This window comes from Mya arenaria, chromosome 1, assembly GCF_026914265.1.
Source record: "Mya arenaria isolate MELC-2E11 chromosome 1, ASM2691426v1".
Taxonomy (NCBI): domain Eukaryota; kingdom Metazoa; phylum Mollusca; class Bivalvia; order Myida; family Myidae; genus Mya; species Mya arenaria.
This window is the reverse complement of record NC_069122.1, coordinates 39235295-39287144: the sequence shown is the minus strand read 5'-3', so window position 1 is coordinate 39287144 and position 51850 is coordinate 39235295. Positions and strand designations below refer to the sequence as shown.

At 35.5% G+C, this 51850-nt stretch overlaps 2 protein-coding genes and 1 long non-coding RNA gene across 4 annotated transcripts; all 3 read right to left on the bottom strand.

Annotated features, from left to right (window-relative positions):
- Positions 1-4705: 4705 nt before the first annotated feature.
- Positions 4706-18688, bottom strand: LOC128236626 (RAB6A-GEF complex partner protein 2-like). The gene is made up of 9 exons (XM_052951606.1): positions 18606-18688; positions 18102-18276; positions 17346-17467; positions 16735-16845; positions 16058-16207; positions 11473-11610; positions 10459-10586; positions 8243-8420; positions 4706-5904 (listed from the first exon to the last, which is right to left on the bottom strand). Exons 2-9 carry the CDS (start codon positions 18200-18202, stop codon positions 5684-5686), a joined length of 1149 nt encoding a protein of 382 aa, XP_052807566.1. The 5' UTR covers positions 18203-18276; positions 18606-18688; the 3' UTR covers positions 4706-5683.
- A 2142-nt stretch (positions 18689-20830) lies between these two features.
- LOC128236607 (uncharacterized) lies at positions 20831-36940 on the bottom strand. The gene is made up of 10 exons (XM_052951586.1): positions 36514-36940; positions 32036-32243; positions 31655-31761; positions 31048-31244; positions 29771-29939; positions 28037-28208; positions 25063-25160; positions 24036-24180; positions 23326-23574; positions 20831-22020 (listed from the first exon to the last, which is right to left on the bottom strand). Exons 1-10 carry the CDS (start codon positions 36619-36621, stop codon positions 21875-21877), a joined length of 1599 nt encoding a protein of 532 aa, XP_052807546.1. The 5' UTR covers positions 36622-36940; the 3' UTR covers positions 20831-21874.
- A 4706-nt stretch (positions 36941-41646) lies between these two features.
- On the bottom strand, positions 41647-46914 carry LOC128236683 (uncharacterized). Of its 2 annotated transcripts, none has more exons than XR_008261403.1 (3): positions 46846-46914; positions 44928-45097; positions 41647-43929 (listed from the first exon to the last, which is right to left on the bottom strand). It is a non-coding gene; the product is annotated as an uncharacterized LOC128236683 (long non-coding RNA). The 2 variants fall into 2 exon arrangements; XR_008261405.1 differs by having other exon boundaries at positions 46741-46865.
- Positions 46915-51850: the final 4936 nt, after the last annotated feature.

Below are 51850 nucleotides of genomic sequence, written 5' to 3'. Positions count from 1 at the left end.
AACAATGCCTAGACCTATGGTCATCAAACTTGATATGGAAGTTGGGCCTGACCATTAGATGACCCCTATTGTTTTTGGGGGTCATCGGGCCAAAGATCAAGGTCACAGTGACCTTGAATGGTAAAAAGATGTCCGAGTAACAACTCGACAATGCCTGCACCCTTGGCCCTCATTCTTGACTTGGAAGTTGGGCCTGACCAGTAGATGAACCCTATTGTTTTTGGGGGTCATCGGGCCTAAGGTCAGGGTCACAGTGACCTTGAATGGTAAAAGGTTTTCCGTGTCATTACTCGACAATGCCTGCACCTATGGCCCTCAAACTTGACTTGGAGGTTGGGCCTGACCAGTAGATGACCCCTATTGTTTTTGGGGGTCATCGGGCCAAAGGTCAAGGTCACAGTGACCTTGAATGGTAAAAGGTTGTCTGAGTGATAACTCCACAATGCCTGCACCCACGGCCATCAAACTTGAATTGGAGGTTGGGCCTGACCAGTAGATGGCCCCTATTGATTTTAGGGGTCATTGGGCCAAAGGTCAAGGTAACAGTGACTTTGAACGATAAAAGGTTGCCCGAGTGATAACTCAACAATGTCTGCGCCCATGGCCCTCAAACTTGACTTGGAGGTTGGGCCTGACCAGTAGATGACCCCTATTGATTTAAGGGGTCAGAGGTCAAGGTCACAGTGACCTTGAAAGCAAACTCGACAATTCCTGGACCTATGGTCATCAAACTTGACATGAAGGTTGGGCCTGACCAGTAGATGACCCCTCTTGACTTTGGGGGTCATCAGGCCAAGGTCAAGGTCACAGTAACCTTTAACGCAAAAATGTTAACAAATCTTCTCCCAGTGTTATCTCAACAATGCCTGAATCTATGATCATCAAACTTGACATGTAAGTTGGGCCTGAACAGGAGATGACCCTTATTGATTTTAGGAGTCATTGGGTCAAAGGTCAGGTTCACAGTGACCTTAAATGCGAAAATGTTTCAAGTGATAATTGGACAATGCCTGCACCCATGGCCCTCAAACTTGACTTGGAGTTGTGTCTGACCTGTAGATGACCCCTATTGATTTAAGGGGTCAGAGGTCAAGGTCACAGTGACCTTGAAAGCAAACTCGACAATTCCTGGACCTATGGTCATCAAACTTGACATGAAGGTTGGGCCTGACCAGTAGATGAACCCTCTTGACTTTGGGGGTCATCAGGCCAAGGTCAAGGTCACAGTAACCTTTAATGCAAAAAAGTTACAAATCTTCTCCCAGTGATATCTCAACAATGCCTGAATCTATGATCATCAAACTTGACATTTAAGTTGGGCCTGACCAGGAGATGACCCTTATTGATTTTAGGAGTCATTGGGTCAAAGGTCAGGTTCACAGTGACCTTGAATGCGAAAATGTTTCAAGTGATAATTGGACAATGCCTGCACCCATGGCCCTCAAACTTGACTTGGAGTTGTGTCTGACCTGTAGATGACCCCTTATGATTTAAGGGGTCATTGGATCAAAGGTCAAGGTTACAGTGACCTTGAACGAAAAATGCTTGTCTGTGTGATAACTTGTCAATGCCTGCACCCATGGCCCTCAAACTTAACATTTAGATTTTTGGTGACCAGCTGATGACTATGATGGATTTTGAGGTCATAGAGTCAAAGGTCATGGTCATAACACACTCTATCCTCAAACTTTGAATGGTCATAATCTTAAAACTGCCTCAACGGCATACAATGTTAGCGACAAATCAGCTGTCATTTCGGTCCATGCATATTTCATTCAATTGTCCATATAATCCTGACAACATGGCGCTCAGGGGGGGGGGGCATAATGTTTGACAAACATCTCTTGTTACATTAATGAAACGAGTTCAAATAATTGAATAAAATACTTAACGAAACATATATTTATTAATCGACAAAAGTTCATAAATGTTCGCTAACAATTGAATACTCGAAATTCGTTTGGTTAACTGAAGGTTTTTGATTACATAGTTTGTGTATATATCGGTGCATTATATTATAATGAAGAATATTTAACGAAGATTTGAAATAGCTCTTTTTCATTTAGGGCATATTGTAAGTCTTTGGCACAATGATTCATAAAAAAATTGTAAATATTATGACCGCATATTTATACTAGTTAACTATGTTGCGGAAGACGCGCATATTGAAATTTTGGCATATTTGTGGATTATCGTGGATGTTTTAAAAAATATATTTCCATTTGTTTAATTCAGTCATCATAGATTATTCTTTGATGCTATTAAGTTTAGTGTTGTAGTTTCGGCATGGTTTTGGATTATAAAGGTTGTTGTAAAGTAGATATATTTAGTGAATGACGCGCATGTTGTATTTTCGGCTTGTCAAAAATTATCGCGGATGTTACGAATTAATATATTTTGTGAATGACGCGCATGTTGCTTTTTCAGCTTGGCGTGAATTATCGCGGTTGTTTCCAATTCAATCTATTTTGTGAATGACACGCATATTGTATTTGGACTGTTTCAAATAAAGGACACCATTAAGTTTTTCTATTGTATAATTATTTTTTGATAAGCAATATGCACAATTCACTGTTTTACATTTATGTACCAAGTTTTTGCACTACTTTGCAAAGTTTGATTAGAATATGTCAGACCAAAACAAAATAATTTAAAAACAAAACTCAGCAAAGGTGTCAGGAGTGCAACAGATATTTGTGACATTTACAATAACATGGATAATTTGAATGACTCTTATAACGTAAATCTTTCATTTATCAGTTTAAATCCAACTGTTTCTATTAGTTAAAAATCTAAACTTAAGCTGATTTTCCTCAGAATGCTAGTATTTGTAGTTATATTGTAAAACCATGGCAATGAACAAATATACTATAAAAAAATGTACAAACAATTAAGGAAACTTTTCAAAAGAAAGGCTTAAACTTCTAGTGCAAGTATTTTTACGTGTTGCGAATAATTTGTTTAAAGTTGTACGTATTTCCTCCGATTGTGTTTGTATTTGCCTTAAATAAAAAATTGTAAGACTTGTTGTACTAAGTTGCTTAAATTGTAGTTGCATGCTCATGTATTTGTTATAAAGGTCGTTTTTGCCTCGACAATTTGTGAATCAAATTTGTTTATTTACCTTATATTCTTCAACACGTATGTTGTGCTTTGACACTCTTTTATTTGCCGAGAAGTTGTTTTATCTGGATGTATGTGTATCCCCTCATAATGTTAATATTTGCTTAAACACCTCAAATGAGCATAACTTACAAATAAATGTATTTGTCTACATACTGTTTTTGCTTTGAATCTGAATTATTTTGCCTTGAAACTAAACGTTGCCTTCAAACCTTGAAACTGTACAGTTACTTATATTTGCTTCGATACATTGTATTTGCCCTTAAACTTTATGTTTGTAAATTTCTCGATAGAGCATATTTTGCCTCGATTTCTTTTCTTCCTCGAGCTCATTTCCTTTTACCTGATGATATAAAGGTATGTAAGTGCTTTGATAGTGTATGTTTTACATTGAAAATACATATGTGTGGCTGCATGTATTTTGTTCGTTGATGATGAATATATATATCTTGATAAATATGCATGTATTTATCTTGGTGATGCATACATTTATCTTTTTAATGAATGTATCTACCTTGATAATGCATGCATACACATGGGCAATGCACGTCATTTTATTGCATGTATTTACCTTGATAATATTGTTGTGCCCAAATCTTTGGACACAAGAGACAATAATTTTAATTTAAAATTGTAATTGTTATTTTCATTAATACATACCTAAAATATAAATGTTTTATTATTATTATATGAGGATTGACCTTATTTATTTTTACCCGATTCTATTCAGAACATGATGACATTCGGAGGGGTAAAATATCATGAACTGAGTCTGGATTTACATTTGTAAAAAGTGCACTTCAGATACACGTTACCCCACCCGTTAATTGTAAGCATTTAGTGAACTTTTACAACAAAGGCATGCTTTTAAATTCAAAACGTTCAACAATAGCTTTCTTCGATATGTAGTTTGGAAGAATATGTAATTTTTCAGTGTGACACACTTTTTCATTGATATTTGATCAAGTGACATTCTTTTGATGCGACTGGACCCAAAGTCTAATCCGACCTTGATAAAAAGGGTACACTTTTGATACGACTTGAACAAAAGTTATTCAGTATGTCCTAGTCACCTGAATTCTTGAGTGCAAACGAATATTTGCGAATATTATTACATATGGCCTAGTCTTTTGCCATACGTGAACCACAACTGAAGTTGACTTCTGAATGTTTACTTCAGACAAAAATTCACACTGATGTTTATAAATACTGTTAAGACAGTGGAGCCTGTAATTTTCATAAATTATGCCCAGCACTCGTTCAATCTTCTCAGTTAATCAAGGGGCATGACTCAAAATGTTTTTCACCCAGATTAGTAGGACTTGCTCACTACCAAACCACGTTTATTATAATTGAAAACATGTGTACCAAGTTTCATACTAATCTTGAATCATCAATGAAATAATTCGCCTTTTTTCTTTGAAAAACGAACTTAACAGGACGTAAATTTCACATCCTTTCATGTTGTGCTCCCATAAATTCAAGTTAAATTGTCGGAGTAATCTTACAACAAATGTCTTCAACGCTACCATTTAGATTTTCTCTAAAAATCGAAATGTTCTGACAAGAAAATATGCAGCACTTAAAACAGTTATTACAATTTAATTGTCACCAGTGACACAAGAGTAAAACACATTTCAGTCCTATTTGGCACCAAAATCTAGTCACAAACACGGTTAAACTGAACACATGAAACTCGCATTAAAATCATGTAATGCAACACATTTGTCATACGTTCATAAAAAGTCCTAACAACTGTTTTTCTTTCACGTTTTTACATCCCTAATGTGACAATTTATACAAACTGATGTGTACATGTATTATAAAAGTGCCATGTGATACATTGTCAGACCTGGTACAATACTGTTCAGCACCATTTTCTCTTCACTTTTCCACAACAGTTATGTGAGTAAGTTTCACACAATTATTGAGAGTAGCATTTTTTATTACTTTTCCCCATTTTTTCTTTTCCATAATGTGACTAGATGTATGTGTCAGTTTCAAAAGCATCCAACTATAAACATGCACAGGAGTTTTACAAATGATTTCTTTCACGTATTTACATCCACAATGCGGCAAATTTTACACATTCATGAAATGTGATCTAAAATGTGCCATTAAACATGATACACATCGGCCCATTGTGTCTGAGACTTAAATGAAAGTTTTTACAACATTTTTGCCTTCAATTCTACCCTTACATATTCAAATGTCACATAGTTATGGATTGTTGCAATTTTTCCCCATTTATGCTCTTTCATAGGGTGACATAGTTGAACACATTAACTCATAACTCTATCAGTTTCAAAAGCAGGCCACTGGAAGCATGCGTAGGGTTTAAGCAACATATTTGTCACTTCTTCACATCCATAATGCGACAAGTTTAAAACGGTTCTGTAGTGTATTTTAGATGAGTCATGCCACACATTTATCAGACATTCAACGAAAGTTTTAACAACGTTTGTCTACGTTTTTCACCAACCCTTATGCATATGAATTTTACACATTTATTGAGTGAAGCACTACTTTTTTCCCATTTTTACATCCATTATGTAAAGTATCACACATTTACGGTGTGTAGCAATTTCAGCAGCGTCACGCTGGACGCATGTACAGGGTTGGAGGGGAATATCTTCACAGGGAGGTCCCAGACCATAGTTTCCACATTCATACTGGCTGGTCCCCTCCATGATGTACTACCGTCCTCGTTGGTACGGGTTTCCCCCTGCATCGCATCGTTCGAGGTAACAAACTCAAAGTGTAGGCGCCATCTCTGACATACTGAAAATCAGAACAAAACAAGGTTTTTTCTTATTTACAACAAACTAGACATAAAGTAAGACAATGAGCAGATTGTTCAGAACTTTGTTACAGTTAACATTAACAACATTTTGGAAGCGGTTCAGAAATATGTTATAGTCAAAATTAACAACATTTAGCTAGCAGTTCAGAACTATGTTACAGTTAACATTAACAACATTTAGCTAACTTCAAAACTATGTTACAGTTAACATAAACAACATTTGGCCAGCTGTTCAGAACTATGTAGCAGTTAACATTAACAACAATGGGCCAGCAGTTCAGAACTTTGTTACAGTAAACATTAACAAGAGTGGGCCAACGGTTCAGAACTTTGTTACAGTTAACATTAACAACATTGTGCCAGCGGTTCAGAACTTTGTTACAGTTAACATTAACAACATTGGGCCAGCGGTTCAGATATTTGTTACAGTTAACATTTTCAAAACTGGGGCAGCAGTTCAGAACTTCGTTATAGTTGACAGTATTGGGTCGAGTTACACCATTGGGTCAACAGTTCAGAATGTTTTGATGGTTAACATAATTGGGTCAAGCTACACCATCGGGTCAACAGTTCAGAATGTTTTGACAGTTAACATTATTGGGTCGAGTTACACCATTGGGTCAACAGTTCAGAATGTTTTGACAGTTAACATAATGGGGTCGAGTTACACCATTGGGTCAACAGTTCAGAATGTTTTGATGGTTATCATAATTGGGTCAAGCTACACCAATGGGTCAACAGTTCAGAATGTTTTGACAGTTATCATAATTGGGTCAAGCTACACCATCGGGTCAACAGTTCAGAATGTTTTGACAGTTATCATAATTGGGTCAAGCTACACCATCGGGTCAACAGTTCAGAATGTTTTGACAGTTAACATAATTGGGTCAAGCTACACCATCGGGTCAACAGTTCAGAATGTTTTGACAGTTAACATTATTGGGTCGAGTTACACCAATGGGTCAACAGTTCAGAATGTTTTGACAGTTAACATAATTGGGTTGAGTTACACCATTGGGTCAACAATTCAGAATGTTTTGACAGTTAACATAATTGGGTTGAGTTACACCATTGGGTCAACAGTTCAGAATGTTTTGACAGTTAACATAATTACCATTGGGTCAACAGTTCAGAATGTTTTGACAGTTAACATAATTGGGTCAAGCTACACCATCAGGTCAACAGTTCAGAATGTTTTGACAGTTAACATAATTGGGTTGAGTTACACCATTGGGTCAACAGTTCAGAATGTTTTGACAGTTAACATAATTGGGTTGAGTTACACCATTGGGTCAACAGTTCAGAATGTTTTGACAGTTAACATAATTGGGTCAAGCTACACCATCAGGTCAACAGTTCAGAATGTTTTGACAGCTAATATTATTGGGTCGAGTTACACCATTGGGTCAACAGTTCAGAATGTTTTGACAGTTAACATAATTGGGTCAAGCTACACCATCGGGTCAACAGTTCAGAATGTTTTGACAGTTAACATAATTGGGCTGAGTTCCAACGTTTGGTCAACAGTTCAGAATGTTTTGACAGTTAACATAATTGGGTCGAGTTACACCATTGGGTCAAATACGTTACACCATTGGGTCAACAGTTCAGAATGTTTTGACAGTTAACATAATTGGGTTGAGTTACACCATTGGGTCAACAGTTCAGAATGTTTTGACAGTTAACATAATTGGGTTGAGTTACACCATTGGGTCAACAGTTCAGAATGTTTTGACAGTTAACATAATTGGGTTGAGTTACACCATTGGGTCAAATACGTTACACCATTGGGTCAACAGTCTAGAATGTTTTGACAGTTAACAGAATTGGGCTAAATTACAGTTAACGTTATTAGTTAACTGTTCAGAAATGTTTGACAGTTAACAACATTGTAAGAGATTCAAGAGTCTCCTGAAACACAAACTTGACTCCTCCTCCTATAGAAATACATATGTATGAATATTGTGTGCAAGGGATTGGAAGGATAGTACGGTAAGTAATTATCCATAAAAGTCACAGTTGGTCAAGCACCAGACTTGCAGCAAAAGCCTGTGAGATATAATTTTCAAATAAATTGTGAATACTCAATTACAAAGGTATTCCAGTTACTGTTGCCTGGCTTGGGCATATTTAAGTTTGGTTGCTGGTAAACAACCCTTACAAGTTGGTTTTATCCTGGTACTCCAGTTCTGCTCACAAAACAAGATCACACTCTGCCCAACATTGTGTGAATGTGAGTGACTTAGCAAACGTGTAAGTCAATATAACTTCTTTCACAACTGTTGCAAAAATACATTAGTTTAAACTAATACTAACCTATATCAGTTATAAAGCATGGTGTCGCAGTCAGGGGGACTGGTATACTGAAGTGAGACTTGAGCGTGTGTAAACACATGTCCTGGTGTCGCACATACGACGTCAACGAACTACCCTGTGTGTTCTTCTTTCGACACTCCTCTGAGATTGTCTCTTCACTTTGTAATGTTACGCAATACTAAACAAAATACAAGTAATAAAGGTCAAAAATGTATTTTTTTGAGTCAAAATAAAATTCTCTATGTGGTTTAGTAATTGTTAAAGTTTACCTGATACAACAACTTAAGTCTTTAATTAGGGATATCCTTTGTAAATAGCCTTATTACAGATAAAGATCAATAGTATTCAAACACTTAAAGGGGTTGTATGATGAAATAGCGAAAAAAAAAAAATTGTCGAAAACTGACATAAACTTGGTATTGATGTGTACAATTCATTGAAACTTACTAACTGAAGTACCACATTGTTTACAATTAATATGTTTTTCAGAGTTTTTCGTATTTTTCCATTAAAAAAGATTACTAGGTATGTCTAGTAGAATTCATTCCTTATGCATGATTGGCTAGTCGATGTTATCACGTGATATTACCAAGTTAGGTATATAGCTAAAATATGCCGACCGATTAGGGTAAACCTTTGTAGCACAGTGGATACAACACTGGACTGCAATTTTGGCGACACCAGTTCGAACCCGGTCTCCGACTCGATATTATTATTACATTTTGGTATTGTTTTTACAATTATGAAATCAAAGAGTAAAACATCTTTTAGTTAATTGTCCTGAGATTCCTTACAGTAAAAAACCTTTTTTTTTTTGCCAATCTGGTGTACAGTCCCTTTAAGAAATTTTAACTGTTTAAAAAGATATGCAATTGGCATTATAGTCCTAACTCATTTTGAAGAGTAGCTTGTATTTTGTATTCTTACTTATGACTTATCACAATATCAATCTCAACTCATTTAACCACATAATATTAAAAGTTATCAAAAATCATCTATGCTTTTACACCTTTTAAAAGCACATTAACTCACGTCAAGATTCAAAAAAAAAATACATTCTGAATACAAAAAAAAATTGTTTTTGATCAATAACTACAAGTACATGTTTTGCTCTAAAATTATTGTGTTCTTTTAAATATTAACAAAAGGATTTAATCAAGACGTATTACTTCAAAATATGCTTGTAAAAAGAGCACAAAAATATGTTTCAGATAACTTTGATGTTTATGTTAAAGCTGCACTCTCACAGATATACCATTTTTACAACTCTTTTATTTTTTGTCTTGGAAAGGGAAATATTTTGTGGAAATATCTGCAAACCATTGATATAAGATTGCTGACAAAAATCAAATCGTAGATTTTCATATATATCTGTTTGAAAATTAATGTTTTATGGCTTAAAGCGTTACTAACGGTTTAAGAAAAATACATAAAACATCAATTTTTTAACTTAAGTATTAAAATCTGCGATCTAATTTTTTGTCAGCAGTCTTATACAACTGGTTTCCATGGATTTTTGCAATAATTGGCTCTTTCCAAGACAAAAAATAAAAAAAAATGTCAAAACGTTCAATCTGTGAGAGTGCAGCTTTAAAGGAGCTAGACACCAGATGATACACTTGCAAGAAAAAAAGCAAATTGTCAAAAATTACATACAATTGACATTTTTGTGTACAACGGATTGAATATTACTTACTGATGTATGATACCCCAAGTCGCCCCCTCGCGAGAGCCCTGGTATCACATGGCTTATGACACATGCATCTTTCAGTTTTGCCAATTTAAAATTTACTGGGGTTGTCTACCTTGTAAAGCTCAGTAAGGTTTAAAATAGTGTCGGTATATTCATCTGTACTCATAAACTGATATAATTTAAACTGGGAAACCATTATGCACTATTTAAAATAGGAATACAGATTTGACAGCAGCATGATTGTTGCATTTTTATTTTAACCATGTAAAGTTATGTATTATTGGTCTCCTACTAGCTCCCATAGACAATCCTGGACTTGTTTTAATGAAATACTGCATTTGCCGATTTTTGGACCATATGGTGTCTAGCCCCTTTAAATGGGTTGTGATTAGACTTGTGTATTTGTGTGCTATTTGGCCTGAGAACAACAATTACTATATGTGTATGCTACACTATATCATTATAATATAGATTAAGACTAAGCCTGACATATTAGTTTAGTACTGAGACAAAACACACAAACCTGAACACATGGCACTGTGGTATCTGAGAAATCCATGATTCCTATGATATCCTCTCCAAGCTTGAAGGCCGTCTTAAACAGAATACATCGTGCAACACGACCACGGGTGTTTGTGATGTTGTAGGAATCTGAAACACAAATAAAGTACATAATCCCTAGGTGTTTAATCTTCTAACAATGACCTTTTAGCCATGTTCAAGACTGTATATGATATTAGCCTCCTAAATTCCTACTATCCTGTTATTTCAGATATGTACCATTTAAATTTTGATTTTGATATTTATCATTAGTATTTTTGAAACATTTTTCTTCTCTGCTCTGTTTTTATTTGTCTCTATAACTACATGTTTTCCTTGTAATATGCTATGCATTAATTATTTTCTGTCTGTCTGTATCTATAGACATTGGTGGTGTGACGATTCCGGCTGGAAACAATTACCAACAACGATACAATATTTTTAACAATATGGAATCATCAACAATAGTGTCACATAAATGTACATACTAAAGTAAAATGAGGATCTTAAAGTGACAGTCGTATTTGTAATCAAAACATACAGAACACATGTATTTATAACAAACATATATTTTGAGTGATAAACCTTTGTCCACTTAATAAATAATGCATTTATGGAAAATATTAATTACTGATAACAAGATTTTAACCCTGTATTTAATAGCTGAAACGCATAGATATTTAATGACTGGTGGGTCCTAAAAGATTTACATTGATCAACTATCCTCCCGTGTTTTCTGCACCTTTCTTTCAAATTAAACACAGTATCCCACTTTTTTCAATATTTATTGATCCTTTTCGGTAAATTAACACAATTGTGGTACATCTTATTTGGGAGTAAGAGTGCATCTTTAACAATATACATACGAAAGTAAAATGATCTTAAGATGAGTAATGCCACATCATAAACATGTAAACACTTTCTACAGTAATCATCAAATATTCCAGAAGCACAAATTTCCACAAACAGGAGATAAAATACAAAATTCAATACATACGGGGTCCCTTCCTGGCTGTGACAGTCTCCAGAATATGTAAAGCCACATCCATGACTGTATCCTCTTTCTTTGAAAGCAAGAACGGATTTGAAGGCTGAACCTCTTCCGGGTCAAGGTACACCGATAGGTCATTGAGGCCTGCGTGGGAGGTAAGGAAATTATATTTTAACAGAATAAGAGCAAGATCATCTAGCCTGTCAATTATCTCTGGCCTTAACTTCTCTTCCCTTCGAAATTTGTTATTAAATATATTCATATCTAGGTACATGTTTCCTAGCTTTTTTAATGCGAAAGTTTAAGCTAAAAAATAACCTTTACAACTGTACAATAGTCTGAAGTTAACAGATCTCAATCCAGATTTCTGAGGCTTAATCCTGAACATAAGAACTCTGTCTCATATAACATATATCCTTTGTATGGCAGTACATTTTATTGGTATTATTAATATCCTGAAATTAATATATGGTGTCAAAATGATGATACTTTAATAAACGATTAAACTCTAATAAAAGCTCTAATGCACATGAATAATATTCTTAAATAAATTTCTGACACATTTTGAAATGTACATTTTGTAGTTATTTAGAGCTGCACTCTCACTGGTTTATCATTTTTACAACTTTTTTTTATTTTTTGTCTTGGAATTTAAGAGCAAATTTTTGCTGAAATATTTGCAAACCAATGATATAAGATTGCGGACAAAAAATCAGAACGTAGATTTTCATATTTCCATTTCAATAAATAATTTAATAATGTTTTATGGCTTAAACTGTTACTACTTCTTAAAATATCAATTTTTGAACTTATATATAAAAATCTGTGATCTGATTTTTTTGTCAGCAGTCTTATATAACTGGTTTCCATGAATTTTCGCAAAAAAATTGGCTCGCTCCAAGACAAAAAATAAAAAAAGTCAAAACGTTCAATCTGTGAGAGTGCAGCTTTAAATCAAATAGGGGCATATAGGGGACAGTGGGTAAATCCGGAGAGGCAGTACGGTACCATAAGACCGCCACCGAAATACAGTTGGCAGAGTTTATATCATAAAGGATTATCGATGCATGGAGCATCCCTTTTGTATGGATTTTGACAATTTTCACTACCTCAGAGTCAGGGGATTGGATTTAGAAAACACCATCCATCCCTCGCCACCTAAAAATTGCCCAATTAGACATTTAATGTCCATTTGGGAGACCAATAAACCCCGAATACAGCAGAATGCACTAATTTAGACTAAACTAGTCAGAACTTTTATTTAAGGAACATATCCCACTCTTCCTCCCCCCACCCATACACCAAATTTCAACCCTATACTTTGCAGGTCCAGAAGAGGGTGCAGACTTCCAAAGTCATGACCCCTGGGTGTGCCCCCCTCAGCCTCAAAACCTGGAGCTGCCCCTGGATACATCCAGACAAAAGTGTTCGGAAAATCAAACTCTGTCATGAAAATAAGCTTCTTTACAGCAATTTGCCAAAAAATGCTGAAACTTAAACATGCAAAGTCATCTTCCTGTCATTACTATCACAGTTAATTGACAAGATGCACGTAATTCTTGCTCAACCATTTAAATGAATGCTAATGTAATGATTATATGGAACCATGGCATCTGCACATCAGCCTCAAAATCATATCATGCTGTTAGTTCAGAGTTATTATTGCGTCTGTTGTTGTTGTTATCATTACAATCATTTTCAAAAGCTATTTCGTCCCTTGCCACATGCTCTCATTACAAGCACAGACATGTTTAATTCTCAGACCTGGAATATTCAACACTGGATTACAACTACCAAACTTGTTGTTTTATGAGGGAAAAGTACACAAAAAAAATGTTGTATAGTTAATCCCTTCAGATGCTTAGCAAGTACTAATGCACCAGTCAATTGTAACCATGGGCCCCAAGGTCCGGGGGTATACCGGGGATAGCTGGGGATATGGGCCGTGATTTTACTTTTCAGGTGGCCCTGCAGTGCTGGGGAAGGTATGCCACATCGTTGGCAACCACTGTACTTTCTTCTGTTACACTTCATACATAATGTGGGACAATTGACTGACAAAATCTCGTTTTAATGAATATGCATGAGGCAGGAGAGACAACCCTTCTTCCAATGAATTTGCATGTTACACTCAAATATTGTTGAATAACTGTACAGTGTCAGTAGCCTCTGTGGCCATGTGGTCTTGACAACTGCCTAATATTATTGTACTGAGAAGGCGGACCCGGTTCAACTCCAGCAATCGCCAGAATATTTTTCAACTGTAAAGCATCTGGTACTTTGCAGAAACAATGAAACTGCCTCATTAATTATTCATGACTACGAGATTTTCCTAGCCAAATTGCCCACGGTACACAAAGAAGCATAACGTTGTGTGTAACGGGGGTATCCGACTGTGGGTATGCAAATGCTCATCATTTTTTTCTCTCAGATAATCAAAGGGCATAAATCATCAACTATAAAAGGAAGAGTTATGAGCCTTGCTATATATTTGCGTATTGTCTTTGAAAACATGTTTACCAAGTAAAATAAGATCTTGAATAGATTTTTAGTCATGGATAAGATAAAAGTGTTTGCACCATACCAACAATGACACCAAGCTTATCATAATACCTCGACAATTTTTATTTTAAAAATAAAATCCCATGATTCTAAACAGTTTTTTTTCTTTACTTTCACTAATAAACATGCATATTTCAAATGCTGAATACAAGTGAATATATTTATTGTAAAGACTTTTGTGTATGACTGGTAAATTCTTGTATTTCAAAGTTTAAAGTTGGTTCGCTATCTAAATAGCTATTTTCTTCCAATGTTTTATTACACATGTAGCATAGCACTAGCATTCTCGCCTGATTTTACCACATTGTGTTATACTGTAATAAATTTGGCCCAGCCTGTATTCAATCCCACATGATCAATCTTAGTTCTTGTATACTCCAATACCGTTATAAATTGAATACCTCATAGTTTTAAACAAAACAGACAAAGGATGGAATTCACAAAATTCTGGCAAAAGCATTCCATTTCCATAAAAAATCTTACCTTTTTTCAAACCTGCAAATAGTGTTTTCTTTATGTTTTAAAACTAATTCTTTCTAAACACTTTTATAATATGTCATCTAATGATAATGTTAATAAATACACAAGAATGATTGAAACCTGTATAACCCAGCAAAATAACTGGCCGTTTACTGTATGTAATATCTGGGAGTAGGATTGTTATTGGTCCCAGGTAAAATGTACATACTTATTTTTATTAAAAGTTGCTTTCAAAACATACTGTGATAAGAAACAGCCAAATTTGAGAAAACAAACTATCATTGCTTGATATTAAAAGAATATAGTTCAAACTTACAAAAATTTAATGTTAAAAAATAAATCATAATTATTACACAAACAGAAATGGGTTTAGGTTCTTATTTAACCATATTTAACAATAGATAGTATGCAGTTAAAATCTAGAATATAATTGAAATTATAACTTGTGTACATTGATTAGTGACGGAATGGAGCTTTAACTAGATTTATCTCACTATTTTTAGCCTGCATGTAATATAATACAATAATATCCTGGCATTTCATCTACGGTAAAATTCAGTTAACCAATGACGCCTGTTTAAAGTGGAAAAAAAACTGTTACAATTAAAATACCAACAACATTTAAAGAGAAAAGAAAAATATCGGAGAATGTATCATTTAAAACACATTTTGATAATCATGCCAAGGGTTGGACGTAAAATTAGAGAATGTACAGCAAGAAGATTAAGCATTTCCCTTCAAATAAGACAATATCTAAGAATAAACAAGTGACCCATGAGGCCCTATGCTCTACTGGCATGACTTTTTTGGTATTTTTTTTATCAAAACATTTGTTGATAGTAAGGATCACAATGGAAATAAGAATTCTCTATGGCAGTTCCTGTGTTAATCTTCGTGCTGGTGTGTCATGGGTAATCAATATATTCATGTATGGGATATAAATCATATTTTTATATTTACTATACATGTTTTGATTGTTCATACATGTATTATGCACCCCTTTGCAAAATGAATCTATCTATCTATCTTTCTAAAGCACGTACATACTAGTAATAGGCGATATATACTGAACCCACATTCTAAGGGAAGCAATTAATGAACCATATGTTTTCCTGCTTATTTGTAGCAATTGACAAAAGGAGAGTATCAGTACAATAAAACACAACTCTATGTACAAGTTGTCTCCCTTACAGTATATTTTTGATAAAGCTTAATCATTTAAATGGCCATAATAATCCAGTCATGCATTGACGGATCTTACTGGTTTTCGAAAGGAATCAAACTCTCATGGATATCTATCTACTGTATAAGTTTGATTGATATACAATTAAAATTGAAAACTTTATGAAGGTTCGCAGGTAATTTTTTAACAGAAGCAGACGAACATACACCACGCAATCACATAAGCTCTTCTGGCCTTTTGGCCAGTCGAGCAAAAAAAGAGTAGATGAATGGTAATGAATACGCACACATGAAAACGAGAAATACAGTGTTGCGAAATTTTACAAGATTTTACAAACTTTAAAGATCAGATCCCTTAAAACCTTACCATGTAGCACCAGGACCCTGAACGGTATTCTGAGCAGTTTGGTAGGGTGGTTGAGTCTCTGTGTCCCCAGGGTCAGCTTATAGGAATACTTCACCGCCTGGCCCCTAAAGGAGGGTGGGGCATCGACAGGTATTATCTCACTGTATGTAACTGAAGAGGCAGTAAAAAGATTAAAATATCATTATGATACAGGTATACATAAAAACTCATTTTACAGTTTTAGCCAAAATAGAAATTTACTACAAGAGCACTGAAATTAGATGCTAATGAGAATGTTTGTTCATTGGTTTCAGTTGACCAATGAGGCTAGCTTAGTTGTTGATTATTTTTTCAGTTGACCAAGGGATGTAACTTAAGAATCACTAAAGCCAAAATTATGGGCCTTACAATAAATGTGTGGATTATCATATTCATTGTTTGTAAACTAAGTGAAATCACTGATATATAACTAGTATGAATAGGTTTATAATTATAAACAAGTGTAAGATTTTGAAAAACAAAAACAATGACACAAACAACCACATCTCTTATTTTTCTAGAAAAACAAGCAACATAATAACCTCAGGGGATTTTTACAAGAACTGTTGTACTGTTGTCTATTTTTAGAGGCCATAAGAAAGTTCCCCTCGTGGTGAATGAATCCACAACCTCTTGATTAAAAGGCCCTTTAAACTTACAGGTTTTTGACTGGCCTGGATCTATTCGCAAGTCACAAAAGAGTATTCTAGGCTTCGTTGACAGCACTGTCAGTCCTCGCTCGCCTTTGCTGGGAACAAATGATGTGTCACCTGTGTATATATATATAGAACATGTTTTGTGTGAATTGATTATGTTAAATATATTACTGGTAACAAGAGTTTAAGTACTAGATTTCAAATATCCTTATTTTTATGAGAAAAAACAAAAGGCCCACATAGGGCTATGCTCTCTACTACCTTTTTTTGTCCTTCCAAATCTAGTGAATGTATTTTTGGGTAAGCTCCCTTTGAACAGCCTTCATTAGCCTTTATGAATTTCCTTTCATAAAAGCTACGTTGCAACAAAACAATTAAAAAGGGTCAAATATTGTTACTATTTTTTATCTGTACAGAAACAAACTAGCTTTTTAGTTTTTGTTATGATAATTAATGTCAAATGAGTTAAACATGAAAATACATTAAATTAAAAGAGCATTTTTGCATCCACCTATGTTGTGTGCTTTTTAATATCATAGGAGTACATCTAAAGTTGTTAAAAAAAAATACTTGAAATATTTCAAGCACAGCAGACTATAAACAACAAAACTAACTTGAGGTTGAGATGTCTTCTGAAGACAGCTGGTGCATCCTGGGAAGGAAAACTCGACTCTCACTGACAGAACACTGGCAGTTGATTTGAGCACTTGCCCACGACAGACTGTCTGGGCCTTCTCTGTAGGGATATAACGAATATACAATGTATTTTAAACTAGAAATGTAGATGCAGTGATACAGTGTTTGGACCACCTCTTAGGCCACACCAATTTGTTTTTGTTAAATGGATTTCTGCCTAGTGTTCCTTTGGTTGTCAGAGACATATAATAACATTTTTTTGTTGATGCAAACAATACAATATGGCTTTACAAGAAAGTTTTTTGTCAGGTTTCAAATTTTTGGGGTGCAGTTGAATCCCCCACATTGGCACGTGTGAGTTTGGTTGGTAGTTCTGCGGTTTCCACCACAACACCAGACAACACTCTTGCGCATCATCATGCCAACAAGAAAAATAACTTTTAATTTTAAAAATAAATATTATTGTAAATCAAATAAGTTTAAACCAACAAAAATGATTTTGATGGATAATGAATTAAATTTGATAACTGTTACTTGATTTTTATCTCTAAAGTACATGTACAAAGTTCTTTTAAAGAAGAACAATCAATTCTAGCAAGAGTATTTCTTTTCTTTCAATAAGTGATGGAAACCTTTTAACCTCATATAGAAGGGTGAAAGCTAAAGTTTCTTTATTTAATGTCAATCAGAACCATCTCACTATTACCCCTCAACATACATGTATACAAACTTACTGTACTGGCCCAACATTTTTAAATGTGATATCACAGTGCAGAGTTTCTCCAGCCAGGAACACTGTACCTCGCTTCAAGAGGGCAGTAACTTCAATCGTCATGATAGAACGACTTTACCGACCACAAAATGACGTTGATGGCTACTCTGCAGAATTTCCACACTATAACCACTTGTCTTAAAAATAAAAACAATAAAGAAATAAACCTGCTCTGAAGCTATAGCATAAATGTTAATTATCAGAGTTTATTAAAAAAAATAGTATCACTTTTAAAAACAAAATCAATGTGCGTTAGTATGGGTGTCTAATGTTTACACATATATTTACGGAAAACATAGTCTGCAACTACAATGTATACATTTGAAGTAAAATAAAACATGGTTCGAAACGTATGGGTACGAACTTGAGTTTATCTTTAAAACAAAAGACTTTGACAGAGCTTAACGCTTAGATATGTAACCATTGAATTGAAAACAATATCAAATAAATAGAATAAACCTCTTACCTCTATTATTGATAAAAACTAGTAAAGCATTCAGCAATATTTCTTTGACATTTCACCGGAAATAAATTTTGGGCTACATCAAACTATTATAACTGAGATTAACTTACACTATTACACATACATGAAGCTTGTGTTGGATACAAAATTGAAGGCCTTTAAATAAATGAATTATAAAAAAAGATGTTTAGTTTCTTAGCCACTTTTGTAAAAAAGGGATTTGACTTTGTTAAAGCCTCATTGTTTTTACTAAATAGCCCAAACTAGCCAATTAAACCTTTTACTAAATAGTCCAAACTAGCCAATAAAACCTTTTACTAAATAGCCCAAACTAGCCAATTAAACCTTTTACTAAATAGCCCAAACTAGCCAATTAAACCTTTTACTAAATAGTCCAAACTAGCCAATTAAACCTTTTACTAAATAGCCCAAACTAGCCAATTAAACCTTTTACTAAATAGCCCAAACTAGCCAATTAAACCTTTTACTAAATAGTCCAAACTAGCCAATTAAACCTTTTACTAAATAGCCCAAACTAGCCAATTAAACCTTTTACTAAATAGCCCAAACTAGCCAATTAAACATTTTACTACATAGCCCAAACTAGCCAATTAAACCAACATCTTCATAAGTTATTTTTAAGCAATTAAAATGGTATGTATATATATTGTATACAACGTTGGAGCAATCACAAATCCTACAGTACTCCAAGGTACAACCAAGTTAAAATCTGATATGCTTGCCGATATAAATATTTTTAATATATCGGAATCAGCTGGAAAATTGCATTAATATTGTGTGTCATTGGTATTATTTGAAAGGTAAATACTTTCTGGTTATTAATGATGTCATATTATAAGGGATAACTTTATTGTAGTTTGTGTTTTATGTCCTCTTACTTTTACTGATCAATACCGGACAGGGGCGTAGCTGGGCCTAAAAACTTGTAGGCCCGATGGTTCCACAAGCTTTCTTTCTAAATAAGAAACCAAATGTTGCAATTTCGGAGCATTCCAGGCGAAAAAAAAGCACAATTACATCCATTTTATATGCACATTACACACACTTAAATTTATATGCAATAATTACAAAATCAAGCAATAAACACCAAACTTGTTTTGGTAATACATGTAATAAAACAAACTTTTAAATTGTTCAAAGTGTTTGAGCAGCTATTAGTTTTTATTGCAGTTTTGGTTTATTCAAATTTTGTCACTTTTTGTCTACAAGGCCTATATATAGCTACGCCACTGCCGGACGTCCATTTGCACATTTTGGTATCATTCAAATCGGAAAAGCGTGTTTGTTAAATTCATTTTGAAATAAGGGAAGCGGCTGTTTATATGGACTAGCTCTTTATTATGAATGCGGCTGTGCTTGAGAAAATTTAACATTTTTATTTGGTCTTACATCAAGGCAAACCATATGGTAGAATATGAACTGACATGATCACCTTATCGGTCTAAGGTGTGAAACCGTTTCGAAGCAAGGGTTGGCGTAGTATTTCACATACCTCGTTTTATGATATGCCGAGTCCCCTCGATCAATCATCCCGGAAGTAGAATGAAAAAAAAAATCGATATAAGTATATTGTCAGTGATTTGAGGGGTCCCGAGGTTTAGTTTGCAAATACAAGTCTTCAAGGATGTATATTCATGCATTTTTGACGTTTTTTTAGGCGGTAGACTAGTAATTCAAATCGAAATCAGGTTTCGTGAGATCTACTTTTTGACATGACAATAATGCTTCGGTGTAAAATAGTGCGAATGGAAAACCCACTGTTTAAGTACATTCATAAGATTGCAACTAAAAAAGAACGCCGAAGAATCCTAAATAAAGCTTTGCGAAGAATCGAGGGGAATAGATCATTATAGATTACTTGTGACGTAGAAAATAAAAATGTTTATATACCCTAGAACATATATATATATATATATAGGTTTATGGGTTACTGTTATGACCCTAGCTAATGTTATTACAAATTCATCTCTTTACATAACCTCCTCTTAGTTTTTGACAGGCACATATCGGTTACAGTTTGAGACCATTCAAAATATATGTTGGGTCAGATTTGAATTGCCTGTGAACAGGCTTTCAGCCCTTTTATTCTATTTTATAAGTATTTTTTCTTGGAAAAAATATATATTATGTTCCCAATATGAAGTCATGGGATCCCATCACCAAGTATAGGAACATACGTATTCTGTAAAATACAACAGACATAATGACACTGTTATCAATCTTTTTTTATTTCTTTTCATGAATACATGAAATATACGGTTACCTTATATAACATACAACTTATAATAAGCATTAAGCGATACAAAGCTAAACTATAAAGATAAAATGAACGTCGTGGCAACAGCGTGATTGTTTCAAAGGCATTATTATGTACATATTCGCACATCCGTATACGTACTCGTATAGTATGTCATGCAGAAATAAAACAAACACAATGAAAACTACATGGTCAAGCCCAGTAGCAGAATATTCGAAAATAAACGGCAAGGAACCATGCGACAATGAACTAGAGGCACTGGCCATATTACGAATACATTCATATCGTTGGATTTAAAAGTGAAATTATGTTTTAACAGTTAATTGTGGAAAAATGATCATGTCCAGATAACTAAAACATAATGCGTGGTGGTTTCAATGACCGCGTTGACAAATTTTGCTCCTTTATAGTTATAAGTTCGAAAATTCATGTTTTATGCCTTTTTCTTAAACCGTTAGGAACGGTTTAAGCCATAAAACATTGATTTTTGAACGGAAATATGCAAATCTGCGATCTGATCTTTTGTCAGCAAACTTTTATCACTGGTTTGCAGATATATACGCAAAATTTTGCTCTTTCCAAGACAAAAAAATAAAAAAAAGTTGTAAAAATGGTAAATCTGTGAGAGTGCAGCTTTAATAGGTATGATTTAAATGTCCTACACATTTATGTCCCAAACTGAGGTTACAAAGAGAAGTCCGTCATTCGACTTTCGTTATGTAAGGTCTTTAGTCCATTATATGGATTGTTTCAATTGAAAGCGGTGATATCAAAAAAGTAAAGCTTTGACTGATTAAAATTTCCAATGAACATGTTGAAAAATATCTACCACAATACTTCCTCAAAGACTTTATCTACATCAAGGTGATACCAGTATTACTTGGTCATCCATATTTTGAACATTATTTTATCTATAATGTCCTCGGAATGAATTGAGCGATTATAAAAGCCACGGTCGTGAATTAATGTCACATCTCTTATAATAAAAGGCATGTCAGTTGCTTCTCGGACTTTTGCTCGCTGCAAACTCCCGCGCGCGTTCCCGGAGCGACTTCCGGAGGATCTTCCCCGAGGCGGTCCGCGGGATTTCCTGTACAAACTCCACCCCTCCCCGCAGCTTCATGTGGGGAGCCACCTGGTCTGAAATGTGAGCGAAAGGCAAACTAAAGATAAATATCCTGTCGGCGTCTTTTTAATAAAATAAGTTTTAGTAATGTGTTAAATATGCTTTCTTCTTATTCTTCTCAAAGTTTGTTTCGAAGAGATATCATATCGAGTTTTCTTTTGGAATTCACTTGATTCTCATTTTCAGCATGCTCGAATTGCTTGGTACTCGAGTACGCTATGCACTTAACCATGTGCGTGTGTAGTTTATCATGTGCGTGTGCACTTTATCATGTGCTTGTGCATTTTATTATGTGCGTGTGGACTTTATCATGTGCGTGTGCAGTTTATCATGATTGTGTGCGTGTACAGTTTATCATGTGCGTGTGCAGTTAATCATGCGCATGTGCACTTTATCATATGCGTGTGCACTTTATCATGTGCGTGTGCAGTTTATCATGATTGTGTGCGTGTGCAGTTTATCATGTGCGTGTGCACTTTATCATGTGCGTGTGCAGTTTATCATGATTGTGTGCGTGTACAGTTTATCATATGCGTGTGCACTTTATCATGTGCGTGTGCAGTTTATCATGATTGTGTGCGTGTACAGTTTATCATATGCGTGTGCACTTTATCATGTGCGTGTGCAGTTTATCATGATTGTGTGCGTGTACAGTTCATCATGTGCGTGTGCAGTTAATCATGTGCATGTGCACTTTATCATATGCGTGTGCACTTTATCATGTGCGTGTGCAGTTAATCATGTGCGTATGCACTTTATCATGTGCTTGTGAACTTTATCATGTGCGTGTGCAGTTTATCATGTGCGTGTGCAGTTTATCATATGCGTATCATGTGCGTGTGCACTTTATCATGTGCAGTTAATCATGTGCGTGTGCAGTTTATCATGTGCGTGTGCACTTTATCATGTGCGTGTGCACTTTATTATGTGCAGTTCATCATGTGCGTGTGCAGTTTATCATGTGCGTGTGTAGTTTATCATGTGCGTGTGCAGTTTATTACGTGCGTGTGCAGTTTATTATGTGCGTGTGAAATTTATCATGTGCGTGTGCAGTTTATCATGTGCGTGTGAACTTTATCATGTGCGTGTGCAGTTTATCATGTGCGTGTGCGTGTGCAGTTTATCATGTGCGTGTGCACTTTTTCATGTATGTGTGTATTTATAACCGATACTGTACCCCTGTGTGTATACCATGGCATTATTTCAAGTCACCAAACATACAATATAACAACATACGTTTTAACTTTATGCACATGCTTTAATTTCAATATAATCTCAAAAATCGTAATACTGTGATTCAGTTAGAAAATGTTTCACACCTGCTACAAACGTAAGCACATCTTGTTCCGTTAATGTCCGTCCTGCCTTGAGTACGACATACGCGCGCGGGAGTTCTCCAGCGTCGACATCCAGCATCCCGACGACCCCTACGTCAGCAATGGCGTCATGGCGTAGCAGGATGTCTTCGAGCGTTGCGGGGGCGACCTGGAATGCCTTGTACTTGATAAGCTCCTTGAGTCTGTCAACAACAAACAGGAATCCGTCCTCGTCCTCGTACCCGATGTCACCTGATACGGAAGTGGTACGTGATTAATGTCAGTATATTTTTTTGTTTAAAACGTTTTTCTTCTTAAAGTGACACTCTTTTTCAAAATCAATATTTGCTGATAAACCTTTAACTTCTTACTAAATAATGCATTAATGGAAAATATTAATTACTGAAAAAAAAATGTAACCGTGTATTTAATAGCAAAAAGCGTAAACATATTAAATGATTGGTGAATGCTCAAAGATTTATTGTGGTCTACTATAGTCCCACAAGGTAGAAATACCATGTTTATGCTTATTTTGTTCAAATTAAACTCGGTATCCTTCATAATAACCTTTGTTTTCGACATTTATTCATCCTTTTTGCAATAACAAAACAATATTATTAATTGTGGTAAATCTTACCTGGGAGTAAGAGTGTATCTTTAAATGTATCCACAAAATAAGAACAAAAACACGCTGTATCACGACACGAACTGACCTGTTCTTGCCCATCCGTCTGGTGTAAATAGTTCCCGTGTCTGCTCGGGTAGCTCGTGGTAGCCAAGAGAGAGTTGCGGGCCTTTTACCCAGATCTCACCTTCCTCGTTCACACCCATGATCCGTCCTGAATCGACGTCTACTATCTGTAATATGAGATTATTTATATAACAATTTGACTGAAGCGCTCGATTTCCCGTGCTTGCAGTACTGCAGAGCGTATATTTGGGACCTAGGTCAGTATTCATAAAACATCTTCTTAAGTCATTTTCTACCTTAAGTCATGTTGCTTAACTTATGCACCAGTCAATTGTAAACACGGCCCCCAGTTCCGTGGAATAGCGGGGACTTTGACTTTCAGTCCAGCCAAGCCCGGGTAAAATCCACGGCCTGCCACTTAAAAGACATTAAATGTATCATCTAAGGAGTTATGCTGAGTATGGTGGAGTGAGCGAATTATATTACTTCATTAATTTTTACACAAAATGTTCTAACTATGATACACTCTAAGATGTAAAGTTTGAACATATAAGGTAAAGTCTTAATGACTTAGCAGGACACGTTTTTTACCCATTAATTTACTAAATATGTTCTAGCTATACAACGTTGCGCCGCTACATTCATTGTGTAGTTAGACACTTAAAGGCCTAGTTTAAGCCTTCTATAAGTCACCCCCCCCCCCCCCAAAAAAAAAAACAAAAAAAAAAACAAAAAAAAAAAAACAACAACAACAACAACAACAAAAAACAAAACAAAAAAAACCCTGTGTACAGTACACAACCTCTGTGTATTGATCTGAATCTACTTGCCTTGATCCCTCTTATCAGATCTCTGATCTGAGTATCCTATTGTGCAATTTGGGATGTTTTATTATAGAAATGGACCCTAAATGGCCCTGAACCAATAAACGAATATACAGGAAATTGGCCCCTACTGTGACACCAGTGCAAATAGCAGTAGATGCACAGCAGGAGATTATCATGACATTTCCTTAAACTAGGCCTTTAATAAAGAATTATGGCGCTAACCTTCATTTCTACAAGCGGGAGCAGTTTGCCCACTGATTTGTATCTGGAGTTGTCCCGTCCATTTAGGTGAGTCACGCCTACTTCTGTCATCCCGTAACCTTGGTAACAACATAAATTTGGATTAGAAGGCATAGAGTAAAACAGCAATCTTAAAATTAAAAAAAAAAAACATAGTAAAAAACAGCATCTTTAGATAAACTTGCATTGGATAGAACGTCATCTTTGGATAAGAAGGCATTGCGTAGAACCGCCGCATCTTTGAATTAAAAGGCTTTGGGTAGAACAACATCTTTGGATAAGAATGCATTGCGTAGAACAGCATCTTTGGATAAGGCGTAGAACAGCATCTTTGGATTAGAAGGCATTGCGTGGAACAGCATCTTTGGATTAGAAGGCATTGCGTGGAACAGCATCTTTGGATTAGAAGGCATTGCGTAGAACAGCATCTTTGGATTAGAAGGTATTGCGTGGAACAGCTTCTTTCGATTAGAAGGCATAGCGTAGAACAGCATCTTTGGATTAGAGGCATTGCATAGAATAGCATCATTGGATTAGAAGACATTGCGTAGAACAGCATCTTTGGATTAGAAAGGCATTGTGTAGAACAGCATCTTTCGATTAGAAAGGCATTGCGTAGAAGAGCATCTTTGGATTAGAATGCATTGTGTAGAACTGCATCTTTGGATAAGAAGGCATTGGGTAGAAAATCATCTTTGGATTAGAAGGCATTACGTAGAACAGCATCTTTGTATGAGAAGTGATTGTGTAGAACAGCATCTTTGTATGAGAAGTGATTGCGTAGAACAGCATCTTTGTATGAGAAGTGATTTGTGTAGAACTGCATCTTTGTATGAGAAGTGATTGTGTAGAACTGCATCTTTGTATGAGAAGTGATTGCGTAGAACAGCATCTTTGTATGAGAAGTGATTGCGTAGAACAGCATCTTTGTATGAGAAGTGATTGCGTAGAACAGCATCTTTGCATGAGAAGTGATTGCGTAGAACTGCATCTTTGTATTAGAAGTGATTGCGTAGAACAGCATCTTTGTATGAGAAGTGATTGCGTAGAACAGCATCTTTGTATGAGAAGTGATTGCGTAGAACAGCATCTTTGTATGAGAAGTGATTGCGTAGAACAGCATCTTTGTATGAGAAGTGATTGCGTAGAACAGCATCTTTGTATGAGAAGTGATTACGTAGAACAGCATCTTTGTATGAGAAGTGATTACGTAGAACAGCATCTTTGTATGAGAAGTGATTACGTAGAACAGCATCTTTGTATGAGAAGTGATTGCGTAGAACAGCATCTTTGTATGAGAAGTGATTGCGTAGAACAGCATCTTTATATGAGACGTGATTGCGTAGAACAGCATCTTTGGATGACAAGGCATTGCGTAGAACAGCATCTTTGTATGAGAAGTGATTGCGTAGAACAGCATCTTTGGATGAGAAGTGATTGTGTAGAACTGCATCTTTGGATGACAAGGCATTGCGTAGAACAGCATCTTTGTATGAGAAGTGATTGCGTAGAACAGCATCTTTGGATGAGAAGTGATTGTGTAGAACTGCATCTTTGTATGAGAAGTGATTGCGTAGAACAGCATCTTTGTATGAGAAGTGATTGCGTAGAACAGCATCTTTGTATGAGACGTGATTGCGTAGAACAGCATCTTTGTATGAGACGTGATTGCGTAGAACAGCATCTTTGGATGAGAAGTGATTGCGTAGAACAGCATCTTTGGATGACAAGGCATTGCGTAGAACAGCATCTTTGGATGAGAAGTGATTGTGTAGAACAGCATCTTTGGATGACAAGGCATTGCGTAGAACAGCATCTTTGGATGAGAAGTGATTGTGTAGAACAGCATCTTTGGATGAAAAAGCATTGCGTGGAACTGCATCTTTGGATGACAAGGCATTGCGTAGAACAGCATCTTTGTATGAGAAGTGATTGCGTAGAACTGCATCTTTGGATAACAAGGCATTGTGTAGAACTGCACCTTTGGATGACAAGGCATTGCGTAGAACAGCATCTTTGTATGAGAAGTGATTGTGTAGAACTGCATCTTTGGATAAGAAGGCATTGTGTAGAACAGCATCTTTGTATGAGAAGTGATTGTGTAGAACGGCATATTTGGATAAGAAGGCATTGTGTAGAACAGCATCTTTGGATGAAAAAGCATAGCGTGGAACTGCATCTTGGGATGCGATTGCATTGCGTAGAACTGCATCTTTGGATGAGAATGCATTGCGTGGAACTGCATCTTAGGATTAGAAGGCATTGCGTAGAACTGCATCTTTGGATTTGAAGGCATTGCTTAGAACTGCATCTTTGGATTAGATGGCATTGTGTAGAACAGTGTCTCTGGATGAGAAGGCATTGCGTAGAACTGCATCTTTTGTCGATTAAATCGACAGGACCTATACTAAAAATCGTGTTTCACATCTAAGAGATACAGCAGAAGGAGAATGTTTCCCACACGCGTTTAGTCACATGCGACATGTGCATTTCAAATGACACTGACGCCGATGACGGAAACACTTTAAGAGTGCATGACAAAACCTCCTAGGACGAAATGCACCATCACGTATTGAACAGACGAATTAATCCCCCACCCCGAAAAATTGTGATTGAATTGTTACTGAGAAGACATGTTGTAAAATGTAATACACTTTACCCCTAAAACAATGTATTAGGTTAATAAATATAAACAACATTTGCTTATGCTAAAATTTGTGAGGTGGAGTTTGTCCGTCTCACACAATTCCTCGGCTTTTCAAGCTATACAGAAGGGCTAAAATCAACCCATTTATGTGAATAAACCTTTTCTTGCAGCTCAAATTTACCTAAGACGTGAAATAATGCAAACAGTAAACTTGAAACCAGGCGACTAAGATAATATCAAACACTGTGTTAAACTTTTTTGTTGAAATGATACTACCCTCAGTATCTAGTTATTTTCAATCGACTGTACCTTGATGAATACACTGAATGTTGAGCTTAGTTTTCACCGTGTCCTCAATCTCCTTGCTGAGAGGGGCCGCTCCGCAGATTATTTGTGTTACAGAGGAGAGATCGTAGTTGGCCACCTTCGGGTACTTGGAAAACAACACCATGACTGGAGGTACTACTTGGAGTAGGTTTGGCTGTAGCGAGAACAGTGTGTTTATACCACGTGATAAATTACGTAGCAAATGCTACGTCGCAATGCAACATTTTGCTTCCGTTTTTCATTTTCTTCACCATTTTCAATGAAACAAAGGGCTGCGTCTATAACGCTTAAAGAGCCCCGCCTTCGTTTCATTACCGGAGTTTGATTTGGTGATTGGTTTCCTCAAACACTTCGACATCTTTCCAAACTAATGTATTGACAGTGCTACATCAGGCGGCGGTTTACGAAAGTGTTTTAAGATGCTATATATTAAACTCTCAATAATGATCCAGTAAAAGACCGAAGGCAGGGCTATGTAAGCGGCGTAGACTGCGCCATGTTTTATTTAATATGATGAATAAATAGTAAAGTTATCTTTGTTTCAAGTTTTTATGTGAAGCAAAAAATGCCTTCCTACGTACGTAGCACTTATGACGTAATTTATCGCGTGGTATACACTTACTAGAGAATAATATGTTTTATAAATATAATTATTTGTAGTCGAAAATAATTGATTCTGTTTTACATGGGAGAATCGTAGTTGGCCAATTTGGGTACTTGAAAATATCGCCATCAGTGGAGGTACCACTTGGAGCAGGCTGGGCTGTGAATTTGATGTAGAAATATTCATGGTAATTAAATAAAAAGAAATGACAACAACTATGATCGATTTTAAGTTGGGAAGGTTATGGGTTCTTATGAGAAATCCATCATCACTATCACAGAAGGTACCACTTTTATTAGGTTGGGCTTAACGATGATTTGGTATATGTGTGATAAAATACGGCTTCACAAATGAGGCCATACCAAATTTATTCTTTGTATAACATTAACTGATTACCATGAAATTTTATCGATAAGGTCATATCCATGTGTTCTACATTTGACTAGCCATTTATCTGTGTACACTTAACACTATTTTCCTAACTAATCGTGCCTGATTGCATCATTATCAGCTCCTTCAATCCTTAAATCTGTTTGTTTTGGCTGATTGTGGAGGTATATGTATTGTTCATAACTTACGATTTGAAAGACGAAATACAACCCGTCCGATGAAGCTAAATTGTGGTATTGCCTTAGTCGAGGCTGACCTCCATTTAAGTATGTTTGACATCAAGTCATTTATTGTGTCCAAGACCGTTCGATTCGTTCTAGCAAACCATATCTGTTTACATGATAATGTCGTGATTGGACACCGGTGCGGCATCTTTATTTTCATTCGGAACTCCTCGGCCATTTTTATCGAAAACAACTTCGGATAAATATGGACAGTTTACAATGTCGGACATCGGTACACGTTAACTACGCTGCAAGTAGATCGCGTAGTAATTTCAATTTAGCAGGTAAACTTAATGACTTAACACTTGGGAATTTTAATTATGTTTGCATTAATACAATTCACTGACAATCAATTCAAACTTAAATCTACAAATTCAAGCTACAACACTACATTTAATAAATTCAAAATTTTACGAACTACTTCTAACGATGTACCGGCATACATCCGAGGTCGTTTTCAATAAAAATGGCCGAGGAGCTCCGAATGCTTTAATTTACCTTATATTTCTCGATGAGGTAGAGGTATTTATCGGGTTCAAACATTGACATGACGACGAGCCTTGCACCAAGATGATGGGCGTAGTAGCTGACTAAGTAGAGGCCATAAGCGTGGAAGAATGGCAGGAATACAACCAAAGTGTCGGCGCTTGTGTTCAGTCCGGCGCATCTGAGAACAATTAAAAGAAAATATGAGTTGAGCTTGGAGGAAGGGACATGCGAATTATAGATGATCAGGTTTAGGCCGAATACCTGGGGAAATAGAAGAAACAGGACCAGGGCGCTTTTGATCAATTTGTCGCAACCAAAAGGCATTATTGATTGTAAGAGACATACAGTCGAACCCCGTTGGCTCGAACACCCAGGGACCGGTGAAAATACCTCGAGCCACAGGAAATTCGAGCCAAGCGGTAATGCTAACATTGAATAAATTTGGTCCTTAACATCCAGTTCGAGCAAGCGAGAAAATTGAGCCAAGCGAGTACGAGCCAACAGGGTTCGACTGTATATTTTGGGCATGTGGATTATTTGTCATAGCTCTCCATTTAAACACTGTAGAATGTTACGACAACGACGTTCTTTTCGCAAAACCAGGGTCGTAGCTAGGCCAAAAAAATGTAGACCTGATGGTTCTCTGTGAGTTTGGGGACTTTATATGTGCATTACACACACTCAATTTTATGTGCAATGATTACAATAAAATCAACCAATACACCCTGTACGTAGTTTAAATAAACACCAAACTATAGTTAAAATAAACTAACTTTTTAGTTGTTCAAAGTGTTTGAGTAGCTATTAGTTTTTATTGCATTTTTGGGTTGTTTAATTTTTGTCATTTTTCAAAAAAAGTTGCAGGCCCAGGTCTACATGGCCTATATATGTAGCTACGCGACTGAACACCTAGTCACATACGTGCGAAAATAAGCATTGGCTCATATTTTCATGAGAAATAATCTGTTACACAGTAAGTGTAAGATTTGGTGAATTTAAGACGTATTTTTTCAACAACAAAAAAACAACAATCCTAGCCGGATATCCACTGTTTGCAATATGACATAACAAAACGAATATTACAATTAACACTCGCTATGACGTGGTCTTTCGCACCTCGGGAAAAGGTTCGAGTTAACGAACATTTGACATAACCGAAAAAAACATGTCTCATTTTCCCCAAAATATTCGAAAGAAGTTCTGCATAATCGGAATTTCGAGATATCCGAGTTCGACATAGCGAGTTTCGACTGTATGTTTAAAATAACAAAAAATAAACAACTGACCTCTGTTGTAGGGTATTAGCCACGATGGAGTAGTGTGTCATACGGACGGCTTTCGGGAATCCTGTTGTACCGGAAGAGGACATGAGGGCCGCTACATCTGATTTGGGGTCTATATCCGGTGACACGTAAGGGCCATGTGAGTGGTCAAACAGGGACCGGAAGCTGGTGTAGCCTGGAGACTCCCCAAACATTATTATCTGCGAAGTCCGAGCAAAATGGTCACAGAAAACACTTTATGGCGACCAGTTTTATTGGATCGACATAAAGGTCATTATAACATAACGTCAAAACAAGTTATTTCATTGAGCTCAATGAAAATACGAATGCGTTTGGTTTAATTTTACACCTTTTGTATTTCGGTTATATCGAATGCTCGTTATATCGAAGTTTTTTTTCCTGAGGTCGCCACGACTTCGACTAAGCGAGTTTTGACTGTACAATTTGCTGCATTTTTCAGTCTTCTTATTACATACATGATGGTTTTTATGACAAACATCCACGGTTCCATTTACATATGTTAACAAATGCTACGAACAATTCACTGCAACTTAATACGATGTTGAAAGATGATGATTCATGATTAAGGTTTAAACCTTTGACTACGTACCTTAATAGTTGGAAATTCTGCTGATGCCTCTTTTACCTTGGGTAAAAGTTCTGAAGTGGTCATGATAAACTTCGACTTACATTGCTTGAATACTTTCACAATGTCATCTGAAATCATGGTACATATATCTTAGTATGAGCTGTTAGGCTGTTTTTATAATTAAAATTGCAAAAAAATCATCATCATCATCATCATCATCATCATCATCATCATCACTATCATCATCATCATCATCATCATCATCATCACCATCATAATAATCATCATAATCATCATTTTAGAAGTAGAAGTAGCTATGCACCAACGACGATCTACCCCCCCCCCCCCCCCATCCACCCTGTCGATGAATCTTTGCAGTTCAAACATCAATAACGCTTCTACCTTTTGTATACATTGGGTTGACTGGTTGAAACGTTCCCGCAATCAACGTGGTAGCGTAGAACGCCACGAGGTAGTCTGGGTGATTCGGTGAGACGACACAGATGACGTCATTCTTTTGTACGCCGAATGCCTGCAGCCCGCTCGCGGCGCTCTCCACCTCCATTGCCAACTTCCGGTATGAAGTCTCTTCCTCGGTAGTTCCATCGACCTGATGACATGAGATGCTTTTATAATATTAATGACTTTACTGACTAACACATTATTTCTGTGTGCTATGCACCAGTCAATTGTAACCACGCCCCCCCCCCTCTCCCTAGGTCCGGGGGTATACCTGGGATAGCCGTGTAAATGGGCCATGTTTTTACATTTCGTGTGGCCCCGCAGTGCCGGGCGAATGCGGTGGTTTTGTCTTCGCACCAAATATAGCGGGTAATGGACCTTACCTAGGGTCCCTGGGGTGCGGGGGCATTTGGTGGGGATTTTACATGGGCTTGGCTGGACCGAATGTCAAATTCCCGCTAATCTTTGGACCTGGGGGGGGGGGGGGGGGGGGCGTGGTTACAATTGACTGGTGCATTACATATTCTTTAAATGCGTTTGTGTACTTAATCTCAAATGCACAATAGCTCCTTTTAAGCTGAAATGAGTAGGACAACTCCAAACTTTGATTTATAGTATAATGCATTATATATAATGTATACATAATTTTTGTACGTGTTTGTATATATATTAAATAAATGGCCAACAACGTCAGAACTGCTTGATATTTTAAATAGGGTGAAAGATTTTCAATGTTTATTAACGCAAATGATTTTTTTTTCTTTCACTCCAGGTATGTTTCTATTAGTCATTAAGTAGACTCTAACTTTAACGTGTCCGGCAATAAGACTTTAAGCCTGTTAAGGCAGCGCCTTAGTTCATAATATAATATTATTGACTTAACTGACTAAAAAATATTAGTAAGAAAGAGATTGGTCGTGTATTTAACATGCTTTATCATCACTTTATTTTGCACAGAAGACAAAAAAAAAACAAAAAAACACGACGAAACCTTTAATCTAATAGGGTCTTTAGATCAAACATAAAGGCAATAATACTTGTAAATACAAATACATAATTTTGGAATTAAAATATTATCAAGCCGTGGTAGAAACCTAACGCCAATTCATTTATCTTTATCTCGTCTACAAATGTAATGCCCACAAAATGCAATGACCGTAACGTGACCTCAGTGTACTGAATGTTTTATTATAGCCCTGTACTATTAAGAGTAAGACAGTTTGATGTCAGATAAAAACAGAATTTGCTCTATATACAAATAGCTGCAGCAAATTAAAGGGACACACGTCTTAAAGCAACTGTGCACCAGATGATCAATTTGCAAGAAAAAAAGAAAATGGTCGAAAACTGACATAAACTTGGTATTAATGTGTACAATGCATTGAAACTTACTAACTGAAGTACCACATAGTTTACAATTTGTTTAAGTTTAGCAGTTATTTCGTATTTTTCCATTAAAAAAGACTACTGGGTATGTCTACCTAGTAGAATTCATTCCTTATGCGTGATTGGTTAGTCGATGTTATCACGTGATATTACCAATTTAGATATATAGCTTAAAAATACCACTCGTTTGGAATAAGCCTTGGTAGCACAGTGGATACTACACTACGCTGCAATATTGGCGACACGGGTTCGAATCCGGTCTCCGAATTTTTTTTTACAGTTTGGTACTTCTTACTATGATGATATCAAAGCGTAACACATTCTATTAAATAATTTGCCTGAGATTTGTTACAGAAAAAAACAACAACTTTTTTTGGTGCCAATCAGGCCCCAATATTACGAAAATACTCAAGTCAAATCTCAATCTCAGTCTCAACACTTTTTATCAAATTACAGCATCATATGATTCAAAATTGTAAATGTTTTACCCTTTTTAAAATCACATTCTCTCATTCATTATGTTGATAAAAGCATTGGTCAATAAGTTTTATAAAAAAAAAAGATGAGAGCAAAAATTGTACTTGAGTCCAATTTATTATTTTTGAGTTTTACTCAAGTACATTTTGTGCTGTAGAAATGTTGTTTTTTTAGAATATTGATCAATTATGTTTATCAACATAATGCATTTGAGAATGTGCTTTTAAAAATAGTAAAACATTAGTATTTTTTAATAATGACATACTAATGTCGAACAATGAGTTTAGATTGAGATTGAGATTTGACTTAAGTACTTTCGTGATATTGGGGCCAGGTGTTCAGTCCCTTTAACTTGTTAGACGTCGATAATTTTACAAACGTGTGTATTGTGAACAAATGTATGGTTGTATCAATGCAAACTCGTCATAAGGCGTTCAAATAAAATGTTTTTGGTTTAAAATATTTTAAAAATGTGACATAAAAAGCGACAAATTGTTTTTTTTTTCGATATAAAAAGTGATATAATATTAAGCTAAAATTTACATACAAGAAGTAACTGTCGGTTAGTGCTTGGAGTTTGTTTGTATAAAAATAATGAAAATCTCAACTGAAACAAATCTAGTGGGAAATATATCGCCAATATTAAATCTTTAAGAGGGTCCCCGTAAGTATGAGGAATGTTAGCCGGCGGTTTCTCACACAAAAGACGTTTGCTCTGGAACTTAAATTTCTACAAATTTATACGGCTATAGGAAACGGGACGAGATTAAACTAGATTCGCGTAGTGATTTAAATATAGCATTTAAACCTAAGGTCTCTACTCTTGGGAATCTTAGTTATTTATGCAATAATAACTTCACTGGCAATCAATTTAAATTAGGTAATACAAAATACACGTTAACACACTACACTTAATTATTAAATATTTTTTATTAACTATTTCTACCGATGTACCAGCATATATCCGAGGCTATTTCCGTGGAAAATGGCCGAAAAGTTCGAATTGAGATTGTAATGTACTATATAAGATATAATTAAAGATATAGTTGTTTAACATGGAAGTTTGTCTCATTTATTTTCTATGATTAATTATTATAAATTAATGTCTCACCATAATGGAGGCAATAAAGAGTGTCTCTCGTATACATTATTCGAAATGTTTCATTTACATGCATTGTTTCATTTCATAGAGTTGCTTATTTGGTATATGCAAATACGAAACTCATTACAACACAGTGATTTTCCCTATTTGCAATACTATATTTTGAATAAGGAGTTCGGAAAGAAATAAGGCCTAAAAAATATGTCTGTTTCGAGTAACCCGATCCTACCTATAAAAATGCGCCGACCCTAACTATTTTTTTCCGTTTCTGAGCAAAAAAATATTCGTTAGCGAATAGAGAGTTACGAAGGGCGGATAAATGGGAATTGGACGATCAGAATTATTGTTTATATGATAAAACAAAGTCAGGCAATGACAGTAATGTAGGAAAGACTGCCATGTGCAAGGAAACACTCTGAACTTACGACCGATTTTGAATTTTTTTTTTTTTTTTTAAATCCCTACCTACCCTACCTAAAAATATTGGGAAGGTTACCCTAAACAAACATTTTTTTTTGGAACTCTACCGGCGGTAGGTGAAATATACCGCTTTTGAGACCCTTCTAACGTCATAACGCTTTCCCGTCAAAATCTACCGACAATTTGAGCTTTTAAAAAAAGCTCAAAATTATATCAAATTGGCCTTAAATTTACTTTTAAAAACAACCATGCTAAAATACCATACTGTCACGTTAAAGTAAACAACTTGTCAAATCACTTCACACTCCGGCCTAGATCGTTGCTAGGTTACCAGTACGGTACAAAAAAGACTAATTAGCATTCTTTGTTAATTAGCATTAATCAGAATTTTTGTAAATATCAAAGACATTATAGAACTGTCAAAACACTAAAGAAAACAACATTTCCAAGGTGTTATTAATTATTTAGTGTATACAATTTTACGACATTTTGGCGGGAACATTGACATACACAATTCTGCAGTCGTCTGCACTTACACTCCGACCTGTTTTTGCAGTCTGATTTGATAGTTTAGCAGCTGTTCTAAATATAAACTTGTTTTTACAAGTCAGAGGTAATATCCGTCTGTTTCTCAATCAAAAACAGTAACATATAACAAGTCTTTTAAGCATGACATATTTTATGCGTATTTTCCGAAAATCTAAAAACAGTAACAAATATCAAGATTTTGCTTACATTGTCTCCATCATTGTTTTTGACTGAAAATTAAAGGAATTAAAACACTCCGAAATCATTCTGGTAAACGGACATTTGCCCCCCCGGACATTTGCCCCCCCGGATGTATTCTACCGCTTTTGAACCAAAACTACCGCTTTTGAGACCTAAATCCACCTCTCTGTCATTGCCAAAGGTTCACAAGTAACTTATAATTTAGTGATCGGCATGGTGATAGCTCACAATTAGTAGTTATAAAGGAAGAAGAAGACATTTATGCACTTTCCATTTTTAGCAACAAAAACAACACAAGTCTTACTATTGCAACAGAGTCACCGAACGTCTTCATCCTGTCCAGTAGAAATTGCCCCATGTTTATGACGGGAATATCGTCAAGGGTCAATTTAGAATGTCCAGACATCGCCATTATTTTCACTTATCCAAGATTTTCTATAATTTCAATGATTTTTGCACGAAAATTTAAACCTTCGAAATGTGCAATTTCTGTTTAGCAACTACCTGTATTTTATGCACAATTGTATAGTGCAAACTCCAATCGCTGCACGTTTTGATAAAAAACCAACAGAACAAACTGTATAGTATATTGCACCACATAAATCTGTATCTAATCGTGTCCTATTGACAGGAATATAGCGTAAAATACGAGTTCATAAAAGGTGTCAAGTACAGTTTGTATTTCATTCTTTCCACGAATCAAGTTAACAAACCACAACCGTGAAACCAGGTCACCGCCCGCTACAAAGTAGAATCCGCTGCTCCGATTACGTAACTTGATAACTTTAAGGCCATGACTTTAAATTGCGTTTCCCGACCGACTCTCAAAACAATATACCGATTGCTTTTGACCTGTTCGATGGTCTTTTTTATAACGGAATTAAGTAAGTTCAAAACCTACCCTTGCCTACATTTAAACACTTGGGTAGCTATATATACTCGTTTCCGCAAAACACCCTACGCTCGGGTCGGAATAAACCTATCTTACACTCTCGGCCATGGAAGATACTTATAATCTTCCTAATAGGAGATATGCATTTGATATGCAAATATGATATGTGATTCGCAATTCTAGTAGAGCATTACAAATATGTACAAAAAGTTTTCATAAAGGGGGATAATACTACCCTATGTACTGTTCTTTGAAAAACAACAACAGAAATAAACAACATGATAAACCATGGCTCTATTAGTCCCGTCATATCGTAATGAAATGTTATTAAATTGGGCACTTTTGGTTAAAATTATGAGACTTTCCCTGAAAACACATAGGCATGTTATGGTTAAAAAAAGCACAGGGCCCACCTAAATTTCGTCCAAGATGGCCGCCAAAATCCAAGATGGCCGCAATCACCCTTCATGCTATAAAGAGAAATTGTCATAAAAAATAAGTTGTTATATTACCTCAGTAAATACATTTTTTGACTTTACAATTTAGTCAAAATATTACAAAGAAACACTATAAAATAGAAATATTAGGTGTTTCTTTTATAGAATAAGCTTTTTGTATCCATGGCAGCCATTTTCCACCGACAAGATTTGTTCGCTAATGTGATTGACCAAAATCCTGTTTTTCTTCTTACAGTACAATTATTTTGTATATTTGTTCTCTAAGTATGTATAGAATACATGTATATGTTGTCAATAGTGTCTGTTTTAGAAAATAAAACAATTCCAATTGCAACAAAAAGCTTCTTTCATCTAATGCTTATAATCATTACTTGAAATGCCTATACAAAATAATGGAATGACACCCAATTGTGGCATTTTCATTCATTGACCCTGATAGGGCCTTGACCATATCCTTGAAGTAGTCAATGCAGCATGTAATTTTAAGGTACGTATATAAATAATATACATTGAAATAAACAGAAATATCTTTTTAAATGGGTGTCATCCTTGGAGATGGAAAATACTCATTTAGATAATCATGGTGGACATCTTGAACGCCATCTTGTATTTCCCGGTCATCATCATACATAGGTTACACAAAATTAAGTTAAAAAACGTCTGCAATACTGCAACACTGTAAATGTAACATTTCGTCGTTTTAAGTATAATATTATACAAGTATAAGGTTCTTTGCTGTAAAAACCGGTATAATAATCATTTTTAAGGATGTCATGATTGCCTTGGTAACACAAACATTTCAATGAGTATATATATGAATTTTCAAACAGTTCAGTTTCAACATCTTTATAACTATTTAATGTCACTAAAGAGGGCATTTATTCAAGTACCAGGTTGCACCACAGCTATATATAACATAATTATGGCGACCATCTTGAATTTTGCCAGCCATTTTTGATAAATCTAGATTTGGCCTTGTGTTTTTTGGATCATATGCATATTTTATGGAAGCGTGTTCTACAAAGTTTCAAATTTTAACCGACTGTGCACATTTTTTAATCACAATAGCAACCGAGTTCATGCTCAAAAAGGTATTTCAGTCTAATAAAAAATGAATAGAGGATTGATAGCAATTGAATAATGTAACGTTTATCATTAAATTGAACCCAGTGATTTTATATTTTGCAAAGTTTCGCTCCTCATTACCATGCAATAGTATCTAACATATATATTCTCGAAAATGTTCTTTAATTTGATTAAACATATTTTGTAAATTATTTTTTTCCTGTTAATTGTTGTTTACGTGAATGGCTAAACAGGATTCACTTTCGCATACGGTCTTATTTTTTTGCGAATGTATAGAAGATTTTAATCATATGCATGAGTTAAACATCTCATCGCATATTTGTTCTCGCATCATCTTACAATATTAGCATGTCTCAGTGTAAGATATAACGCCATAATATTAAATGATCAGGGACGCATGGAATCCGAATCTCTGCTGAAATATACTGGTGGAATGCCTTACCATTGTATGCAAGTAAACGTAGCAAAGCGTGCTCGTCTATCAGGACATACAAGCCCGACAGTAGTGCCCCTTTTCGCAAGGAAGAGACAGACAATTCGTAGCGCACAAAACGCGATTTCGAACAGTAGGTTTTTAGCACATCAAAGCTAAGATTTAATTGGTCGGTCGATGTGATGTAATAAGTTCCACGTAAATATGTGAAAGGATAACTTAAAAGCTTAATGTATGTTCATAGTACGTATGTTTACTTGGTTGGTAATATGCAAATTAGCAAAGCCCGGGCTCCGTGTGGATTGAGAATTGTATATAAAGACCAGTCGACCCCTTCAGGGTCAAGCATGCTTTTCTCTGAAGGGTCTTTGACGTCGCACGCTACAATTGTATATAACTACACAATTCATATCATTAAATAGACTATACAACAAATATAGGGTATTTTATCATGAGAATCCCCTGTGGGTACAAATATGTATTGCCATCAATAAATTTCAGAGTTTCACTCTATTCTTGAGTATATTTTTGGACAGAAGAACAGTTATGAATACATTCATTTTAAGGGAGACAATAAGGGAACAGTTGGTAATAGAGTTATCGTTCTTGATGAGCATGAGTGAAACATACAATGCCCTTCATTTTTTCTAAATTTTAAGCATGTTTTCTAATACGCACGCACGCACACGCACACACATAACTATATTGCTGCTTAGACGTCATTCATTTAAAATAAAAAATGGTTGAAAAGTAAGCTGATTTGATGAATTTGCATCTGACAGCTTACAAGGGGCAATTATATAAATCTGTCACTATTTAAGTTTTAGTTACATCACTTGTCATAAAAGAGCGTATTGCAACTGTGAGCAAACTTCATTAAGTTTGAAGTTGAAAATGGTTCAAAAGTTAACTAAGCAAACACTCCCCAACCCTATTGTCAAACAAGAGGGCCATGATGGCCCTAAATCGCTCACCTGAGTAAAAGAGTTTAACCTTTGTTATCAATATAGCTTGATATTTGTTTTCAAAGAATATTGAAAAACATACTGGTCAAACATGTTGCCTGGATAATCACTGACAGGACTTGTCCCAGTTGCCTGCACACTGACAGGACTTGTCACAGTTTCCTGCACACTGACAGGACTTGGTGAATGACTGCACGCTGACAGGACTTTGTTTAGTTGTCTTCACTCTGACAGGACTTGATAATTGACTGCAAACTGACAGCACTTGGTACAGATACCTGCACACTGACAGGACTTTTTCAGTTGCCTGCACACTGACAGGACTTTGTTCGATTGCCTACACACTGACAAAACTATGTTATATTGCTTGCACACTGAAAGAACCTTTAGTATAGATACCCAAACAACAAACAGTGCACCATCCAATAAAATCAATAAACTGCCTTAAGCTCTAAAAATCAAATATGAGATCACATTCAGCACCTTCAACTAATATTATCACATTTAGCCATCTAGGACAACATCACATTCCTTCTACATGTCTAATGTTAATAAAAAACTGTTTTCTTCATATAAGTTTTAAGTGAATAACACTATCCACACAGAAGATAGAATGTAGCATCTGCATGAACAATAATCTACATGAAGTTCAATGGAAAAGTCTGATTATTAAATTTATTATTAAGTAAAAATGAAATTTCTTCTAAAGAATAAAGTGTATAATAATTATTTGAATCTATGAACCTAAAAATGGACAATAATTACCTCAGAAGTCTATTCCCTTGTTACTAAAAATAAAAAAAGTAGTGAAATCTCCAACAAAAAGGGAGACCACATAGCAAGACTTGCTGCCCTTGTTTTAAGAGTAAACTTTACATAACTATCAGATTTTAACAAAATGTATATATAATGAACTTGTAGCCCATGGGCTTAGGCCATTCTTTTCCAGGGGCATAATTTGAATAAACATGGTAGATAACCAATCGACAATGTTACACACCAAATATTTAAGCACTTAGGCTTCTTAGAATTTGCCAAATTTTTTTTGTAATTTTCTGTTAGGTTGCCATGGCAACCAGAGTTCTGCATGGAATTCATTTCTTTGAACAATTTTGAAAAAGCACCAACCAAGGATCATTCCTATGAAGTTTCTTCAAAATTGTCCTAGTGGTTTAGAAGAAGATGATTATAACCAATTGAAGACATTTTCCTTTAGGTTGCCATAGCAACCAGAGTTCTGCATGGAATTCATTTATTTGAACAAACTTGAAAAAGCACCAACCAAGGATCATTCCTATGAAGTTTCATCAAAATTGTCCAAGTGGTTTAGGAGAAGAAGATGATTATAACTAATTGTTGACGCCAAACGACGGACGACAGACGCCGAACATAGACCGATCACAATAGCTCACCTTGAGCACTTTGTGCTCAGGTGAGCTAAAAAACCCATAAATAACCCTAAATGTTTGTCCGGCGGAGAGACGGTGATTATTATAGGACAAATTCTTCAGGGCCCTAGCTATCTAAAATGGTGCTATCTCTTACATTTTAGACACATGTTTTTTTAATGAAAACAACACACAATATTTGCTAAGACTTTTTGAAGTTCAACGTATTTATTTTGGAAAACTTTATCAAACAAATTACAAAATCAAAACTCAACAGCAAAATGTGTTCTTTCTTAACAGTTTTCACCTTATTATAAGTTATGGGCATGTGCTCTGGGAATAATACATGTATGTAGGACAAAGGAATAACTTTATCATTGTAATTAAAACATCATTTAGTATTTAACATCATTTAGTATTTAACATCATTTAGTATTTTTATATTTTGAAATCTCATTGATTTATCAAACAAAAGAAAGGAACCTGAAGTTCCTTTCCATTTTAATTGATCAGATATATGGCGACTAATGATATTTCTTTTTTATACTCAAACATGTATATATACTAATTATTCTATACTTTCCAGTGGACCATGGTTAAAAGAGATTTATCAGATTTTGTGGTACATTGTAACTCATAAAGAAGAAAAATTCTTCACATTTGTAGCCAAGTATGAAGACTTCATATATTTTGTGGTAAACGTTTGGTGCTTAAAACATGTAACTTACAGAGAGTGAGATGATTTCAATTTCAAGTTAAATTACACGAAAAACAAGCTTAGCAATATGATAAAAGAATGTTAATTATACAGGAATGTTCATATCATTAAAATATTAAAAAACCTCAATACACACATTCATCTCTGCATACCAAAATTACAAAGGTGTATAATTACAAAGGTATATAATGTATGTTAAAGTAAAAAACAAACTTGAAAAGTCATTAAAAACATTTCTCAAAAACAAAAAAATATATATATAATAACATTACAATATATAATTATGGGTTAAAACAAATAGTCGATAACAAGATAACAATGGCGCATGAATGTATTAAACTGACTCACTCATGCGTTCTTAAATGCTGAAGAAATATTTTTGGTCAAAATACATGAGTGAGTCCCTTTTAAGCTGCACCCTCACAGATTTACCATTTTGACAACTTTTTTTATTTTTTGCCTTGGAATGAGCCAATTTTAGCATAAATTATAATTATCTGCAAACTAGTGATATAACACTGCTGACAACAGATCAGGTTGCAGATTTTCATATAAATTTCCTTTTAAAAATGAATATTTTTTGGCTAAAAGGGTTACTACAGTTTATATATGTAAGAAATACCGGTATGCATAAAACATCATTTATTTAACTTAAATATGAAAATCTGCGAACTGATTTTTTGTCAGCAGTCTTATGTCACTGGTTTCCATTTATGTATTTTCGCATATATTGGCTCATTCCAAGACAAAATATATAAAAGTTGTCAAAACGTTCAATCTGTGAGAGTGCAGCTTTAAAAACTATTAAAAAAGCAAATATCTAAAACAAATATCTAAAACATTCTATTCAGTTCTTCCATACTAATAAAAGCTCGTAGGGCAGGAGGCAAGTCAATTTTTCGAAGCTTTTCTAAAAACTGGGGCTTCAAAAACTCTCGAATGCTTACTCGACATTGCTGTTTCAAATACACAGGTCTAATCTCAAAATTCAAATTATCCTCGACAGTCCTGTAAAACTGCCTTAACGTGTATGTCTGGTATATAGCCATTTGTTCAAATCTTGCTCCAGCTAGAATAAGCATTTTAGTAATCTCCAAGTTATTTTGTAAAAGAGCCACTAACAAGGGAGATAATCGAGATCCATTTACAAATCCTGGCAGGTTTACATTACAGTTGTTCAAAATCAATGTTTTAACACATTCCTGAAGATTTCTTTGTACAGCATGGAGCAAAGGAGTCTTGTTAAGATAATCCTGGTGGTCTAGATTTGCGCCAGCATCTATCAGGGCCTGCGCGACAAGGTGGTCCCCCTTAATAACAGCTGCATGGAGCGGCGTTTGTTTTCGCTTGTTGGAACAGTGGTTCACATTTCCACCACATTTTATCAAATAGTGGATCACATTCAAATCACCTGCAAAAATGGTTGCCCATAGCAATGGTGTAAATCCACCCCAGACTTCTGATCCAGGGCTGGCTCCATAATCGATGAGCATTACGACAAGGCAATAGTGACCAAGCCGTGACGCCCAACACAAGCTTGTGTCCAGGTTTGCTTGTGTTTGTTTCTTTTCAAGTAGCTGTCTGAGTACAATTCCATCATTTGCTTGCACAGCATTTATCATTAAAATGCTGTCCGCAAGCTCTTCATTCAAATTCGCCATCTTTTTTTTTAAAAAGCAGCCGCAAGTTTATAGTATTTTTTCTGTTGTCAGTTCAAGATTTGTAGCATATTCCATAATGTTCATACTAGTCTGTCATTCTTCAAAAACGTCTCTGCTTTCTGAAAGTAACAAATAACACTATATAAATATTATTTACATGATACAGTGTATAACAATTTTCTTTTTAAGGATATAAACTTGAACAGCACTAAAAGAGCAACTACATAGATCTAAGATGATATTAAGGGCCGGCCACAATGGAAACGTCATTTAAAGGACCAAGGCTTAAAATGCTTAAAAAAATCAATTTATATAGTTTTGAGGTTCAATATATAGCAAGCATAGTTCATATATATCCGTTGCAACATGTGAAGCTGTAATAAGTAGATGAGCAATTTTTAAGCAAGAAGATTTGATCAGATTTCCAATAAAAAAGCATTACATTTTCCCGGAAATGTCTTCATGAATACAAAATGAATATGTTTATGAGTCAAAAGTATCGGAGCTACCAAATCAACAATGTCTTGAGGCTTAGTGGTGATTGCAGCTATTTTAAAAAAGATATTTGCATTTTTGAAATCAGGAAAGAAATTTCACCCACTATTTTCCAATCTTTTTTAAATAACTTAATTGAAAATATATCATCAAGGACTCTCGAGACATTGTTGATTACACATGTTGGTAGTTTGAAGCATATTGACACAATAACAAAGTAAAAAGATCTCTAAGTGTGATATTGACCTTGAATGGAGCTGTTTGTAACACGTACTGTACACATTGTCTCAATATGTGAACATTGTGGCCTTTTTGTGGGAAGTTATTTGAAATTCCTTCAAGCAGTTCAATAGATATGGAGCGGACACGGAATGGAATCAAATGACCTTTGACCTGTAAGTATGACCTTGACCTTGAACTGACCTGCCCTACACATTTTCTCAATCTGGTGAACATTTGTGGATAATTATTATTATTTCAAAACCCTTCAAGCAGTTAAAGAGAAATGGAGTGGACACAATTTGTGATGAATAGAAAGACGGATGGGCAGACAAATCGAGCAAAAACAATATTTCTCCCCATTGATTGGGGAGGCATTATAATTCACCTTAACTTAACACACCTCTATAGCAGTTTTGATGTCTGCTGCTTTGTGAAGGCGTTTATTGTTCCTGAACTCTGTCTGCACTCTGTTAAAGAAGTACTCCTTGTTTGTCAGTTTGAGACCTTGGCCTTTCCTTAGAAGCTGTCTGTACAAAGACAGGACATGACTGCTGCCTGTCATCACTGGTCCTGAAAAGGCAAACAAATACCGGTATGTACAAGGAGTGATCAATGATAATCATACTTTCTAGCACACTGGATAGGCAATTCTGGTGAAATTGGGTGTGCACTGGGAACACTCTTCCAAGAGTTACTTTACACCCATTTAGGTGGACTATCTCAGTATCTGCAAATTTTAGTCCAAATAATTGTACATTAACAGATTTTTTTACGATTTTCGATTTGGCAATCCTTCACTGTATGCAAATTGTCTTGTAAGAAAATTGGGAAGTTATTTCGATCGGGAATCCGGGTTAAAGCATATTGCGTCTATAAAATATCATAAAAACAAGAAATATTACTAGATTAGGTTATTTCATATGAGTTCCGTACACAAAAAATAAAAAGCCAATGAACAATTATGACTTCGATGTTGTGTTTTTTCATTTCATTCCGTCAAAACATAACGATATATACATGAAGGGCACAATTTTAAAACAATCAGAACATTTCGGCCATGGCCGAGTTGTTAGGACTGTATTTACAAGGTCTATATCGAAGCTTGTCGGAGGCCGAGTTTTTACGATTGGGTTGAGTTGTAGTCCAAATAATTGTACGTTGACAGATTTTTTTTAGATTTTTGATATGGCAAATCCTTCACGTACAAATTGTTTAGTATCAAAAGTGGGTAGTTGTTCCGATCAGGATTCCGGGTTAAAGCATATAGCGTCTATAAAATATCATAAAAACAAGAAATATTACCAGATAATGTTATTTTATATTAGTTCCGTACACAAAAAATAAATATCCAACTTATAATTATGAGTTTGACGGCTTTTCTTCATTTCATTCTGTCAAAACATAACGATATATACATGAAGGGCACCTGCAAGGCTTCAGGGCACAGTTTTAAATCGCTCGGAACATTTCGGCCATGGCCGAGTTGTTACGATTGTATAACGAGGTCTTTCTCGAAGCTTTGTCGGAGGAGGCCGAGTTCTTACGATTGTAACGAGTTGTCCCCCTTCGGATAATTGTTGTCAGTGTCAGTCAACTTTCGTTTTGTTGGAAAGGTAAACAACTTGTTTTAATGCATGAAATGCTTGTTTAGTGCAAAATAACATTTCACTTACATGGTAAAATATGAAAATAACTCTTTATGATCAATTTCAACCATAAAATACTTCACTTAAAAGAATTTCAATATTTTTAAAACACCCCCGTTTTTTGCACATTCCCGTTTAGACGTTAGGGATTGGAAGAATCCCGTATAACACGTCTATTATTTTAGACTAGGTCGAGTTGTTGCACTTGGCATAATTGTTGTCTGTGTCAGTCCACTTTCGTTTTATTTGGAAGGTAAATAATGTGTTTTAATGCATTAAATGCTTGTTTTGTGCAGAATAACTTTTCACTTACATGGTAAAATATGAATATTAACCTTTATGATCAATTTCAACCATAAAATACACTTAATACAATTTCAATATTTTTCAAACACCCCCGGTTTTTGCACAAACCGGTTTAAACGTTAGGGATTGGAAGAATTCCGTATAATACGTCTATTATTAAAGACTACTGCAAATTCACATGCATGGTAAACTGAGCTAATAAAAAAGAATTGTTGCACAAATATAAATTAAAAAAACAACAACAAAAAACATATACATAACTGTTTCTATTCTTCATTAATCACTACTCTGCAATATGCATCAATGCCATGAATGTAAAGCTTGTATTGCGTGCAACTGACCCATAAAACCCCCAAAATCACTTACTGCGTATCGTCCGAAAATTTACTTCCGATTATCTGTCAACAAATATTAGGTAAAATGACGTCATCGGTGCATATAATTTTGCGCCTGTACGATAATCGCGAAGGTTACGCACAACCAATATATGTGTAATATATAAAAACTGTTTGTCAATTTTAGATGCGCTTAAAAAAAGGCCAAGCCGTTCATTTCACGTGTTGCTATAAAGCTGACAACGGAACTTAAAATTTAAGTTTCTCAAAAATACTTAATTATCATGCCCCAGCCCTCATCCCAGTTCTGTTATAGTAAAAAACATTCGGGTCGGGTGCAAATGTTTGTATATAATATGCTATTTCTTCTTTGTTTGAAATGTACATGTCACAATAATAGACAAAATTCTTACTTACTTATAATTAATTTTATTCTGTAATAAATATTCCTGGGTAAGCAAGGTCGAGGCCGCTCCCCATAACCCGCTCGCGTATGACATGATAAGGGGAACTAATTATTATCTTGCATAATCATGTTTTCATACAGAGATCGGGGACAAATTGGGAGAGCCTTAATCCGCTATATAGTGGTCACAAGAAAAGGTTATACATTTGTATAAAATTATATATATATATATATATATATATATATATATATATATATATATATATATATATATATATATATATATATATATATATATATATATATATATATATCTACTTAGGGCATTAAGGTGACCGTATATTTTTTACGGCATTAAGGAGACAATTTGTATATTTTTTGTTTTATACTTTATTTTGCTTTTTTGTTGATAATTTAGTATTGAAATGATCATTTATTACGAGTACAAAATTTAGGCTTCTTAAATTAATTAACAAAAAATATACGTAATTTGGGGTCTCCTTAATAATTTGTAAGTATATTGCAGGTTTTAAGGGGACAGGTATATATATGTAGAAGGGTTTATGGAGACCAGTGTATATATAATATTATTTTTGAGGCATTAAGGGGACCATCCATATTTTATGGCATTAGGGGGACAAATTATATATATTTAACTTTTGACAGTATAGGCTCCCTTAACCTTAAGAGACAACTTGGTAATAGTATTTTTTATAATTGTGTATACAGGGCTTGACGCTTATTCTAATACTTGGTTGCCCTTCGGGCAACCACCTAGCCATTTTCACTTGCCCGAATGGATTTTTTACTTGCCCAATTTTTGGGGGCTCATTTTGTTTTTATACTTCACATCAAAACCCATTTCCAGATTCAACCTGCACATCAGGGCTTGCTGTATTTGAAATAAATCAGTTGTCATGAAATTTGTAACTAATAGCACATACATTCAAATTATTAAGGATGAAATAAAATTGAATTATAAGAACCAACAGTCAACCTCTTATTATCTTAGCCTTGTAATCTTACATTTATTTTGAAGTAAATTACAATTTATCGCAATGTAAAGTGAAATCGTAAAGTTCCAAAAACCGAGCATCCGAAAATTGGAGCAGTCCGAAAAATAGCCAAAATGACCATTCTCGCTGTGTCTGAGTCCAGGAAAATTGTTTCCCCCAAGACTCGACCCAGCGTCGTTTTCGTTTCTTTTCATAGCTGGTCTTTTTCTCGGATGACTTAGCCTTTTTTCGTTTGAAACATTAAAAATACTTGACAGCGTCGACTGCCAAAACATCATTTGACGATTTGTGTACATTGTGAGGGCATTAACTGGAATGCTAGCTATATGGATTTGGTGCAGCTCACGCGATTTGGCCAACGGATCTAGACGGAATTACTCGAGCTCTATCGGAAAATATTCGGCAGTCTTTGCCATCGTAGTTTCGAATGAAAATGTCAGAGGAGCTCCGTTTGACCCGATTTTTCGAGTCAACAACCAATGAGTGCATTAGTTTCGGTTTGATAAATACTCTCCAAGAAGGAGATTACGGACTACTATTTTTTACCAGAAAAGTCGCCACTATGACGAGTTTTTTTGTTTCTGCCCGATCGGGCAGGTAGATTCTAAAAACTACTGCCCGCCTGCAAAAATTACTTGCCCCGGGCAATCGGGCAGTGGTTAATGTCGAGCCCTGGTATAATAAATCCACAAACAATGACCAGTCGAAACGGGAGGACTGCAAATTTCATAGGATATTCATCGGAAATCTTTTACAGACCATCTCATTCATTAAATGCAAGTCAGATTCAGTCACTTGGTCTCTGTACCGTTTGATAAACAAAATATATAATGACCAGGGGCGGATCCAGGAATTCTCGTTAGAAGGGGGCGTTACTTAGGGGCGTTTGCAGGAGGATTGAGGGTTACTCAATCAAGTAATTTTTAACAATTTGTAGTCGGAAATGATGCATTTATATGTGTATATTTTATTATTTTCGTCTCATATATTGACACAAATAGTAAACTTGGACGATTTTAGAGGGAGCGCACGCCAACTGCACCCCTTCTCAATCCGCTAGTGAATGGTGACTTAATATTTGATATATTATGGTTAAATAGAACTTTCAGTTGAATTATATAGAAACTGTAAATGCTAAATACAAGTTCTGTGCTTATAAAAACAATAAAAGTTTCGTCTGCACACGAATGTGTCTGTTAACGCTTGAACAGTTATATAGCTCATGATTAAAGAACATTGTTCATTGGGTTCATTGTGACCCATGGAAGTTTTTTTTATTAAATTCCAACTTCCCCTCAAATTTTACTTGCCTAAAAGTTTAACCTAAGTCAATCAGGGGCCATAACTTGTATTAAGGATATGGAGTTATGTAACCTCATTGGCTTATGGTCCTGAACAATTGTGTGAAGTATTAAGTCAATTTAATGAAGGGTATAGAACGCCTTAACCAATAGGCTACAGAGACGGTTTTAATGCATGTACTCAATTGCAGATTCAGGGGGCGGGTTGGGGTGGGGGGAATTGGTCCCAGCGCGCGCCGTCCCCCACCCCTTTGAATCGTCCGTTTATAATATGTTCTCAGTCAATATCGGGAAAAATACAATATTAAGATAAAAATGCACTATTTCGGACTATAAATTGGGGGAGTCTAACCCCCACCCCGGTCCAACATTTTAAGCCATTCAATTTCTGTTCTGAGGGAGGGACGGATGTGGAAAGATTAAGCCCATGAGTTTCACGTACCCCTTCTTAAGTCAATTCCAGGATCTGCCACTGATATCTGTAATCAGATTTGTTGTTTCATAATGTTATTGTTCCTTTAAACAGTTTAAACCTTTTATGTCATCAACATAAACAGACGCATGTTCAGTAAAAAAATGCTCTGTATACAACGTTCTCGTACTCCAGAGCGATGATGCTATGCATTATATTTATCACCATCTGACTGACTGAGTAACTGCCAAAACTTTTCCGTTAAAGAGACTCTCTCATGTTTTGGCACCAAACATATTTTTTCTCGTAATGCATCTGAAAACACTTACATGTATATTTATTTTACTCCTTGGTACTGAAATTGCAGAAATAATAGTAACCAGGTTGATTTTCTTACTTCAATTGCATTTTTAAAAAACGATTGAAGTATTAAAAATTAATCTTGTTCAAGTTGGGAGCAAGCACATAGGGGTGCAGATAACACATAGAATAAAAAACGGATCTCTTATCCACTCGCCCACAGGGACTCATACTAAGGTGTTGAATATTTTAACCTTAATGGAAGTTATTGGTTTATCACGTGATTATGTCAATCAACTGATTGTGCAACAGCCTTTTGTTGAATCGGGTTAGTAACGCATTTCCAAATATTGGACTTCAAAGACTATATGTTAGCACATATCAACATTTATTGAAGGGTTTCAGCCATCAATAGCTTAGCTTTAACACTTCGTTTGATACACCATACTTTATTTCGTAATAACAATCTATAAAATCCAAGTAAAAGATGCAGTTTTAAAACCCTTAACGCTTCGCTTATATTCACTCAAAAACTCATGTTCGAAAGATTAAAAAAAGTATGTCATAATCATATCCTCTTTAGCGGCTGAGGAAGCCGGTCCAAACCATTCACATACTTTCCGAGTTTCTTAATACGAGGGTATAGCCAGAAGTTCGTGGAATTCCTTAATACAATCAACACATTTTAATATTTTTCAACGAACGTCAGTTCGCTATAAAATCTATTTCAGCTGTAAATGACATAGAAAACTTCAAACTGATACATAAAATATAAAGGAAACTACAGCTTTTTCATTAACATGAGATCAGTATAGCCCGCGTAGTTCAAACGTCAGAATCTGACATCAACGTCATAACTTATCAAAGTAAGAGCCGTTCGCCGCAATACAACGTCGAAGTCTCTCTACCCACTGCCGCTAAATGTCACTGAACCACTCTGACTTGTAAAAATACAGGCGTGTCTGAGCTTCACTCTGTAGTGCCTGAAAGTCATTGAAGCGTTTACCTTTAGTTCACATTTAAGTTTCGGAAATAGGGCAAAATCGCATGGTGGTAGGTCTGGCGAAAAAGGGGGTGGGGGGGGGGGGGGGGGGGGGAAGGATCTCCGCTTCAAGCTGGATTGTCGCGGTAGTCGGTGCCTCCTCCGATCTATGCGCTGATGCATTTTCCTGGTGAAGAATCCACCCATCATGCAACGCCAGTGGTCTCTTAAATGCCATCGCCCTCTACAAGTCACGCCTCAAAACCTTAAATGGAGAACATAACTGAGGCTTATAACATTTGTCGCGTTTTGCGTACTTCATCAAATATAATTAAAACTAACACTTATTCAATCCCATATTTTTAATCATAAACTTTTTAAAACATTGTTTTATGCAGATTTTATCAAGTCCTAAATATTGATAAAAATGAATTTTGTTATATATCACTTTACCTTTTAGTAGGAAGCACCCGTCACAGATTGGCTCTGCGGAACTGCATGGAGTAGGATAACACCGTGCACATCAAAGAAGAAAATGAACATATACTTTCCTATCGAGCAGGATGGTCGTGCCTTCTTCGGAGGCGGGGAACTGGTAGTCTTCCATTGACTGCTTTGC

Bases quoted from the DNA above. Each gene is read 5' to 3' on its own strand.
- LOC128236626 (XM_052951606.1), bottom strand. From the start codon at position 18,202: ATGACGATTGAAGTTACTGCCCTCTTGAAGCGAGGTACAGTGTTCCTG. The intron at 11,611-16,057 runs GTAAGGTTTTAA...CCTCCCACGCAG, and splicing joins CAGGGTCCTGGTGCTACATG to GCCTCAATGACCTATCGGTG. The intron at 10,587-11,472 runs GTATGTATTGAA...TTTGTGTTTCAG, and splicing joins CACAGCCAGGAAGGGACCCC to ATTCCTACAACATCACAAAC.
- LOC128236607 (XM_052951586.1), bottom strand. From the start codon at position 36,621: ATGGCGATGTCTGGACATTCTAAATTGACCCTTGACGATATTCCCGTC. The intron at 28,209-29,770 runs GTAAATTAAAGC...TTCTCGCTACAG, and splicing joins ACCTCATCGAGAAATATAAG to CCAAACCTACTCCAAGTAGT. The intron at 25,161-28,036 runs GTACAGTCGATT...GTTGTTACCAAG, and splicing joins CATTCAGTGTATTCATCAAG to GTTACGGGATGACAGAAGTA.